The sequence below is a fragment of the Ursus americanus genome, chromosome 32 (assembly GCF_024610735.1).
Source record: "Ursus americanus isolate L20-20 chromosome 32, mUrsAme1.1.p, whole genome shotgun sequence".
Classification (NCBI taxonomy): Eukaryota; Metazoa; Chordata; class Mammalia; order Carnivora; family Ursidae; genus Ursus; species Ursus americanus.
In genome coordinates, this window is record NC_142158.1 from 11,238,189 (window position 1) to 11,310,277 (window position 72,089).

Here is a 72,089-nt window from a genome sequence, read left to right on the forward strand (position 1 = left end):
AACCAGTCTTACCAGTTCCTGAGCTGCCAGCCACCTTCTTCAAGTGTCTGGACCATAGGCCCTTCTCCTAGAAGCTGGCCTGCAGGGAATTAGCAAGGATCTGTGCCGGAGGGCAACTCTGCAGGCCTGGCCAGAGGTACACACCACGGACCCGGAGAAGACACTGAATGGTCAGGGCTCCACTGAGACCCACAGTCACATCACACAGGCCCTTTACTGGGAGAGCCAAGCCCTTCCCAGAACAGTTCACAAGCTTCAGGCCTTAAATCTCAGCTGGAGCTTTTCAGCTCTAGTTTTTCCTCCCAGTTATTTATCTTCCCTCTGTGGCTTCAGGCAGGTCACCCTGCGGTGCTGCCGTGCCCCCCTCTTTGCGAAACAGAGGAGATTACTACTGACTTCCCGATGAATCATCATCCTAGATGTTCCCAGCCAACCACAGATGCCGACGAAGCCAGGATGGTGCCTCCCTCCGCTGCATGCCCTGGGATCAGCTGAGCTGTAAGGATGTGGTGATACCAGGACCAGGATTTCCTGGTGTGCAAACCCCGGGATGGTGCTGCTGTCCTGCTGGGGGGGCGGGGGGAGTTGCGGGGGAGGAGGGTGTAAAACACAGCTGTCCATGAGTCCAGCATTCCCGGCCCTGCCTAGAATCTTAACAAAAGAGGTGAGAAGGAAGACAGTCCACCACATCCCAGAACAGTTTCTGCCGGGTAAAATCAAGAAGGTTCAGTTCCTTCATTTTAAATATATGTTTTATTGATCACAAAATAATCAAAAATATATAGAAAAATACAGAAATCATACAGCTGAGCCCCAGGGAGCCACCCGTGCATTCGCTTTCACATTTTGCCATATTTGCCTCAGAATTTTTTCTTTAAAAAAAAAAAAAAAGGAACCATTCAACCTAGCACAAGGCAGCTCCCTGCAGGGATTTTAAGGGCCACGAGTCCTGGAGCAAATACAACATGAATTGAAGCCCAGCTCATTCCCACAGGACAGCTCAGTTAATGAGTATTGTTTATTTTTCCTGGTCCCTGTACCCTGAGCAGCTAGTCATCTAGTCCAGGCTCAGCTCTTGTGACTGACGTTGTGACATGAATTCCCTGCTTGGTCTCACGTCCTGCCTACCAAGGCAGACGCACCACTTTGCAAATGCAGCCACTTCCAAATCCTTGAGCAGGCAGCCCCCTGGTTTCCGCCCCTTTTGAGCCCCACCCCGTCCTCCATGTCCCCCTGTCCCAGGCTGTCCACGGGCACCAATTTGGCTCCAATTCTACATCCTAAGCGTTTCTATGAATATAGGCTTTGTGGACTGTTTATTCATGTGACATTAATCCCAAGGGGAATCAAAGCGGCATAGATGCCATTATCCTGATTTGCCTTGGATTGTCTGTTGTCAACGTTCACTGCAGCCCGGGTGTTAGGAACCTGCCTGAACGAGGCCCGAGACTGATGGGCAGAGCAAAGAGTCATCCATGGCTGTCAGAGGAAGAGGAAGGCCTGGCAGCATGCTACGTCTGATTCCAAACCTCAGCCCAGCGTCTGGACACCACAAAAATCCTGGTCCCCAGAGCCGGGCCTGGGAGGGTGCACTTTGATCGGCATGGAGCTGGAGACACAGTGCTCCTTCAGCTACTTTGCTAATTCACCAGGTCGCTGATTTTCCTGAATTCTGGCGTCAGAACATCCCAGGGCTCTTTTTGGAGCCCACACAGCCGAACAAAGCTGTGTCGTGGAAAACCCAGGGGGACCAAGGAGCCCGAGGCCTAACGAACAAGGGTGCATTTTGCAATTCCAAGGAAGCACGTAGAGGGGTGGCCAGATTTCAGGAGGGGCAGACCCCGTGCCATCAGCCATGCCCCCGCCCCTCCTAGCAATCAGTTCCTTCTCAAGCTTTAGAAATCCAAGCCTTGCATCTGTGCTCACCGAGCGGCCTTTAGTAGACACCACTCAGAGGCCATAGGGCTGTGCATGGCAGGTGACAGCTGTTCCCTTGACTTTCTGGAGGAGGAAATTAACTCTGAGGTTGTAAAACCATGATAGGAACTGAAACTGGCCCATTTCTGCCTCGGCCTCCCAGCCTTCTTATTTAGAAGCACGCGCATAGGCACTCACCGTGGCCTCACTCACCCAGCAGAGGATGGCTGGGTAAAGCCTTGCTCATCTTCTGCCAGCAACATTCGTTTGGCATACACAGTGCTCGTCTGCAGTTTGGCTGGTGGGCAGCGTTACGTGTGAGAAAACCCACTTTTAAGCAAATCCAGTGCTTATCATCCTAAGAAGTGGCAGGCATGTGTAACAGGAGTCTCCCTCACTGGGCCATGTGGCAATGCTCCATTTTGTCTTTCCTGGGCAGTCAGCAAGTTGGAGTCTCTCACAGGTAAGGGAGTGGTTTCTGGAAGCACAGGAATTTGCAGTAGTGGATTAGGCTGCAGGCAGACCCCCCCATGTCCCCAGCAGAGAAGCCAGAAGGTCGGGGAGGAGCCTTAGCGTTCTCAATGAGCACTCTTCCAGAAACCCACCGGCTTCCCCACAGCAGCAGGGTGGCTATGGGGAGAACTGCAGCCCTCTGCTCGGGGACCAGACCATGTTCTCTGCCTACCCAGCCCGTGGAACAAAAGGAAAGGGGCTGGGGGAAAGCAGCGGAACAGCTCTTATCAGACTTCCAGAGAAATAGACACCTGTCAGAGAGACCCAGACAAGAACACTCAAAAGGGAAGGAGGGAAGGAGGGAAGGAAGGAGGGATGGAAGGAAGGGGGGGAGGGAAGGATGGGTGGAAGGATGGAAGGACGGAGAAGATGGAGGGAGGGAAGGAGGGAGAGAAGGAAAAAAAGAAACTGACTCATTAAGCTATCTAAGAAGGATCATCATAGAACCTCCTTTTTTTTTTTAACAGTGATAAGGATGCCAGATTGCATGAGACTTTTCCCATCAAGCCCTAATTATCCCCAAATCAAATCCTTTGCCTTCTGATTTCCAATTCTTAAGGACTCCTTTCTTTCTTTCTTTCTTTCTTTCTTTCTTTCTTTCTTTCTTTCTTTCTTTCTTTCTTTCTTTCTTTCTCTCTCTCTCTTTCTTTCTTTCTTCTTTCTCTCTTTTTCTTTCTTTCTTCTTCCTTTCTCTTTCTTTTTTTCTTTCTTTCTTTCTTTTTTCTCAAGTATCAGTAACCTTAGTCACTAAACCGTATCTGAGGTTTAGTGCAGAGCTCCTGGCTATCACCAGCTCAGGGTTACAATCTGTTTCCCTCAGTCTCCTTCTTTTTGGAGGAGAAAGACACCTGGTGTGTGACTGTCATCAAGGTCCCAGCCCATGGTTTAAGGAACTCTAGGGGTCTAGGAGCAGCTGTAAGGGGTCCTTGAAGCCATATTCCCACCAAATATTCTCTAAAGCAAAACATTCAGCATGTTAGCCACTGGCCACACGTGGCTACTGAGCACTTGACATGTGGCCATTGCGATATGCTGAAAGTGTAAAGTATAAAATGGTTTTCAAAGACTTCATATAAAAAAAGAATAAAAACTATCCCAATAATTTTTTAATATTGATTACATGTGAACTGATAATATTCTGGTTCTGTTGGGTAAAATGTGATATATTATTAAAATTATTCTCACCCGTTCTTTTTTTATTGTGATAAGATACACATAACATAAAATTTACCCTCTGAACCCTTTTGAAGTGTGGGTCAGTGACATTAAGTTCAGTCACACTGTTGTGCAAACACCACCACCATCCATCTCAGAATTTTTCAACATTCCAAGCTGAAACTCTGTACCCATTCAACACGAACTCCCCATCCCTCCCACCCCCACAGCCCGTGGCAACCACCTTTCTACTTTCTGTCTCTATGAACTTGCCTACTCTAGGGACTTCACAGAAGTGGGATCATACAGTATTTGTCCTTTTGTGACTGGCTCGTTTCACTGAGCAAAATGTTCTCAAGGTTCATCCACGTCGTAGCATGTGTCAGAAGTTCCTTCCTCTCTAAGGCTGAATCATATTCCATTGTATGTCTAGACCATGTTTTGTTTCCATTCATCTGTCATTGGACACTTGGGTTGCTTCCAATTTTTGACCATTGTGAACAATGTCGCTATGAACATGGGTGTACAGATATCTCTTCAAGATCCAGCCTTCGATTCCCACAAGCTTTCTACTGGACAGCTTTAGTCTAGCATGAATAAAGGTACAACTACTATCGCCCAGGAACGTTTTGACAATGAAAGGAACCCTGACATTTAAAATGTGGAAAACCTAGTTCCAGTTAAAGATCTCCAACTTTTTTCCCAACGATAACACGTCATGCTTTTTCTCTCTGCTCTAAGAACTTAAATGAGAGCTTTTATGTCAAAGGCAGTATCAGAAGTTACTCCCTCTAGGGTGACGGAGGCCCCTACGTACGACCTGGAAGACCCAAACATTCAGGGGACCTTTTAAAATGTCCATAGAATGGGCTCTTTCCTGTGACTGGAGGGTTATGGCTCCAGAGCTTGCTGATGTTCTGAACCTAGGGGAGGAGCCGTCCACGTCCGAAAGGTCTGCTGGTAATATTTTGCACCATCTGAGTGAATAATGCCTGAGCTGGGGAAGCAAATGTGGTCTCCGTGGGAACCTCAACACTACTGATACCTTCCAATGACAAAGGCGATAATCTTTTCCAAGGGAGGGAAGGGATGCCATCGGAATCTAGTCCCTGGGTCTTCGAGGAATGAATGTATTCTTTGACTCTCTAGCCATCCCGCCCACAGAGGCCACCACTGGCAGGTCCCTGGGAATCATGGGTTATATCTAGTAGAAGACAGTCATCTCTTCCCACCATTGAGCAGGAATAAGGAAGGGTGGGCTCCAAAATACTGCTACTTTTCATAGATTCCCCTATTTTCCCCGAGGAGACAGCATGGCCAGCCCAGAGGTCCTTCCCTTTATCTCCCCCCAAATCTCACAAAAGCATGGTCCACCCAGCAGGGAGGGGTGTTCCCACAAATGCTATGGCCAATGACTCAATTTAAACAGAGAAAAAGAAGAAGAAATTGTGTGGGAAAAACAAGAATGACGGGGAGGCCTGTTATTTCTTCTTTCTCACTAAGGCGAATAAGCTTAAAGCATGTCAGCCTTGGACAATAGTTGTTAATATGGTTTTATTTTTTTTTAAAGATTTTATTTATTTATTTGACAGAGATAGAGACAGCTAGCGAGAGAGGGAACACAAGCAGGGGGAGTGGGAGAGGAAGAAGCAGGCTCATAGCGGAGGAGCCTGATGTGGGGCTCGATCCCAGAACGCCAGGATCACGCCCTGAGCCGAAGGCAGACGCTTAACCGCTGTGCCACCCAGGCGCCCCTAATATGGTTTTAAAGATAAATGATAGCAATATATTAATGGCAGTTGACAAAATGAGGACCAGGCAAGAACGAGGAATCAAATTAAAACAGTAGGACCTGGTCACCTATTATGAAAAGATAATGTAAAGAATAATATTAGGAAGAATTATTTGGATTATTTGGTTGAATTATTTGGATTAGGTAGAATAATGTTAGGTAGAATAATTATACTGGAGGAAAATGCCATATAAATCTAGGTTTTATAGTTTATATATAATATGAGGCTTACATAAATTTTCTTTAGTACCTAGACTCATAAATACAGGGAGATTTGGTATCTTGGTAATAATAGCAATACATACCTTGATAACTCCTTTTATACTCATTTTTAAGCCCCAGTGTCTCTGCAATATGGTCATCCAATCTCTCTTATGTTCATGTCCTCATCTGAAGAAATCATTAAAGGTACAATTTCCCCTATGTGATTCTGGGGGTTGTTGTAAGGATCTAATGAAATAATAGACGTGGGAATTCTGTAAAATATCAAAAGTACCATGTAAAGGATTACTCTAAAAGTCAACACAGTTCCTTATACTAGATTGCTTATCAGGGGTCTGAGAAAACACTAACTTGCATAGAAAGAAGAAAACCTATACCGAGCATGTTAAAGACATGAAATACAGGATTTCTCACCCAATCTACCAACGTGCATCACCTTTTTAGAAAGGCTCTAGGGACTTCGTGGTGTCATGTACATCGGAAAGTTCGTACTTAGTGCAGAAAACCTTTCCCTTGCAGCCAGTTGGATGAGGGTGGGAGAGAGTTAACCAAAGAGAACCGAAAATAATGCTGTGACCTCTGCTATTATATGCACAGTTTCCTGCAAGTAGCAGCCAAGTTCCTGGAGAAGAAGAAAGTGTGTGTGTGTGTGTGTGTGTGTGTGTGTGTGTGTGTGTGTGTGTGTTTGGCTTCACAATCCTAAAACTCTTAGGTACTGTGTGCCTTCGTCCTTCCCTCCTTCCAAAAAAGGACAAAGCATCAACATCAGCAGCGCTGGGCTCAGAAATATTCAGGCTTCTGTCTCTGGTTCTGCTCGAGTTGTTAAAGGGAAGAGTAGCTGAGGGCTGGAGAACCCGTTCCCTCCAAGCCAGGGCAGCTTGGCCTGAAGCAGGTGTGGCAGCGACACAGGTGGCTTGTTTGTCAGGGTCAGGTTGGCACATTTCTCGCCTAGGGCTCTGGGTAAATGTTTAGATTTCATTTTTCAGTCGCATGGCATTGGACTCCGCAGCGTGCAAGGCAGGCCCCTGCACGTTCCCCTCCTACATCCTTTGTCTCCTCTCCTGGCCTGGTGGGAAGTCAAGAGGTGAGAGGAGACTAAAGAAGGGAAGGGAGCGGTGGGATGGGGCAGGGAGGTTTTGCAGCGCCTCCAACTCTCCCCAAGAACCACTTTTCAGGCCCATCAAATTCCTTCCCCTTCTCTCTCCCTTGGGCTTGCCGTGCCCTAGCACTGGGAAGCAGGCTTGTTTACACAGCTCATTATGCGCTCTTTGCAGTTGCTATAGCAACCACCAGGGGTCAGTTTATAGAAGGAGAGGAAGTTCACTTTTGGGGAGTTAGCTTTCCAGCTCCTGTGCAAAGCACAGCTGAAAACAAAAGAGCCAGACACCCATGGAGGAAACACATTGAAAAGTTTCCTATGAGCAGAAGCATCATTCAGAGTGTCAAACCACTGGGCAATGCTTTCCTGCTGGAAGAGCTGTTCTAGAACAGCTGATAGGAGAGTGAAGGTCTCATTGCATCTCCAGATTTTCCTCTCCCGCCTTCCTCCTACCCCTTGCCTTGCCTTAATAGCCCATAGGCAGTCGTTAGTCATTAGGATAGCAATGACAGCTACCAGGGCTCATTTCAAGTGATAAGTTTCATTAATATAATGTATTGCATGGGAATGAGAAAGATCTTTAGAAGCTATTACTCCCCTCTTTCTCATGGGGATGGAGGCAGCACGCCACCGGAACACAAGACCTATCTCAAGGACCAAGCCAGACAAAATGGAGGCCCTCCACCTCTAGGGAGCAGGCTGGGAAAACTCCCAGAATGCCTTTCGAGCTCACGCCTGACTAAACTGATTGAGCAAATGAAAAATATAGGATGCCCAATTAAATTTGATTTCCAAATAACCAACAAATGGTTTTTTGTATAAGTCTATTCCACACAATATTTGGGACATATCTAGAGTAAATCTAACTTAACCCAATCCTATCCTGACCCTCCTCCTCACTACTGCTGTCTCCAACAAAAGTGTAACAGATGAGTTCTCTCAAAAGCAAATCAAGTGCCAGGTTACCATTTAGGATGATCTGACCCTTGGATTATCTGGTTAACTGTTAAAGGAAGGAAGAGAGGGAGAAAGGGAGGGGGGAGGAAGGAAGGGTGGGAGGGGGAAGGGAGGGGGGAGAGAGGGAGGAAGGAAGGAAGGAAGGAAGGAAGGAAGGAAGGAAGGAAGGAAGGAAGGAAGGAAGGACATAAGGAAGGGAGGAGGGGGGAGGGAGGGAGGAAGGAGATTATTTACATATATGCCAGTAGTAAACAGAGGCAAGTCAACCTACCAACCGGTAAATGAGTTTACCCCACACAACCAGCGTAAATGACCTGATGGCTAAGTAGACAAGATTTCAGTACTGGGTATCTACTTTTACTTTTTTACTAAGAGTCAAAGGCAGCTTCCTGAAGAATAATGATTTTTATTTCCTTGACAGGAAAAATATTTTTAAGGTGCTTTTTTTTTTTTCCAGGAATAAATCACATTTGTTGCTGAGTATCATGCTGGGGAGTTTGCGTGGAGAACAGCCCAGCAGAGCTGCTATACTGTCACCCTCTTTTTGGCTTTCTGTGGTTTCGGTGCCTGTACACACATGTCCATGGGGAGAAAATGACATCTGCATGTATCACACACTCTCCCCAGCACGGCTTCTGCTGAGGTCGGTGGCTTCATCACCGAGGGAAGGCTGGCTCCATGAAAGCTGTGTTGAGTTTTACAGAACTTCTGGAAAACCTAGACCACCAGCTGTCATGCTGTAACCTGCGTACCTTTACATCTGTTTTGACCCTAAATTCACAAACCTAAAATTTAAGGCAAATAAATCATGAAACATAAGCTTGCGTGAAGACAAAGCAAATCGGAGCAATCACATGTTCCATAAGGCCCGAGCCAACTCAGACTACAAGGGTTCCCACAGCTCTGACCCGAAACACGTAATTAAAGGGAAACTGTCAAGATAAACATCATGTACAATAAAAATGTTCTCACCTGCTGCTAACTCTGAAACTCTCAATACGGTTTTCACCAAGGGAAAAAATAAAAGTGTTATTTTAGAAGCCAATGCGTCAAGTCTGGAGCTTGAGTTCTAATCGTGTCTCTTCTACTTCTGAATATGACCCTGTGAAAGTCTGCAGGCTGTCTATGACTCAGTTTCCCCACAGGCAAAATGCAGATACTGGATCATGATTAAGTGCTCCTTGCCTCACTGAAGGGGTATTGTGAGAATATCTATAAATCACTCCGCACTATTCAGACAAAAGGCAGGAAGTTATGAAATGTGATTATTTGCACTATTCATTTTTAAACAAGGAGCTTGATTTAGGAGTGGGAATCAATTGAGTTTAGTTTTGTTTAAAGCACTGTGAAAGGACTTAATTTTTGAAATCCTATTTTCATTTATTTAAAAAAAATAGTTCTTTACTTTTTTTTTCTTAATCATTGTTAATAAATCCTACATTTGCAGCTCAAGCTGTCAGACAGTGTCTCTTTAACACCATTCAACAGCTGTTAAATGGGATAATCACCTGTTTATCCTCAGGTCATTAATTCAAATGCTAATTGCACTCTAGACCCTGGCTTATTCTCCCACTCAGGCCAGAGCAGGCTCCCAGCACCCTGAAAGGATGCTACCGTAATCAGGGACCTCCGTCCATTTACCTCCAGAGGCACAGATGAAACAGCAATACAGACACACACGCTCGCACAGGAACAAGTATGTTGAAAACAGGGAAACATTAAAATTAACCAAAGTAGGAGCACTTCGGTGATTCGGTTAAGCATCTGCCTTCGGCTCAGGTCACGATCTCAGGGTCCTGGGATGGAGCCCCAGTTTCAGGCTCCCTGCTCAGAGGGGATCTGTTTCTTCCTCTCCATCTGCCCCTCCCCCTTCTCTGCTCTCTCTCGCGCTCTCTCTCTCTCTCTCATATAAATAAATAAAATCTTTAACAAAGTTAAAAAAAAAAAACCAAAGTAAACAACTGTGGAATACAGTATTACACAATTATTAAAAGGTTGCTTATGAATATGGTCAAATAACATGTTAAAAAAATGCCTACTTATTCATGTCCAGTAAAAAGAGTAGTAGAGAAAGCTACTATATAATCACAAATATGGCGGGAAATTTTGCATGGAAAAAAACAAAGAATGTGTGATAGTCTTAGGACTAAAATCAATCGCTATTTAGAAGACTATGAACAAGGACAATTCTAGGGCTAAAGATACATAAGTTCCTATTTTCACTGAGTTCCATTCTGGAGGAGAAAGACAAAATACCAGTTAAAAAATCAATACACAAGATATATTTGTAGAGTGATGTTCTAAGAAAATTTACAAAGAGTTATGGGGTAGAGGGACTGGAGAGTCTGCTTCCATTTGGGTTGTGGGGGAGGAGACAGCAGAGACCCTGAGAAGCCCCAGGGAAAGTGCCAGGACAGGAGGGGGGTGAAGGGACAGGCGGCAGGTCAGAGGGTTGTAGGCAAAGGACAGTGTGTAGAAGGTGATTTTGCAGAGACAGGCAGGAGCCAGGTCCTGCTGAGTGGAAGGTGCATGGGTGAAAATTGAGAGAGATCAGTAAGCAGCTACTGTGGGGGCCAATGGGTGAGAAGTGGGGACATGGACTAAGGTGGCAACCGAGAGCTAGTTTGGGTCAGGAAATATTTTGAAGGTAGAGCTAGCATGTATTGCTGATAAACCAGGCTGGAAATGAGGGTACAGAGATGCTGACTAAAAAGAGAAGAATCTCATACGAACCTTAGATTTCTGGCCTTCACAACTGAATCAACTGTAGGACTGCTTATTGAGCTGAGAAAAACCACCAAGGAACAGGCTTGTGGTGGAAAACTGAGAGGTGCGTTTTCGTCATTATGTGGTTGAAATGCCTATTAGCTCTCCTCATGGCGATATCAGGTCAGTGGTCAGCTCTCCGGGAGGAGTCAGGGCAGGGATAGCCATGAGGGAGTTACTTGAATGTTGATGGTATTTAAAGCAATGGGTCAAGATGGAGTGACATAGAGAGACCATGTAAAGAGGGAAGACATGCCAAGACTAAGAGCTAGAGACTGGGCACAAGACAAAGGGCCAGAAAAGAGATGAGCAGTGAGTGGAAGGAAAGTTAGGGGAGTATGGTGCCAAAGCCAAGGGAAAAGGTAATTGTTTCAGGGAACAGGGAATTATCAAACAGTCGACAAAACCAAAAGATAACCGACAGAATGGGAGAAGATATTTGCAAATGACACATCAGATAAAGGGCTAGTATCCACAATCTATAAAGAACTTATCAAACTCAACACCCAAAGAACAAATAACTCAATCAAGAAATGGGCAGAAGACATGAACAGACATTTCTGCAAAGAAGACATCCCAATGGCCAACAGACACATGAAAAAATGCTCCGCATCACTCGGCATCAGGGAAATACCAATCAAAACCACAATGAGATACCACCTCACACGAGTCAGAATGGCTAAAATTAACAAGTCGGGAAATGACAGATGTTGGTGAGGATACAGAGAAAGGGGAACCCTCCTACACTGTTGGTGGGAATGCAAGCTGGTGCAGCCACTCTGGAAAACAGTATGGAGGTTCCTCAAAAAGTTCAAAATAGAGCTACCCTATGATCTAGCAATTGCACTACTGGGTATTTACCCCAAAGATACAAATGTAGTGATCTGAAGGGGCACCTACACCCCAATGTTTCTAGCAGCAATGTCCACAATGGCCAAACTATGGAAAGAGCCCAGATGTCCCTCAAGAGATGAATGGATAAAGAAGATGTGGTATATATACATATACAATGGAATACAACTCAGCCATCAAAATAAAAAATGAAATCTTGCCATCTGTAAACAATGTGGATGGAACTAGAGGGTATTATGCTAAGCAAAATAAGTCAATCTGAGAAAGACAATTATCATATGATCTCACTCATATATGGAATTTAAGAGACAAAACAGAGGATCATAGCGGAAGGGAGGGACAAAATCAGAGAGGGAGACAAACCATAAGAGATTCTTAATCATAGGAACAAACTGAGGGTTGCTGGGGGACCAGTGAGGGGATAGGGTAACTGGGTGTTGTAATGAGCACAGTATAAGACTGATGAATCACTGAATTCTACGTCTGAAACTTATAATACACTATATGTTAATTAATTGAATTTAAATTAAAAAAAAAAAGAAACAGGAAATTATCAACTATATTCAATGTTGCTGATAGTTTGGAATTAGTGGAGAGAAGTCAGCTCTGTTTTGGCAACAAGGTGACCCTTACAAGATCAAGTGCAGTGGAGAGGTGAGAATGAGGTGAGGTAGTGCATACCCTGGGACCACAGGCCACACGTGTGAGTTTTCCTGGGAAGGGGACAGAGCAATGGGGCGGAGCCCGAGTCATGCTGCTGAGTCAAAGAAGCCCTTTGGGGAGATGGTTTTAGAGCTTAGATACCTTCAGGTTGCAAAGTCCATTCCCGTCACTATATGGAAATTTCAAGATAGTTATTTTATAACTATTTTTGGGTTAACTAACATTATGGGTCTGTATGTTATTAATTAAAGTGAAACTGAAGTGATAAACATTTTTGAATATTCTAATTTACCCTTAAATTTAAAAAAAATACTGAAATTATTTTTAAGTTCTGTGTATCTCCACATGTGAGAGAGAGTATGAAAATGGATTTAAACAAATGGGTGGAACTTGGAACTAGAAAAACATTCAGAGGGCGCCTGGGTGCTCAGTCATCAAGCGGCTGCCTTCAGCTCGGGTCATGATCCCAGGGTCCTGGGATCAAGTCCCGCACTGGGCTCCCTGCTCAGCGGGGAGTCTGCTTTTCCATCTGCCTCTCTTCCCACTCATCCTCTCTCTCTCTCACTCAAATAAACAAATTAAATAGTTTTTAAAAAATAAAAGAAAAAGAAAAAAGTTCAGAAAGAGATAATCATGGAGAATGTAATTTCCTTTAAAAATAAAGGAGTTGATAGGGGTGTCTGGGTAGCTGAGTCAGTTAAGCGGCCCACTTTCGGTTTTAGCTCAGGTCATCATCTCAGGGTCCTAAGGTGGAGCCCCAAGTCAGGCTCTGCACTCAGCAGGGAGTCTGCTTAAGATTCTCTCCCTCCCTCTCCTTCTGACCCTTCCCCTGCTCACTCTCTCTCTTTTTCTCTCTTGCGCTCTTTCTCTCAAATAAATAAATAAATAAAGTAAAATCTTTTAAAAATTTTTATTAAAAAAAATTTTTAATTTTTATTTATTTGAGAGAGAAAGACAGAATGCCTGCACACAAGCAAGGGGGAGGGGCAGAGAGAGAAGGAGAAGCAGACTCCCTGCTGAGCAGGGAGCTGGCTAGGGACTTGATCCCAGGACCCTGGAATCATGACCTGAGCCAAAAGCAGACACTTAGCTGACTGAGCCACCCAGGAGCCCTAAAAATATTTTTTTTTAAAGAATAAAGGAGTTGAGGGGCACCTGGGTGGCTCAGTCGTTAAGCTTCGGCTCAGGGAGTGATCCCAGCGTTTTGGGATCGAGCCCCACATCAGGCTCCTCCGCTATGAGCCTGCTTCTTCCTCTCCCACTCCCCCTGCTTGTGTTCCCTCTCTTGCTGGCTTTCTCTCTGTCAAATAAATAAAAAATATCTTTAAAAAAAAGTATTAAAAAGAAATAAAGGAGTTGATAATGATGACATATTTAATTATAAAACCAAAATGAGTTTACCATAATGTCCATCTATGGCCAGTTTGAAGAATTTCAAAAGAATGTTTAAAACATGTGATTTGATTTTTAAAACCATTGTAAACTCTATTTTTTTCTGGAGATAGAATATTGTTTGTGGTGGGTTTTTTTGTTTTCTTTTGTTTTCAGGTACATTTCCATGCTTTATTTTTTTCCTAGCCACTAACAGGTCATAAATAACATTAGATGTTTCAAAGATGTCTTAATCATTAGAATGGCACAGTATTTTTTTTTAAATTCCCTTTAAAATTACACTTCTTTCTGGGAGTTGGAGATCTACTTACACAGAGCGTGTATTTCAATCAAATATTCCCTCCACACCTACCTGTGTTCATGGCTTTGCCAAGGGCTGTGGAGTCCTGATTGGTGTAGGAATTAAGACTGGGAGAAATTTATGCTTCTGTCTGAGGCAATTTAAAGTAGTGCTAAAACAGAAACTTCGCAAAAGACCACGTAGGATATCATTCTTAGACACTCCACTTACTACTCGGGCTGTTTGGCTCAATTATTTACCTTTTCCAGCCTTGGTTTAATCCCTACCTCAGGGAAATTATAATCCCTAATAATTCAGGCTGCATGGGGATTAAATGAGATAATACATGAAAAGCTCCTGACAATGTCCGGGAGATTGGAAAATTCTCACCAAATGTTAGGATTCTTGCCTTATCCTTAAGCTACATGTAGTCCAGACTCTAACACCCTCTGTACATTGAGTGGAGAGACAAAACAGAGTGCTTGGCACATAGACAACATTCAGTAAACATGTGAAAGGTGATGAGTTAATTAACTGCCTAATTAATTAACATAACCAATGACTTTCCATAAAAGAACAGCGAAATCACAATGCTTCACTTCTATGGAAGTTTTACAGTCTCTCCAATGAATGAGTCATGTCTAGAGGGCTGCATATTGCACAAGGAGGGATGGAAGCTAAACAGGGCAAGGGTTACGAGCTGAGGGGAAATACGTCTCTCTTCATTTTCAATCTATTTGTTATTTCATCTAACTTGCTTTCAATCAGTGCTCTAGGCCTGTCTTGTTGGCTGTCCACTGTGGTTTCTAAAAAGGGCAACCTTAGAAACCATACTATTTCCATCACCATCCTCCCCACCTTTCCCACCTTACCCCCATCACCACTCAGGGTACTGGACACCATGGATTGGGCAATGAGTCAAAAGCTTGTCAATCAGAATCTCCCTCAAATTTTTCAACTGAGAGCCGCAGACACAACTGACAGATAATGATGACCTCTATGACTGAAAGAAGTAATGTTGGAAAGTCAAGGTTGGTGGCATTATTAAACCACATTCATAATGAGGAAACAAAGGAAGCAGGGGGAAGGAGAAATGAGAGCAGATGTGTTAATGAAAAGCCAAGGTGAGGGGTTATGTAACTCCTAGCTTGGCCAGCGTCAGACTTAGTCCAGGTCCTGGACTTGATTCCTGAGCTCCAGAGGCCCTAAGCATTCATAACTGCTAAGTGTCCTCTCCTTTGGCCAGGGACATTAACCTGTGACACTGCTGGGTGAGCCAACAGGATGGTCTGAGCTGTGAAATGGTATATTCTCTGCCACATCATCTGGCCCATATGAATCCTTGCCATGAACCATCTGAGATATATCATCGTGCGATAAGATGGGAAAGCACGACCAAAGTTGACCCTTCAGATACTTATTCCCAATTAATTGATTGCATCTTATCATGAGTTAAGAGTCTCAGCCCCTAGAAAAGACAGTCACTTCAATAAATGGTGTTGGGAAAACTGGATAACAACATGCAAAAGAATGAATGAAACTGGACCACTTTCTCGTACTATATACAAAAATAAACTCAAAATGTAGGACAGGCTTAAATGTAAGACCAGAGACCATGAAACTCCTAGAAGAAAACATATGCAGTAAACTCTTAGCAATTTTTTTTTTTTTGGATCTGTCTCCTGGGGCAAGGACAACAAAAGCAAAATAAACGAATGGGACTTTATCACACTAAAACCTCTTGCACAGCAAAGGAAACCATCAAAATACAAAAGGAGAACCTACTGGATGGGAGAAGACATTTGCAAATGATATAATTGAGGGATTAATAACCAAAATATATAAAGAAGCCACACAATTCAATATCAAAAAAACCCAAACATAGCAACTAAAATATGGGCAGAGGATCTGAACAGACATTTCTCCAAAGAAGACATCCAGATGGCCAACAGACACATGAAAAGATGTTCAACCTCACTCGTCATGAGGGGAATGCAAATCAGAACCACAGAGAGAGACCACTTCACATCTGTCAGAATGACTGTTACGAAAAAGACAAGAAATTACAAGTGTTGGTGAGGATGTGGAGAAAAGGAAACCCTCGTGTACCGCTGGTGGGAAGGCAAACGGGTGTAGCCACTCTGGAAAACAGCATAGAGTTTCCTCAAAAAATTAAAAATAGAACTACCATACAATCCAGCAATTCCACTTCTGGATATTTATCCAAAGAAAATGAAAACACTAATTTGAAAGGCTATATGCACCTCTGTGTTCACTGCAGCAATATTTACAATAGCTATGCTATGGAAGCAACCTACATGTCCCTCGATAGACAGGGAAATATTATTCAGCCCTGAAAGCTCGCCATTTGCAACAACATGGATGGACCTAGAGGGTATTTTGCTACATGAAATAAATCAGACGGACAAAGACAAATACACAAACACCATATGATTTCACTTACATGTAGAATCTAAAAAACAAAACAAAACAGAAACAGACTCATTGATACAGAGAACAATCTAGTAGCTGCCAGAGGGGATGGGTAAAATAGAGCAAGAGGATTCAAAAGTACATACTTCCAATTATAAAATAAATAAGACACAAGATGCAACACACAGCATAGGAAATATGGTTAATGATACTGTACCAACTTTGGTGACAGATGGTAGCTACATTTATGGTGGGCATTAATATGTAACATATATAAATGTTGAATCACTATGTTGTCCACTGGAAACAAACATGATATTGTATGCCAATTACACTTCAATTAAAAATAAATAAATGAAAATAAAAAGTCTGAGCCCTGAGGTAGTTAAGAAAACACAGCTGGAATTTTGGGCTTTTCGGACTTTTAAACAGTTCCTTAGTTGGGTGTGTTTTTGCAATATTAGCATATCCTTCTTTGATTTCTTAGTGTTGGTCCAGGACAGCTCAAACCTGGGTTCCCACAGCCATGCCATCCTCTTCTCATGACTTGTTCGCTTAGTACCTATTCCTTTCTCACAACTATAAAAGTCTTGAAGATGTAGGAGTTATTTATTCAGAGAAGTAAGGTAGCATGTGCCAGAAACAAAATTGCTTTCTATAATGTTGGGTCAAATAAAAGGTCAGGTTTATTTATTTATTTATTGTCTATCTATCTATCTATCTATCTATCTATCTATCTATCTATCTATCTATCTATCATCTATCTACTTAAGTCTATCTAGTCTAAAGAAAGAAAGTAAGCCCATGCACAAACTCTAACAGGTTCTAGGTTTGCCTGGGAAAGCAAAAGCAAAACCACACTAGGGACTCTCACGCATGTGTTCATAGCAGCATTATTCACAATAGTCCACAGGCAGAAGCATCCCAAGTGTCCACAGACAGATGAATGGATGAACCAAATATGGCGTCCACATAGAATGGGATATCATTCAACCTCACAAAGGAAGGAAATTCTGACACAAAAGGACAAATATTGTAGGATTCCACTTACATGAGGTACCCAGAATAGTCAGGTTCATAGATACTGAATGGAGAATGGTAGTTGCCCGGGGCTGGGGGACGGAGGGAATGGAGAATTAGTGTTTAATGGGGATTGGGTTTCAGTTTGGGATAATTACAAATTTCTGTGGGGGGCACCTGGGTGGCTCAGTCAGTTAAGAGTCAGCTCTTGATCTCAGCTCAGGTCTTGATCTCAGGGTTGTGAGTTCGAGCACACCCGGCATGGAGCCTACTTTAAAAAAAAAATGTCTGTGGATGGATGGTGGTGACAGTTGCACAGCAACATGAATGTACTTGATATCACTGACCTGTGCACTCAGAAAGGGTTAAGAAGGTACATTTTACGTTGTGTATATTTTAACCCAATTTTTAAAAAAGCTGCACTGGGGTGAAAGCATTAGGGAAGTTGTCCTGCAAAACCCTGTCCATCAACCCATATATGTCTTGATGCTAAGAGATTTTCTTTAAGGTTTACTTTTAAAATTAGAGCTCACATAGGAAGAGATCCTTGTGGGAAGGCACAGGACCTCTCGCTTTCCTCTCTGGGCATAGAATACCAGCCAAGTAAAACCATGGTTGAGTTAGAATCTGAACAGGATCAGCTCATTTTGTTCCTTAAACTCAATATTTCTCTTCCTCAAACTCCTTTCCATTTCACTGCAGAAACAGGGTGATCAGATCTCCACCCCAGGCCTGTGCTGATGTCTTTGGCAGAACTCAGGCTGGAGCTTCCTCCTCCCCCGTGAAGGGCATTGCCCAACTGACAGGTGTAATGAAAGGAGTTTTGTTTGAGATATATAGAGTAAAATCCGACTCACACGCACTTAAATTGTCATTAATAAAGAGCTTTCATCAGAATGAATTTGAATGTTGAAATGAAAGGTTGAAAGGTTTCACAGTATTTCTCAATGTTTTAAATTCCTCTTAAAAGTCTTATTCATTGTCATTACTTTAAAAATCTTTTTATTTTACTCTCTGTGATTACTAGATATGTGTCCTCTCTCTAAGCATATAACACTTCTAAATATGCACGCTTCTTTTGTAGCCCAAATGTTCCCAGGCTTTCAACCTTTGGTGTTTCTCTTTCTTGAACAGTCAAATAAATACACTCAAGTCAGCATCTCATGCAAACTGCACAGAGACAGCACCCCCCCAACATTTAGGATCCTGGGAGGATCTGTGCTTTATGTGTGAGGAAGAAGTCTGACGGTGGGTATCAGACCTCTTTTTCCTATAAATCATTGCCAACTTCCTGTTCCCTGGTCCAGGACTCTTTACCAGGCTGCTGGGGTCCTTGCCCTTGTACCATTGTCCTCTGCCTTCTCTCCCTGGGGGACTCAAGCCCTTATCCCTAAGGCTGCCAGGGGGGAAACAGAGGGTTCGTATACTATGGTGATGTTTCCCTTAGCTGGCAAATGCTCTCATGACTTAAGAGTTTTGCTCAAATGGCATCTTCCCATTGAGGTTTGGTCATGCTGTTTAAGATTATAACCCATTGTTCTCCCACCCCTGATCTTCTTACTCTACTATCTTAGATTGTGTTTCCTGGAGCAAGTCTCTGACACTGGGTTCTTGAAGAGTGCTCATGGAACACACAGCTATAAGGAAGTGGGAAGGCAGGGCCAGGCAGAGAGGAACGCTGCTGTCCAACATGGCTGCCAGCAAGGCTTCAGCCAGCGCTCTCAGGAGCTCCCAAGCTGGGGTGGCCCTCAGAGTATTCCAAAGTGAGGAAGGGGATGCGCCTTTGTAGCCCCAGGTCAGCCAGACATTTCTCCTGAGCTGCACCCTGGGAGAGACATAACCTTGAGCGAGGAAATCCCCAGAGGCTAAGAGCAATTCTGGGTGAGGGATATAACTCTGACCATTGGTAGCTGGTACTCCCAGCAGCTGAGGGATGGGTGCACCTTGGCGCTGAAGAGAGGTCTGGACTGAGCACCCACTATGCCTGCTCTGCTTTTTCTGTTTCCCATGGTGCCCATCACCTCCTACCATGTTATATGATGTGCTACAACATACTTAGTACCGTATCTATTGTTTACTGATTGTCCCCCCCCCCCCCCCCGCCACCATCCCTGCTAGACTGGAGCTACATGAGAGCAGGACTCTTCTTCTGCTTTGCTGGGAAAGTAGCACAAACACCAGGAACAGTGCCTGGTACTCCATAAATATTTGTTAACAAGTGAAAGGATTCATATGTCTCAGGGTAAATGCTTAGATCAGACTCAGGGTATTTATTCCTACCAGTCATCACTATAGGGAAAGGAGTGGAAGGTTTTTTTCTCTTTCTTTTCGGGGTAAATCTGAGGGGCTTTTTCTCCTCCTTCCTATTACATACAGTGTTTTCTGTCCACTCCCAGCTTAACCTTCAACTAGTCACCTGGTTTCCCAGGGGCTCACCCTCCTTACTTGGAAATGAAGTGAATTCCAACTCCTCTTCCTGTTTATTTATTCTAAGAATTTGTTGAGCACCTGCTGTTTGCCTCGCACTTACCGCATTATAATTTTTTAGATTCCAATTCTAGAATTCTGTGAAGTGTAGCACCACATAACACATTCTTCTAATCCTTTGTGAATAGAGAACCATAGATCCTATTCTGAGGAAGAACTTCAGGAAGCAAGTTCTGTCAATTTCCAGGAGCACATTCTGGAACTTAAAGAAACACACTGCTAAAAAGTCTTCCTCTTTTTTAAATTTCCCACAATTTCTCTGTGTATCTCTTTATAAAGAATCATTTTTCGTTAAACTCTGAGGTCCTCTTAAGAAAAACAAAAGTGTATCTTTTTGGAGCCCATTAAAGTGTCTGAAATATAGCAGGTTCTCAGTAAATGTTTGTGGAAAATAATTAAAAAGTCCATGTACTTCTAGTTTTGAAATCTTATCCCTCAGCATTCTCTTTCCCCCCCAGAATGAACTTAATTAAAACAATTAGACTAGAGGGGCACCTGAGTGGCTCAATCTGTTAGGTGTCCATCTCTTGATTTTGGCTCAAGTCATGATCTCAGGGTAGTGAGATATTGTCCCACATCGGGCTCTGTGCTGGGCAAGGAGCCTGCTGAAGATTCTCTCTTTCCCTCTCTGTCTGCCCCTCCCTGCCTTGCTCTCAATCTCTCTAAAAAAATATAATTAATTAATTAATTAATCAATTAAAACAATGAGACTATACCCAATCACAGCACTGAGCAGCAATATGCCAAGACAGTTAGATGATTAGAATCTTACTTTGCCTCCTGCAGATGAAAAAAAAAAAAAAAACCACAGAAATATCTATATCTGCTTGTAGATACTCCATCAAATCTATAAATACTTTGAGTGTTATTACTTTTAATAATGTGGTGGACATTCAGTTTCACGTAAATTATCCTGCTTAATTAACCCTTGTTACAATTCTATAATCCATTTTACTACCAAGGAGACTGACATACAGAGAAGTGGCTTGAGCGAGGTCACAGAACTTGGTAGAATCTGGATTTGACGCTGGTTCTTTCTCAGTGCAATGATTAGACTCTGCTATACTACCATATAACATCCATCTTAAGAAGGAATAGAACACGAATGGAGATGCTAATGTCCCAAACTCTCAACCAACTAACACTCTGCAAACTTTCAGACTATCATGTATTGTATTAGCCTCCTCTTGAACTCTGATAACAGGTCAAGACTGATGGCGTTCTATGCCTACGGTTCGGCTGTGTTGCCATGACCCCTTTCAGCATCTTCATGACAATCCCTTCCATCTCTTTCATGTACTTATTCCCCCTTTTCCAGCAATCTGGGTCTTCCTCGTTCTTGCTTTACTTCCTTGTTTTGGAGACACTAATCCTCCAGTAGCTTCTTCAGTAGCATAAGAGGTCTATGTTTTAAGCCTTACATGTCTAGAAAATGTCTTTATTATTCTTCCACACATTCAACTAAGAGTTTGAACATAAATTCTAGAACAGGATTCGTTTCTTTCAGATACTTAAAGGCATTGTTTCGTTGTCCTTTAGTTTCTAACAATACTATTGAAAAGTCTTTCTAACTATTGTTTATTTGACTTTTCTCTCTCTCTCTCTGATTCTCATAGGTCAATGTTTTATTTTCATTTGGTAATTGTGGGGAATATATTATAAATGTGTGGGTTCACTCTGTCATCTTAACCCGGAAGTTCCCATCATGCATTTCTCCCCCCCCCCCCCCCCCCCCCCGCACAGAGCAAGTTGGAAGCTGCGCATGTTGAGCATTACAAAGGCCCCCGGACGAGAGCAGAGAGCAGGAGGTGCTCACATGAGGTGAAGAGCATGCTATCACAACAAAGAATGGGAAAGAAAATGAGCCAGACACCAAAGTCTCATGACATAATGCTTTGGACTGACTGACTTTCCCCTTGCTCTTTCGTGCTCCCTCTTCACAGAAGACAGAGGCAGCCTCTTGACCTGTTTCACAAGATTCCTTAGTATTTGCCTGACTGCCTGCAGTTCATCTTGGCCGGTGTGGGTAGATGGTCAGGTATGCTGGCAGGACTCTGTCTTTTATACATTGAAGTTGCCAGTTTTGTGTTTGTTACTTCATTCTTGGACTGAACGATAATTCTGCCCTCCTAAAAGACATACGATGGACTACGGGATCAGACTCAATTCCTTGATCCCTGGATCCAGACAAACTTGGTCCCAAGCTTAAATCACGGTCCTGCTATGATGGTATTGGGCATCCAGGATTGCACACACGGATAAAATGGTCCATGAACCCTGAATGCAAGATGGAGCAGTCAATACCTAACACTTACCAGAGGTTCATTTCCTCAACAAGTATTTACTTTAGATACAAAGACCCTTTGATACAAAGTACATAAGGTGACAAATGGATCCCCTCAATCACTGTCACCATCATCCCCAAACACACATATGCCCACAATTGTTCATGACCCACTCAGCACCTCTTCTCTTGAAGACAGAAAATCCCCTCAGGTAGGTTTCATCAAAATGCACATTCCCCTGAAAGTACTTCCAGAATGAGTAAGAAGAGGTTCCTGAGAAGCAGGAGAACATGGGCGAAAAACTGTGGCTCTCACAAGTCAGATGAAGAAATGGTTTGGGGTGGGCCAAAAATGAAAAGAATCCTGGGAGGGTGTGATGTTAAAAGTTACAAGGGATCAAGTTAACTTAGCAAAGACGGGAAGAATGGAGGAAGTTGACCAGCCAATGCCTCGTGGAGAGTTCAGGAAGATGCTCTGAGTGAGGAGAAGGGAATGGAAAGTGCCAGCAAGCACCAGATAAAGAAAACAACAACTAACTCAGGAAGCAGAAATTAGCCAGTGAGGAAAATTCCTTCCCACTCTTTCCCAACCACCCCAGTCCTAAAAGTAATTAACCCAATTCTTTCTTCAGAGCTGGCTTCAATTTACACAGATTAGAAAAACATCTCCTCCCCCGGCCTCGCCAAGGAGCCCATCATTTCATTTTTATTTTTCCCCAGCTTTTTAAAAAAAATCTGAACAATCCTAAAAGTTAGAAGAATGGTTCAGAAAATACTCATACTAGCCACCTACGCTCAACAGCGGTTGCTGTTCTATCACACCCTCGGGCTCCTGAAGAACCCTTTGAATGTGGGGCTCGGGCATGGTGACAGTTCATCCCTAAATGCTTCTGGGTTTGTCTCCTAAAAATAAAGGTGTTCTTCCGAAGAGCCACAATGGGAGCATCACATCTAAGAAAACTCACAGTCATTGCCTCTTATCGTCTAATACCCAGTCTATATTCAAATTTCTCCAGTTGTTCCCAAAATGCCTCTTAGAAGAGCCGTTCCTTTCCTCTTCTTCATCATCAAATTTTTCTTTGTTCTGGGTATTGTTTTGAGCCAGGATCTGATCAGGGTAAACATACCACATTTGTTGGTTAGGTCCCTTTAGACTCTTTTAATCTTTAATCTAGAACAGGTCCCTCACTTTTTATTCACAATATTGGGGTTTTGTTGCTTTGCTTTTGTTTTTCTTTCCATTTTGTTTTTGTTTTTGTTTTCCAAAAGTCCCAGACAGTTTGGTAACATTTCCCATATTCCGGTCTGCCTGATTGTTTCACCATACTACTGTTTAACTTTTACGTGGTCTAGCCCCTAAATTTCCTGTCAGTTGAAGGATAGGTGTAGAAGCTTGATTAGATTCGGGTCAAACACTTCCGGCAAGGACATTTCGTGATGTTGTGTAGTTCATGGTGCATCCTTCCAGGAGGGTGCCTCACCCTGAGGCCTCCATCAGATTTGGTCCCTTGAGTAAGGTGGTGACCATCAGATCTCTCTGTTGTAAAAGGCACCTTTCCTCCATGCAATTAGTAGGTGACTCTGCAGTGATCTGTTGGTACATGTGAATATCTTGTCTCCCAACAACCCTCCACCCAATGGTTAAGCATCTATTGATAATCCTTGATGATAACAATTATCACCTTAACGGCCCATCAATTATTTTTTTTGAAGATTTTATTTATTTGAGAGAGTGCAAGCAAATGAGAGAGAGCAAAAGAGGCAGAGAGAGAACGAGAGGGGCGGAGAGAGAGGGAGAAGCAGGCTTTCCGCTGAGCAGGGAGCCCGACATGGGGTTCAATCCCAGGACCCTGGGATCATGACCTGGGCTGAAGGCAGAGCCACCCACACGCCCCAATAGCTCATCAATTATTAAGTGCCTAAAGGATGAGTGGGAAGAAGAGAAAGGAGTGTCAAGGGAAGAAACAGAGAACAAGGCAAATGTAGTAAACGTATCCAAAATCTTTGCCAAGGCCCTCTTCAACTTACATTGAACTATTTTCAGGGTCCTGAGTCCTTTAAGGAAATGCTGGCCTGAGGCAATGAGCAAAGAAAGGCATGACGAAGATTCTGTCACTTTAGGAAGACGTGACTGCGTTTTAGTGTCTAGGCATCTACATTTTGTTCTGAACTTCATTCCTAGCTGTAGCCCCAAAAGAGCCAAGAAGTCAGGGGGAGGTATGCCGCCATGCCTCAAGCCAGGTATTTGGACTCTGGGTTTCCTATGCGACCAGGAGGCGGTAGTACCAGATCAGGCGATCTGGAGGTCTCCCTACAGGGCTGGTTTACCAAACGCACTCAACAATAGCCATTTATCCAGAACTTTCAGTTCCAAATCTTTACTTCTTTCCAAATAGTACTCGCCACACTGTCCAAAAACAGGTTTCTTTGAAAGAAACAAGTGGTCACTTTGTTGACCTGTTGAATACATGCATTGTCTTAGGTAAATTGCTCTCTTTCAGAGTTTAGGAAATTAAGTCTGTCCCGCTGAAGAGTTTACTGAATGCCCACAACAAGGAATATTTCACATCTACTCATATCTTTAAATCACTTCGAGTGATCTCGAAGCACACGTCTTTTCTAAGACATCCAATAATGAAAACGTTGCTCCCTTTGTGGGGCACTCTGATTCTGGTTATGACAAGCAAGAACCTAACCCCCCAAATGGAACTTAAAGTTTACTTCAATAAACAGAAGGACCAAGCATAGACCCTCTGGCAAAGAGTGTAAAATCTAATAAGAGGGATAAGTCTGACAGAAATTCTGTAGCCCACATGAGATGCAGTCAGAAAAGGGTGAAGGGCTGTGAGGAAGACAGCGTGCAGATCACGTCTCCGACTGGAGGAATCAGAGAAGGTGTCTCCCAGGGGGCTCCCCCAGGAATGGAAAATTATTCCCCGCAGTAGGAACAGACTCCTGGGATGACGGCCAGTGCTGACTCACTAGGTAATTACGAAGGTCTAAACGTGTGCCACTCTAGACAAGTTATGGTTTCATGACTCCCTGGAGAGGACTATAATTATTTCAAGGAGAAATTTTTTTTTTAGACCTTACAGTTGGAAAAAAATGTATTTTAAAAGGACAAAAATGCAGATTCACTTTAGTTTGATTTTAATGTATGCATGATTTTTGAGAAGAGCGAGAGAAAGGAATTAATTATATTTTCAAGCGAACAGCAACAGGGTGCTCAGCTCCTAATGGGTCGGGAATTTGGAATCACTGCCCCAGACAGCAGATGCTGGGGAAATGATGAATAGACAAATTCTTCAGATGCTTTTTTTATAAAGGACTGTAGTGTCTCTTGTCAGTAATTTCACCCCACCCCTGCCTTCTAGCCTCCCGGGTCCCTAACCATCTTTTGTGTCATGTCTGTGTGCTACCCATTACCAGCAAAAGAACTTCACATAAACCTTCCATTTCCCTCCTGCAGAAGTGACTGCAGGTTTGCCAGAGACTAACTTTACTGGGGCTCAGAAAAACCCAATGAAGCAAAACATTCCAACTACTCAAAAAGGAGCGGATGAGAAACTTGTAATATAAGAAATTTACTGCCGATTATACAATCTCCTTCTCCGTATCAGCAGTGGGGCATTTTAGGCACTGGAAGCAAATTCGGACTTTAAAAATAAAACACAGGGAGAAAAATGTTAGCCCCATGAATCTGAAGTGTGGTACAATTGTGTGATTTTTTCTTTCCGGCACTAAACTAATAATATTGTTTCTGATACTGAGGGAAGACAGCATCATTCTCTTGTTTAAAAGTTTAGATCTAGAAAAACTTCCTTTACGTTAGGGGTGGGAAATTCTGCTTGAAGGCTCTATTCCTGTCCCTGTAGTTTTCTTTTACTCTTCTCCTTCATCATTAAAAAAAAAACAAAAAAAACCCCACAACAACAAAAAAAAACCACCCAAACCCGTGTCATGTCTTGTTCCATAGGACGTGTGACTAATAAACAGGACAGCGTTGTCCTATTCTAGCTGCCGACACAAAGCGGCTGATAGAAAAAGTGCCCCTTCATTCTGGCGAACCACAACTGGACTAATGGATTTCCTGCCAGCGCTCCCTGAAACACTCTTGTCATGAAGAAGGTCATTTCCCTTCTTCTTTGCCCCTGAACCCAACAGGGGCTATCTGAAGAGCAGTCACATTAGTATCTGGGACCACCAAACACAGGAGCATTGAATGAATGAAGTTATTGCCCATTAAAGATATAGTAAAAACAATTAGGAAGAGAATGGCCCAAGACAGAGGCCAGACCGAAGGCAATCACCAAGGCGGTGAGGTTGGCCTTCATCTGATGGCTTTCTGTGAGTTCCACCCCTAGCCCCGTCCTTGTCATTAGGAGAAGCATGGGCAGGTGTGAGGTTGTGTAGGTTGGTCTCGCAAGATATTCTGACAAAAGAGAGGGCAAGTGAGACCAGATACCATGTAACCACTACAAGAGTTATAAATATTAGCGTAAATGTTGTAAATGCTCAAAGTCTAATTATTAGAGGAGAGACATTGCAAGTCTTTCAAAGGAAGATTTAAAGAAATACAAAAACTCACATACGACCTAGTGCCTTTTTAAAATTGAGTTGTTGAATATTTACTGCTTGATCTAAATCCTTTTTTTTTTATTTTACTTCTGTTTCTGTCTCTAACTTTTCTGCTTTCTTTGAAGGTTAAGAAAAAAAGACTATCTGCATTTTCCTTTATTTATACCTTTTTCATAAAGAAACCTCTGAGCTGTTTACAGCTGATCAGCAAGAACTTCCAGGAGGAGGCAACATCACAAAGTTGGACAGAGCCAAGACCCCAGCTCAGACCACCAGGATTCAAAGCTGGCGCTGACTTTGACAAGTGGTTTAACCTCACTCTACCTCAGTTTCTTCATCTGTAAAATGGAGACAACTGAAACACCTATCTCACGTGGTTGCCGAGTAGATTAAATGAAACAATCCAGGTCAAGCGTTTGGCACTGTGCCTGAGAGCAGACCCACAGTGTGTCATTACTGTTGCTGTTACCATCATCACCACGTGCCTCCCCAGCAATCCTAGCTAATCTCGGAGCACGGAGATCTTTCTCTGCTTCTCCTGGAGAGCTCTGTTGGAAAGGAATTTCCTCTTCCAGGGAGCTTTGGCTGCAAAACAAATACCGAATAATAAATAATTAAATAATTAAAAAAAGAATGTAGACATTTACACCATGGGCAACCACAAAGCAAGACCGGCTTCTTCTAACGGATGCGTGTTTCCCCTGGCAGCTAGCTTTTTAAGAGTCTTTCCCACCATTTTAACCAAACAGAAGAATGGAAAAGTAAAGGTATCACATGGTTTCCTTAGCATCCAAATTTAACTCAGTTGAAGGAAGGGAAAGAAGGAAAGGACCAAGGGATTGGATGGCTAGTTAGAAAGCAGGGAACATTCATATATTAAAAATAAGTCCACTGGGCCAATTCTTACTGCAATTTGCTTGTTCCACGTACTAGATTTTTTCTTTGTTCCGTTGTTTTTTTTTTTTCTTAGGTAAAGTGTTTCAGGTTATAATGGCAGGCTTGATATGCTTTTTTCACCACAGATGAAGCAAGTCGCCTTCAAGATCTGATTCTTTTTTAAAGATTATTTATTTATTTATTTTGAGAGAGAGAGAGAGAGCAGGGGGAGGGGCGGGGGGGAGAGGAAATCCTCAAGCAGACTCCCTGCTGAGCATGGATGGAGCCTGACTCGGGGCTCGATCCCATGACCGTGACATCATGACCTGAGCCAAAAGCAAGAGTTGGATGCTCAATTGACTGAGCGCCCAGGCGCCCCTGATTCTTTATCCATATAAGTTTACCAAATAACTAGTCAGCATTAAACAAAAGAATGAGGTTAATACAAATCCCCCCCAAAATAAACTCTCCTATTAAGTAGCAAAATCAAATACTTTCAGCTCTTGGTAGATAACCAAGCTAATTGCGAACCCTCATTTCTTCACCAATCATAAAGCCCTGTCTCAGGGTTCCCAAAAGTTCCCTTAGATTTGCTAACTTTCTAGATAGGGCTCACCTGAACTTCAGGTGACCCACCTCTCATGTTTACACCCTCGCAAAGCTCTAGGGTATCCAGTGGTTGAGTTCCCTACCTATGCAACAAAACTGTGGCTGGTCTGGGTGTGGACCAGTTCAAATCACAACCACCAAATCACAGCAGAAATGAGCAGAAATGCCAGCCACAGAACCTCCAATGGTCTATTCTTCTGTGGAATTAGTTTTACTTATTTTGCGATTCTAAGCATTAAATCCTGCCACTAATCCCTTACTGTGCAATTCCTACCACCCACCAAGAGGTAATAGAAAGTTGAATCAGATACTCCTTCCTCAGGTTCCCAAGAGCTAATAATTTAAAATACAGATTATTCACAAAGGCTTAGTTTCACTCCAAACAGAAACATGGGGGGTCAGTTTGGCTGTTGCTTTTAATCTGTTTGATATTGACTCAGTGTCCTTCTCTGGCCATCTACTCATCACCATCATGGGAAGGAAGTTCTTCTTACATATCCTGGCTTTCCTAAGCAAGACAAAGTTAAGACAACACTTTAACCAAAAGAGAATGCTAAACAAGTTACAGTAAAAGAGAGATTGAGAAATCAATATATTAGCACTCCGTGGCTGAGAATTTACCAAATCCATCCCCCACGAAGATAGAGATGACAGTGTCAGTCTGACCGGCAGTGCTGTTCTTAGAAAAACAAAGCAAACGGCTCAAATCCATTTCCTAGAACCAATGGCTGGAAGATTTTACCAGTTTCCACAGTAAGAAATATGTTTACACCTTGTGCACAGGCACACGAACTGAAACAAAGGTTTCCCGAGTCCGCACCTCCCCCGACCGCAGGCGGTGCTCAGTGGGGTTTGCCAACTCTGCTTGATTTCATTTTTGAAATGCTGGTTGCGACTTAGTAACTGATTTCACTCTACTCCTGGGTTGCAGTTCACAGTTGGAAAACTCATGCCCTGGAAAATCACCTCCTGTGCTACACAGGTCAAGCAAAGTGCTCAGGAGGCAAAGACCAATGTTTCAGTTCCTATTTCAGTCCCCGGTTGAACACTGCTTCTCAATCACCAGAGTGAGAGAAAAAAAATTATTCTGGCATTTGGTAAAATGGCAAGGAAGACTTTACTGAAGCCTGTTGAGTAGAGCAGAGAAATGGTACCCAACCCTGAGTGCAAGAGGACGAGGAGGGATTTATAGGCAAGGAACAGAGTGAGGGGCATCAGTGGACGGAAAATCGCCATGAGGAGCACCAAAAGGAGGGAATTCTTCTAACCTGACCTAACAGGATTCTTGCTAAGAACTGGCTAAGGAAGCTGAGGCCAGGATAGGGGCCAAGGTCTGAGTTCAGAAGAGGGCTCAGAGGAGCCTGACTTTCAGTGGTCAACAGAAAGATGGGCATCATTTGTTTTTTATTACTACGGGAAAAGAAACCCTCAAAGCAGACACGGAGGTGACCTCCCAGCAGGCGGAACTACCTAATAGCTCAAAGCATGACCCACGGGACTTCTAACCAAACCTCTGACATCCAGAGGCTTTGCTAAAATGACAGGAAAAGAATTAAGAGATCAGAAGAGGGGACTTCAGAACATGAAAGATTTTAGCAGTTTTTTAGAAGACGGAAAGCAAAGAGGAAAATGAAAATGATTTAGCAATTAGCTGCAAGCGAGGGCACAGGAGCGCGGGAGATGGCCAGTCCTCCTCAGATCCCGCAGCACTGTCAGCCTTTGAGGCACAGGGCACCCAGAAAGACAGGTGTGAGTCTCAGGCCTGGACAAGGGAGCAGATGGAAACCCTGAACGTGGGCTGCTGGGGCCTTCTTTGTTATTAATTGGCCGTACATGTGTGGGTTCATTTCTGGGCTCTCTATTCTGTTCCACTGATCTATGTGTCTGTTTTTATGCCAATACCATCTTGTTTTGATTACTACAGCTTTGTAAAATAGTTTGAAATCAGGGAGTGTGATGCTTCCAGCTTTGCTCTTCTTTCTCAAGATTGCTTTTGCTATTTGGGGTCTTTTGTGGCTCCATACAAATTTTAGAATGTTTTTTCTATTTCTGTGAAGAAATGCCATTGGAATTATGCCTGGGATTGCCTCAAATCTGCACAATGCTTTGGGTAGTAGGGACATTTTTACCATTAATGCTTCCAATCCATGACCATGGAATATCTTTCCATTTTTTGTATCATCTTCAATTTCTTTCATCAGTGTCTTATACTTTTCAGGGTACAGGCCTTTCCCTTCTTTGGTTAAATTTATTTCTAGGTATTTTATTCTTTTTAATGCATTTGTAAATGGGATTTCTTTCTTAATTTTTTATGATAGTTCATTATTAGTGTATAAAATGCAAAAGATTTTTGTATACTGATTTTGTACCCTGCAACTTCACCAAATTTGTTTACTAGTTCTAATACTTTTTGGTGGTGGCTTTAGGGTTTCTATATATAAATTCATGTTGTCTGCAAATAAGGATGGTTTTGCTTTTTACCTCCCTATTTGGATGCTTTTTATTTCTCTTTCCTGCCTAATTGCTCTGAGTAGGACTTCCAATACTGTGTTGACTAAAAGTGGTGAGAATGGGCACCCCTGTCTTGTTGCTGATCTTAGAAGAAAAGCTTTTCACCATTGAGTTTGATGTTAGCTATAGGCTTGTCATTAAGGGACTTTACTATCCTGAGGTATGTTCTGTTTACACCCACTTTGTTGAGAGTTATCATCAATGGATGTTAAATTTTGTCATATGCTTTTTTGCATCTATTAAGACAATCATATGATTTTTTCCTTTCTTTTGTTAATGTGGTATATCATGCTGATTGGTTTGTAGGTATTAAACCATCCTTGCATCCCTGGAATAAATCCCACTTGATCATGATATATGATGTTTTCAGTGTATTGTTGAATTCGTTTTGCTAATATTTTGTTGAAGATTTTTGTATATTTGTTCACCAGGGATAATGGCTTGTAATTTTCTTTTCTTATGGTGTCCTTGTCTGGTTTTGGTATCAGGGTAATGCTAACCTCATAAAACGAGTTCAGAAACATTCCCTCCTCTTCAGTTTTTTGGAAGAGCTTGAGAAAGGTACATTTTAAATCTTTTTTGAATGTTTGATATAATTCACCAGTAAAGCCATCTGGTCCTGGACTTTTGTTTGCTGGGAGATTTTTGATTACTGATTTAATCTCTCTACTAGTAATCAGTCTATTTAGATTTTCTATTTCTTCATGATTCAGTCCTGGAAGATGGTATGTTCCTAGGAATTTATTCCTTTCTTCTAGGTTGTCCAATTTGTTGGTGTACAATTGTTCATCATAGCCTCTTTTGATTCTTTGTATTTCTTTGATATCAGTTGTAACTTCTCTTCTTTCATTCTGGTTTTACTTATCTGAGCCTCTCTTCTTAGTGAGTCCAGCTAAAGGTTTGTCGATTTTGTTTATCTTTTCAAAGAGCCCGCTCCTGGGGTGCCTGGGTAGCTCAGTCAGTTAAACATCTGACTCTTGATTTCAGCTCAGGTCATGATTTTGGGGTTGCAAGATCAAGCCCTGTGTTGGGCTCCACACTGGGCATACAGTCAGCTTGGGATTCTCTCTCTCCCTTTTCCTCTGTCCCCCTTCCCCCCCCAAAACACAAAAGAGCCTGCTCTTAGTTTATTGGTCTTTTCTATTGCCTTTTTATTCTCTATTTCATTTACTTCCACTCTGATATTTATTATTTCCTGCCAACTTTAGGCTTCAACTGCTCTTCTTTTTCTGGTTCCTTTTGGCATAAAGATATTGTTTATTTGAGATTTTTCTTATTTCTTGAGGTAGGCCTGTCTCACTATAGACTTCCCTCTTAGAACTGCTTTTGCTACATCCCATAGATTTTGGTATATTGTATTTCCATTTGTCTCAGGGTATTTTTTTCCTCCTTCGATTTCTTCATTAATCTATTGGTTGTTCCGTAGTATGCTGTTTAATCTCTATATATTTGTGATTTTTTTTCAGTTGTCTTCTTATAATTGATTTCTAGTTTCATATCATTGTGATTAGAAAAGATACTTGATATGATTGTAATCTTCTTAAATTTATTGAGACTTATTATGCGGCCTTAGTATAAGATCTATCCTTTTGTGGTTTAATATATAATCTGTTCCACGTGCGTTATGAAAAGAACATGTGTTCTGCTGGTTTAGATAGATGTTCTCTCTATACGTATATCCATGAAGTCCATCTGGTCTAATGTGTCATTTAACACCAATATTTCCTAGTAAATTTTCTCTATCCATCAATGTGAGTGGATTATTAAAGTCCCCTACTATTATTGTATTGTTATCAGTTTCCCCCTTTAGGTGTTCCTATGTTGGGTGCAAAAATATTTACAAATGCTATATCTTCTTGTTGGATTGCCCCCTTCTTTTTTTTTATTAGTCTTTGTTTCAAAGTCTATTTTGTCTGATACAAAAGCTTCTCCAGCTTTTTTTGGTTTCCATTTGCATGAAACATCTTTCTCTACCACTTCACTTTCAGACTGCATGTGTCCTTAACATCTGAAGTGAGTGCCTTGCAGGCAGCATATACATTCCCTGAAAGTATCTCCATAACCTCTAGGTGTATGGCAAATCTGAAGCCTACTCCTCAGGCTGAAGCTCCAGGACAAGTACCTAGAACTTTCCGCATGAAGACTAGAAGTGTGTCTCATTCTGCTGTGTGGTGCTCTAGGTGTGGTAGCCTGCCCAGAACTCTCTTTTTGATTGTTTCAGACCCATGGGGCCCAGAAATGCAATCCCCATAGCCACCATGGCCAGGCACTCAGAGGGCAACCCCTGTGTGGGCTGCACATGCTCATTAGCTTTGACAGTGCTGAGGGAGTAGTGCAGAGTCAGGATGCTTTCCTGGCCGCTTGGGCAGTGCTGTGGGAGTGACACAGGAGGGGCCATTCACCCAGAGGCTTTGGTGGGTCCAAAGAAACAGTGCAGGGGGTGTGCATATCCATCAGCACTAGCAGATTAAAAGGAGAGTACAAAAATGGCACCCATCAGTGCCAACACTAGCAAGGTAGAAGGGAGAATGCAAAAATGGTACCTGTCAGCACCTCTGTCCTCAGAGAGAGTCCCAACAGCTTCCTGTCCCTCTAAATGCTCTAAGAGCAAATCTCCTTCACACATGCTCTAGGCATTTTTCAAACTGTTGTTTTTGTGCTGTGTCCCAGGACAAGTGAGTTTGTGCATAAGCCCTTTATGAATGGAATCCCTGTTCTCTGTGAGTCTCCTGGACATAAGCTTCATTGGTTTTCAAAGCCAGATGTTTTGGGACCTTGTCTCTCCACTGCAGATCTCAAAGGTTGAGGTGCCTGACATGGAGCATAAACCCTTAACTCATGAAGGAGAAGCTCCTTACATGTGAGACCCATTCCAGTCATGAGCTGTGGTACCAGGAGTAGGGGTTTTGCGGGACCACATCTCTACCTCTCCCACCTGTGGTCATTTTATCTTTTGTTGTGGAAGAGCCTTTCAGCTGGTTTTCAGGTCTCTTTTGGAGGGAATTTCTCCCTATGTACCTACAGATTTGTTGTGCCCATGGGAGGAAATGGATCCAGGATCTTCCTGTGACACCATCTTCAACCTAAGGGAAAATAATTTGAACCTAAAATCTTATACTTGTCTAACTACAGATCAAGTAACAAGTAGAACAAATACATTTTTAGACATGTAAGTACACAAGAAAATTTACCTTCCACGTATTCTTTCTTATGAAGCTACTAAAGGATATGTTCCAGCAAAACAAGGGAGTAAGTCAAGAAATAGGAGAGTACACGCTCCAGGAAACAGGAAACCCAACATAGTGGGGCCAAAGGGAAGTACCGGATGATGTTAAAGAAAGTCCCAGCATGTTGGCCAGCTAACAGACCGCTCCAGGGAAGGGTCTCTATGAAAAGATTGTGAAAAATAAAATCACAGATTCAGAATTTTAAATAGAGATCTTACGTTTATAAGAACTACACTGTAGAAGATTATATTAATCTGCCAGAAGCTGGGGCTTGTTGTACGCCAATTCTTGAACAAATAAAATCTCCTGACTTTCATTTATGGACAAGTACATCTGAAAATTGCTCTGTGCTTAGGTAGGCCTTGAGATGATCGGGCAGCAGAGATGAAACCCAGTGGTTCTCAGCAGGTGAGGAGAGGACAGATCATATAATTAGAAGTTAGCAAACTTAAAATGCACTATTTGAAAGAGGTGATGATAAGACACATCTGAAAGAAGTCTCAGTTAACTTGTTTAATAAAATATTTGCTATCTGTAAGTGGTAACAATATTTGCCAGGGAGAGTAGAACCTTTAAGATCAATGAAACAGTTCTGAATTGCTTTCATCACTTTGTTAGTGGGTTAGTAATGAACTTAATTTCAGAATGTCTGGATCAAGTTCTGTGTATTATAGAAGCTGATTTACTCAACACACCCTTCCCCCCAAGAAAAACATAAAACACTGATAATGTTTGAGCCTTTGTAAAACAACACTTAAGGGCATTTAGCAGGCCCAATGAAGCATGTGGAAAAAATTAAAGGCAGATACACAGAAAGCTAAGGCATTTTTTAAAATTAGACGCTTAAGTGCAGTAAAAACAAAAATTTGTTCAGTAAAGAAATGTAATCCTAATTTATAACTCATTACTTGACTATATAGTCAACAATATTTATGTAGTTTAAAAATGTAAATATTTGTACTAATGAAGTAAACAATATATTGTGTGGGGGTGGGGTAGGGGTAAATGGTCTCGACCTGTAACACAGAAACTATTTTCAAAGTGTGGACAGGGCTTAGGAAAACAAAGATAGGGAAGTACCCTGAGCTAACAATAGCAGGGGGTCATTGACATTTCTAGGCCTGAACGTTCAAGGGCAAGGGGAGGGGCAATTATCAGAACCTCAGAGAGCAGCTGGATAGATAGGGCTATCTGCCAGAAGAGGAGGAGGGGGTCTTATGCAGGAGAATAAATATCTCATCCCCTTCCTAGCCCTCCAATCCAATCTCCTGTTGATGCCTCCACTAACCAGACACAGCCCAAAGCCAGAGGATTAGGGAGCCTGTGCCCTTCATCCACAAAGGTCAGCCTCCCTGGGGATCAACTGGGTAAAAGAATACATCTGGAAGAGATAGACAGTGTCCAGCAGAGAGCTAAAACTTCATGACCAGAAAACAATAATGTCTAAAATTAACACATCAAAAAATAGTACCATTAGCCTGTTATTTAAAACTGAACTCAACATTCGAAAGTGGTTGCCTCTGGAAAGTAGGAAGAGTTTAGAGAAAGTCTGCAAGAAAACATTGTTTTTCATGATAAAGCTTGGAACTATTAGAGTTTTTAAATATTTGTTGATATTACTTGATTAGAAATAAAAATTAACAAAATGTCGTAAAATGTTGGAAAAGCAAAAAGAGAGAGAGAGGGATGGGGGGAGAGAGAGAAAAGGAAAGAAAGTAGGCATATGGGGGAAGAAAAATGTACCAGTTGTGGGACCCTAGGTAATCCTATCACCTCAGTTTTCTCAGGGGCAAAGCAAAAATAATAGTCCCTATCTCAGCAAGTGGAGAGATTTGAATGACATGATGTATATAAAACATCTGACACAGGATGAGCCCTTAGTTAACGAGAAAGGGACACAGAGCTATGAAGAGAGGGAGCAAGAATCTTAAAGTCGCTAAGAGGCAATGTCTTGATAATTAAGTTTTTAAGTACAGCTTCTTGCAGTTCTTACAGCTTCTCTTGAAACCTCAGCATCTGACAGAGTCTGGCTCATGTCAAATGCTCAGTAAAAATGTGTTGATTGAAAGAATAGAAGTGTTCCATCACAACACTGCCAGCGTACTTTCTGCCTCTCTCCTTGATTTGATGTAATAGGTCAAATTCAAGGGCCTTGTGATGTGATTCTCAAAGTTTCACCTTGTCCTTGACCTTGCAGTCACTCTCATTTCTCTGCTCTTTCCAGTCTACCTTCCCTGCAGCCCCCACCTACCTCCCTGAGGCCCGCAGCCTACCCCCTTGCAGCCCCTACCTACCCTCTATGGTCCCCAGTCTTACCTCCTTGCAGCCCCCAGCTTATCCCCCATACAGCCCCCACCTATCTCCCTGCAGGTTCCCAGCCTAACCCCCTCAGCCTCTACCTACCTCCCTATACTCCCCAGTCTACCTCCCACAGCCCCCACCCATCTGTGGGCCCCCAACCTAGCCCCAGCAGCCCCCACCTACCTACAGCCCCTACCTACCCTCCTATAGTCCCAAGTCTACCTCCCTGCCGCCCCTACCTACCCCCCAGCCCCCACCTCCACTCCTGCAGCCCCTACCTACCCCCTGCACCTAGGCTCCTATGCCATCTTAATCCTATTTTTATGTGAAGCTTCTCAAACCCACACTCTAGCCCTGAAGCTTCTTACTCAGCCTGAATACCAAGTTCTCTGCACTTTCCACTTCAGAGTCTCTTCTGTGAAGACTGTGAAGCAAGTGGAACTAGCCCTTGAGTGCAGGAAGGTCCATTAGAATGGCATTGCTGGTGCGGCCCTACCAAAGGCTTCCCAGCAGAAAACTGAGGCCCAGCCGTACCTTCTAACACAGTGACAGCAGGATTGAGGCACCACTGGTGACATGGAGAGAGGCTCTTGTAGCCATGTCAGTGTCAGGCAGTCCTGGCTTCACCTGCTCATACTTGGGGAAATGTCCCAGGGAAAGGTTCTGATTTCACCTTCCTGCTGTTCTCTGGCTCCTTCTCAAGATGCAATGCTCTGCTTGGAGAAAACAAAATCCTGCGAAATTAGTATCTGTTAATATTTGTTTTGGGGCGCCTGTGTGGCTCAGTCGGTTAAGTGTCTGGCTCTTGATTTCAGCTCAGGTCATGGTCTCTGGGTCATGAGATCGAGCCCCAGCTCAGGCTCAGCGAGGAGTCTGCTTAAGAATCTCTCTCTCTCTCTCTCTCTCTCTCTCTGCCCCACCCCTCTACTTGCTCTCTCCTTCTCTCTGAAACAAACAAATCTTTAAAAAAAAATTTGTTCAGCACGTGGGACACATGTTTTGATCACCTTTCAGTGAGCGGCCCATTTTCATTGCTAACAGAGCCCTTACCATGGTAGCAACTGCTCCTTGTCAATGGCCATCTCCTCTTGGCAGTCCTGGGTCCAGGAAGGCACAGGTGTGCAGGGCCTACCTCCAAGAAAGATCTCTTTCCCTGAAGAGAGAAGGGATCTTCTCTTTCCCTTCGCCAAGGCCCACCTTCCTTCCTGCCTGGGCCTCCAAGGTGTGTGAGGCAATCGGTCCTCCAGCTGGCACAGCCATCTCTGATTAGAAGGCGAGTTGCTGCTGACCCACTGAAGATGGCAGAGGAGCAAGACAAAAAGGGTCAGACCCTCAGACGTCACTGAGTCACAGAACTGTCCCTGGGCCCACCCCAATGGTCGAAGCTATCACTCGATTTTCTGTAGCTTGCAGCCCAAACAGTCCTAAATGATGAAATATGTATGCCATTAACAATGATATGAGAGTCAGTTTTGTCTTTCATATCGTCTGAGTGGGCATGGGTGTCCTTTTGTTCAAAACTCAACTTTCCACTGGTACTTGGGATATTCTTGCAATGACAACTATGATGTCTGTGAGTGCGATCAAAAAACTTTTACCACCAGGGAAGAACTGACACAGTCGTACCTCACATTCACAGCCCAGATACTGCAAATTTTGATGGACCACAGGGACGACGCAACTTACCTTACCCCTAGGACCAATGGACCTGATGTTACACTAAGTTGTATGACTGTAAGTCACTCACATCTCTTGTGACACTGGGATAAGGCTTCTAGAGAGGCTTTCTCAGCTATCTGGAAAAAGAGGGACAGGTGTCCTATCTGCCACAATGCCAACAGACACTGCAGAGGTGGGACCCACTGATGGGTCTCTTTTGGGGAAAAGCAGAAACCCTCCCAGATGCCACCTTGGCCTGTGTTTGTAGAGAGATACTGCCTGGTTTCCATCTTTGTAAGGTAGCATGAGTGGTGCCTGAGAGGCTCTGGAAGATTTGCAGCATGCTTTGGAACTGATTTTCTCCATGATAGGTGGGTAATAGACCACACCTATGTCTTCCAGAGGAGGAGACCATGTGAAACAACACAGCCTAAGGATAATGGAGACAAGTTCTCAAATGTCAGTGGGCAAACAAGTGGCCTGGAGAGTGTGTTTAAAATGCTGGTTCTGACCCCCACACACAACTTTTCTCCCCCACAATGAAAAAAATAATGTTGATCACGGTAAAAATTTAAGTTTGCTGAAAAGAAAGAGAAAGACAATTAAAATCAACTGAAATCCTCCTACTCTGAGAAAATTCACCCTTATAATGTTGATGTCTGTCCCTTGGTCTGCCTTTCTATGCATTTATATGCACACACAAGTGTTAGTTTACAAAAAATTGGCAAAAATGGTTATTATCCTAGATGCCTTTTTATTTTTTTTAGTATTTTTATTTTTTTTGTGCACGCACAATGTGCACATGAGAGAGAAAGAGAGAGAGAGAGAGAGAGAAAACGAGCTGGGGGAGAGCAGAGAGAGAAGTAAGCTCCCCTTTGAACAAGGAACCCAATGCGGGATCCAATCCCAGGACCCTGGGATTATAACCTGAGCCCAAGGCGGACTCTTAACTGACTGAGTCACCCAGGTGTCCCTAAATGCCTTTTTAAAAAATTGTTTCCGTATTCATATTGCCTTTCCTTCCCCAGAAAAATCAATGTTAACACTCTGGTATACGTCCTTCCAGATTTTCCACTTATTGATAGAATCATACATGAAAACACTGGAACATATATGGGATTCCTTTTGTCACTATTTTTTTTTAAAGACTTTATTTATTTATTCAACAGAGATAGAGACAGCCAGCGAGAGAGGGAACAGAAGCAGGGGGAGTGGGAGAGGAAAAAGCAGGCTCATATAGAGGAGCCTGATGCGGGGCTCAATCCCAGAACGCCGGGATCCCGCCCTGAGCCAAAGGCAGATGCTTAACCGCTGTGCCACCCAGGCGCCCCTGTCACTATTTTTATATAAAAATGTGACTATGGGGCACCTGGGCGGCCTAGTCGGTTTAGCAGTGGACTCGTGGTTTCAGCTCAGATAGTGATCTCAGGGTCATGAGATCAAGCCCCATGTCAGGCTCCATGCTCAGTGATAAGTCTGCTTCTCTCCCTCTCTGTTTCCCCCTGCCCTTCCCCCCACTCACATGCTGTCTCTCTCTCAAATAAATAAATCTCTAAAAAATAAATAAATAAATAAATAAATAAATAAATAAATAAATAAATAAATGTGACCATGTTATATACACATCTCTTCTGGCTTATTTAACTTAATCTTTCACATCAATTAGCATAGCATTAACTCACCCCTTTCAATAACTGTATAATATTTCACAGCACAAGGCACCACCATTTATTTATTCATTGCTCCATGATAAAGCATTCTACCGTGCACAAAAATAAACTCAAAATAAATTAAAGACCTAAATGTAAGACCTGAAACCATAAAAATCCTAGAAGAGAACATAGGCAGTAATTTCTCTGACATCAGCCATAGCAACACCTTTCTAGATATGTCTCCCAAGGAAAAAGAAACAAAAGCAAAAATAAACTATTAGGACTACATCAAATAAAATCTTCTACACAGCTAAAGAAACAATCAACAAAACTCAAAGACAGCCTATGGAGCCGGAGAAGATATTTGCAAATGACATATCTGATAAAGGATTAGTATCCAAAATATATAAAGAACTTATACAAACTGACACACCAAAAACAAATAATCCAAGTTAAAAATGGGCAGAAGACAGGAACAAACATTTCTCCGAAAAACACATCCAGGTGGCCAACAGACACATGAAAAGATGCTCAACATCACTGATCATCAGGGAAATGGGAATCAAAACCACAATGAGATATCACCTCACACCTGTCAGAATGGCTAAATCAACAACACAAGAAACAAGTGTTGGTGAGGATGTGGAACAAAAGGAACCCTCTTACACTGTTGGTGGGAATGCAAATTGGTGTAGCCACTGCAGAAAACAGTATGGAAGTTCCTCAAAAAGTTAAAAGTAGAACTACCCTATGATCCAGTAATCGCACTACTGGGTATTTACTCAAAGAATACAAAAACACGAAATTGAAGGGATACCTGCACCCCTGTGTTTATAGCAACATTTCCTACAATAGCCAAATTGTGGAAGCAGCCTCAGTGTCCACTAACAGATGAATGGATAAAGAAGGTGTGGTATATACATATAAAAAGAACAAAATCTTGCCATTTGCAACGCCGTGGATGGAACTAGAGAGTACTAGGCTAAACGAAATAAGTCAGTCAGAGAAAGACAAATACCATATGATTTTACTCATATATAGAATTTTATGAAACAAAACAAAGGGGAAAAAAGAGAGAGAGAGAGAAGCCAAGAAATAGACTCTTAATGATAGAGAACACACTGATGGTGATCAGAGGGGCGGTGCAGGGGGATGGGTGAAATAGGTGATGGGAATTAAGGAGTGCACTTGTTCTGATGAGCACTGGGTGATGTATGGAAATGTTGAGTCACTGTGGTGTCTGTGTGGCTCAGTAGATTAAATGTCCAACTCTTAGCTTCTGCTCAGGTCATGAGCTGGAGTTCTGGGATCCAGCCCTGCATCTGGCTTCGTGTTCAGCACGGAGTCTGCTTGAAGTTTTTGCCCCTTCCCTGCCCTCCTTCTCCCTCCTCGTCCGTTCCTCCCCTCACTTACATCCCGCTCCCCCTCTTAAATGAATGAATGAATGAATAAATAAATAAATAAATAAATAAATAAATAAATAAATAAATAGAATTTTTGAATCACCATATTGTACACCTGAAACTGGTGTAACACTGTATATTAACTATACTGGAATTAAAATTAAAAACTTAATTAAAAAATAAAATAAAAACTAAAAAAATTAAATTGAATTGAAAAATTTTAAAAATGCTGATTCCAGACCTCCACTCAAGAGTTTTGATCCAGGAAGTCTGGGACTGGGCCCAAGAATCTCCTTTCAAAATAAACCCACATGGTATTCGGTAGAAGGTCATTAGACCCTTTGGAAAATAGTTACAAATCATTGAAATCCACAGATTACCCAAAAAATCCATTTTTGGCAATGATCTTCACCTCATCCCCTTTCTCCTTCCTTCATGTTCTAATTTCATCCATCAACTTTCTCCTTCCTGCCTGCCCTCTCTCACACCACTGCACCACTTCCATCTCCAAAGGCGACCTAGCAACGAGAGTTATGTTAGCATACCAGAATGCATGCCTCCTAAATCTCGATGAAGTATACATGCTCTTCCTCAGATAAGCTCACGGTATCTACTGAGCATTTTGCAGGGGCAAAGAAACCAGTGGTGTCCCAATCCTTTCTGTTCTACCAGCCCCTCTTCTGTTCCTTTTGCCTCCATTCACCTTCACCATTTCACTCCCAACCTCAGAAGCATCCTACACCCCCTTAGGCTTCTTATCAGGTGTCCAACCCAAACCCAAGCCCCATGCTGTCTTTCTCCCTCTCCCTTCTCATCCACGTCCACATGCTCTCCTCTGTGGCCAATCGGCTCCCACAGTTCCAGATATCCCCTTGCTGTGGCTGACTCCTGAGTCTCTCTCCTGGCCCAAAGCCTGGCCCCACTGGCACCTCCAATCCCACATGCCAAAACTCAACTCACCCCTCACCTGTGTTCCTGTTCTCTGTTTCTGACACACCTACTTTCCCTGATTCAAGACCTTGCAGTGACCTTTGACATTCCCTCTTGGCCCCATATTCAATCTCTCACCGATTTTTCCTCACTTCTCCTTTCCTGTTTCTCTCTCTATGTCCTTTTTATTTACAACACAAGCTTTGTTTTTGTCTTGACTTCAAACCAAGGTTCTTTGGTTTCCAGAAAGAAATGACTGGTAAACCCAGGGGGATTATTAAAAGGCACAAGGGCATCTCAAGGACACAGAAATGGAAATGCAGCCGGGCCTCATGGGAAACAAGGTTTCTCCCCCTGGGAGAATAAGTTTGCTGCTGCTTCCAGCTCCTTTCCCCGTGCTTGGCCCATCTGGTTCTTCTGCCTGGATTCCTTTCTGTAGATTTGTCTCACTGTCCTTCTTTTCTCTACCTAGATTGTTTAGGTCCCCAAATGATTGTCCCAATCCTGCATGTGCTATCTAGACTGTAGTCTCTGTCATTTAGTTCAAATTCTGGAGAGATCAGTTTGACGGACCACTGGCCAGCCAGGAGATCGAATCAGACTTGCCACGAAGCCAGCTTTGATTCCAGCATCTGGATTAGTCCCGGTGGAATTATGGGTGTTCACATAGATCTCTGGGTGTGTTCTTTCAGCAGCATCTACTGAGGAGGACCATTCCTAAACAAAGGGCTGTTTGAAATGTACCCCACAAAATTCTACCACAGTGGTCCCTGGAAGCTGGGTTACAAACTAGTGGCATGTCGGGAACCAAGTTTTCATCTTTCTGTTATGAAATGAGAAAAATAGTAATTGTGTGTGTGTGTGTGTGTGTGTGTGTGTGTGTGTGTGTGTGCATGTTGGGAGGAAGGACCAGATAAGGTTTCAGGTTATATAAAGTTTCAGATGTCCTTTTTGGGATATCGTAAGACACTGTGTCCTTTACACAGAGGTAATGTCCTTTCTGCTTATGGAGGCTGACATGTCTTCGCACTTGTGAAATGGTAGTGGCTTAGATGGTTGTTTGTGCCTTTATTTAGCAAAGTAAAATGTTGAGATGCCTATGTCAGTCCCTTAAATTTGGAGGGAAATTTGCCTGGTCCATGAAATCTGAATGTTTTGGAAACATACTACACCTTGACTATTTGAAGAGCTTCTCACATGGGCTCTCTGTTTTCGGGATCTCTTTCCCACCTACCTTGAACAGCACTGTCAAGTTATTCTCTCTAAAATGTTTTTGAATCTATTTCCTTGTTGAAGTCTCAAGGACTTTGCAATGATTATGCAATAATATAGAAAGTCCTTGACCTCTAGAAACTAGCTCCAACCTCACGTTCCCTCTCCGACTGCCCCCATCCACACCTGCCATGTGTCCCAGACAAGGCTCCTTCTTATCTTTCCTCCCCTGTCTCTTTCTACCACCCTGCTCCCTTTCCAGCCTACCTCCATGAAGTCCTCCGATGCTCTCAGTTAAACTGAATCTTTCCTGACTCTGCATCCCTTTATTAAAATATTTCTACATTCTTAGGGCACTTATTACTGTCTGTATCATCATGTGATATTTGTGGAAACATACATCTGGCCATGTTTCTTTTTTTTAATGCTGCTCCTCTCCTTTGGGGCTGGCCATGCCTCATAAATGGACCTATTGGGTTTTGAGCATCTCTCTTTTCTTTGCTCAACCTTGGTAGACTGGCTAATGACCACCTAAGTGGCTCAAAATCAGACCAAAGATTGGGACATATGGAAACATCCAGATGGACCATCTACTGCTGAACTTCCTCTTAAGTAAAAACAAACATTTTTATGAGAGAAGTCACTTTGTATTCCTTGCTGCTAGAGACATCTTAGCTAACAAAACTCAAGAAGCTGTCTTACCCTGTTCTTTCATACCCAGAAATCAGGGTATCACGGAAGGCGTTTCAGGATGTCCGCGGGGAGAGATTAGGGAGAAGAACATCAGTGGGCCTCACGGTTGTGTGTCGAGCCCTGCAGGGCTGCATCAGACACCCTTAAACTCTGTATGTGCCTTACCTTCCTTGCGCCTCACAGCCTTCCCAGGAGACAGGTGGTCTTACTGAGCCTTGTACAAGCAAGAAACCTAAAGTGCTGAGAAGTTCAATCAATTGCCCACGTTACACAGCCAGCAAGTGGAACAGCTGAATTTTCTCCCAGGCCAACAGGCTCCAGGGTCCACCTGCTTTATCACTAGTAACAGAAGGTCCCTCCAGATGCTATCATTTGGGGACCAATCTGGCCTGAAAGGGTCCACAATCTTCTCTTTTAGGAGGGGGGCAGGTGGCGAAGACTAGCCTGAAACACAAAGGTGTCTGGTCCATACCTCAAACCCTCTTCCCAGTGTCCAGGCCACACCCGTCTGTGAAGCCCGGCTTTCTTCCTGCTCGGGCCCCAGCCCCACCAGGCTCACAGCCTCCCCACCTCTCCTCCTTTGGGACCCCAGGCTTCCTGCTTTCCTTCTCGCTGCCGTACACGGGTCTGGAGCCTCCTCCTCCCTCAAGCCTGCTCTTGTAGACGCTTGCCTCACATTGATGGATTCCACCCCTGGACATCCTCTACAGATGACACAGGGAGAAGAAAGATAAAATAACTGACGAGAGTTAGAAAAAAAAAGTGCAAAGCCCCATATCCCTCCTCAATAAACAGCCACTAACGTCCTCGTAACTGTGCCTGATTTTAAAGGATGTGTTCATTTCCAAACATTTAAGGCTCACAAAGATTCTAGTTAAGAGGTATTGAACACATCTTCATTTATTAGGAAAATAAAATCTCACGGACATAATAGCAATAGATTTTGAGGGTTCCACCCTGACTATGGCCAAGGTAACAGAATGTGTACTTTCCTACCTGACAAAATAGAGCTGTAGGACCGACGTTCCAGGATGACCCCTCTCTGCCTCCATGATGATAAACATTGACTAGAGTTCTGTTGTGCTGGGTGCTGTGCTGAGTCTCCAGGGAAACAAGCTGATGGGATGTTTGGTCAGATGCTGGGAGATTTCTCATGCGGAATCCTCCTCCCCACACAAGCTCACACAGACCTTCAGGAACAATTGTCACTATTGACTGGAGGCACCAAGAAGTGGGGTGACCCTTAGTGGCAGCAACACACCAGGACTCGGGGCTCCCGCCACTTGGCTGTTTCGGACATCCTTCTCGTCTGTGTCTGTGGGTAAACCGTCGTCCTGCACACCAAGCACAAAGAACGCCTCCTCCATTCTCCAAGACACAGCCACTTCTTGTGGTATCTGATAGCCGCCTGGTTCATGGTACAATTGTTCGTTTGCGACTTTACAGGAAGAGAATTTGCTTTAATCTTCCTTGGAATCATTGCCTCTCTCTACCCTCTCCCTCAAAACTCAACACTGCAGTTGGCTGAAGAAGATGCTGGAAGTTGGGTGGACCCATGGGGGATGGAGGGATGATAAGGTGTTCACCATGGGGAAAAATGTGCGTCCACTCAAGTCCGGGGCTTTGCCCACAGACGTCCTGTGTTCTCATCCTCACCTCTCTCCCTGCGCATTTTGGCTGTACAGGGACAGAGAGATGGAAGGAGTCTCACCGATGATACGACAACATCCTTCCTTGGGCATTTTCTGCTGTGTAAAGCTTTTCAAAAACTGGCTTCTTGGCCTTTATGTGACCAGGAAATTTTGCAAGAACCAACTGTAGTTCTAAGAAAAGATTTTGCTAAGCGAAGTGAAAGCCCTCCCATGGCTGCCGACAGACTGTGGGCAACTTCCCCTGTGCCACCTCAGGAGAGGAGGAGGACCCCCAGCTGCACGCCTGGACGCTGACCTGCCGAACGTCTTGCCGCACGCAGGGGAGATGTGGGTGTGAAGAAGGTCCTGGCCAGGAGCTCCAAGGCTTGGGGACAGAGAACTGCCAGGGAGCTATCTCCTCAGCTGCTGTTTCCCTGCTCAGAAGCCCATCCTGGTTTCTTCACCCCAGACATTCAGCTCCGCCTTAAAGGAAAATTCTGTGCCAAATACCACCTCCTCCAGAAAGTCTTCCATGGGTCCTTCCAGCCAAAATCAACCACACTTTCCATCACATTCCCTAGGACCCTTTGTCTATAGCCCTATTATACTCCGTATATTGTTACATTTGCCGGCATGTTAGGTCCTCCTGTTGGAGAGCAAACCTTCAGGTCCATTGACTGTATCGTAATCATTTCATTCCTTCCATGTACCTTCTTCTTCTCCAATCTCTCTCTGTGCCCCTCTCTTTACCTCTTCATCTCTCTGTCTCTCTGTCTCCCTGTCGCTGTCTCTCCCACTCTCCCTCTCCCTCTCTCTTTCTCTCTCTCACACACACACAACACAGAGCAATGCTTGTCCCCAGGACTTTTTGAAAGAGCCTTTTGAGCAGTGCAGAGAATCTCCTCTCCACTTCCACAGGGAAGTGTGACTAATTCCCTCCAGTGCTTAAATGGGAGAAGCGAGTTTCCAATTCTATCTGAAATACAAATACTGAGCTTAAGCCACACCAGTTCTGATCCCTTTTATGGCACAGGAAAATATTCCTCCTCTTTGGGACAGCTGCATTTTCCAAGTCACCTTTGAAAATAGCACACACGTTTTAAAAAATCAGTATTTGTATTTTTTTTTTTTGGTAACTCAATTTATGACCATATTATTTGCTCACAATAATGATTTGGGGACTCAGCACCATAATATTAAAAACCAGAGATGCCTTAGATAGCTATCATCCATGCTTGACAGTTTACAAGTGTGGAAACCAAGGCCAAGAGGGATAATATGACCTGCCCAAGGTCACTCAGCCTGCTGGTAGCAGGGCCAGACCTTGGGCCGGGTCCATGACCCCACAGAGTGCTCTGCTCTCTGATTGGGAGTTCACTGGACAATGGTATTTGTTTGGGTTTCCATTTTATTAAGAGCAGAATTGAACATGTCAAATTTGAGGGCACAGTCAGGCTTCAAGACTCAACCGATGAAATAGAGAAAAGAGACTGGAAGGGAGGCACCACTTCCTTGCTACGCCGGAGAGCCGGGCCCTGGGGCTTGGCCGGCAGCCGGGGCCTGCTGCAGCCTGCTCGGGCGGCCTGTCCCCCACCCCGGGCCTGCAGCGCCCGCTGCCAGCAGTCCCGGCCTGCGGTTTGGACAGCTGGGCTGTGCTCAGTTACATGTGGGAGTTCCCTGATCTCTGGGGCGACAAAAGGGAAAGAGGCGATGTGATGCCCCTCGCCTCGTTCTGCAGGACAGACCTGCTCCTGCCTGTCCCAGCGCCTGTGGCCAGGGGCAGTGAAAAAAAGGAGGAGGAGGAGGGGGGGGGAGGAGGAGGAGGAGGAGGAGGAGGAGGAGGAGGGGAAGGAAGGGGAGGGGGAGGAGGAGGAGGAGGAGGAGAAGGAGAAGGAGAAGGAGAAGAAGAAGAAGAAGAAGAAGAAGAAGAAGAAGAAGAAGAAGAAGAAGAAGATAAACGGGACAACGGGACAAAGGCGCTAGTATGTGGTTGCAGTCCCGGGCAGCGCAGAGACGATGTGCTGGGGAGGGGACGCCTACAGCTCAAGCTCCGGGAAGAAAAGAGAAAAGGGCCACAGAAGGAACTAGAAAGAAGTGCCACCACGAATCAGGGAACCACAGGGCTAAGGAGGCTGGATCTGGGTGTGCATGAAGGACTAAGCAGGTCGTTACAACACCCTGGCTTCCTTCCTCTCCTTTCGGCCTGAAAAGGCGCCTGCCTCAGTTTATCCATCTGGAAGCTGTGCAGCCTAGGGTTGGAAAGGCTGAGAGAACGGAGGGACTGGACCCGCCGGAGTAGGCAGCCGCGCAGGCGCAGACAGAGGTGCCAGCCCCAAAGCCCATGCCTCGGTTTCAAAGCCCTTCTGGCCACGTCACCTTGCAGCCCCGCCCACTCGTAGCTGGCCAGCTCGGCTAGTCTCCACGGCGAACTGACTCAGGGCGGCCTAATCCTCCACCTCCCACCTGCCGTGCTTCTCCCAAGACACACCTGGGAGGGCGATGACCTCACTACCTCGCTTCCCGCAAATCACTGCCTTCTGCAACCACGTCTGTGCTCAGACCAGCCCCCGGCACGGCGCCCCTCGGCCGTGCGTGTGCGTGTGCGTGTGCGTGTGCGCGTGCGTTCAGGGGAAATGCAGTAACTCACCACCTCTCGCTTTCTTCCCCACCAGGAGTCATCGTTTCATCCGCGTGGGTGCTGGGCCCCTTAGGCTGCCACCGGTCCCTCAGAACATGCCACCCTGACGATTCCTGGAATCCATGCAAAAACCACGCCGGGAGGCTGCTGGGGTTCCTCGGGGTCACCTGGAGCTGGTGACGGAGCGGTCGTCATTGCCTGGGTGCTCCAGATGCCCTTTTAATACTTAGCTATGACCTTGTTCTTTGTTGGGGGAAAAACAAGAAGTCCAAAGATATCTTTCTTTGATTATCAAGTTTAAAGGGAAAAGGTGGGAGGGAATGCCTAGAGATGGTGGCGGAGGGGGGAGGGAAGGAAAGTGGAAATGAGGCTGTGGGGGGAGTTTTAACTAAGGTGTCCTTCAGAGAGGGTGGTGGGGAAGGGCCTGCTTGGAAACAGCCTTTCTGAGGCTATGGAGTGGCCCCTGGCAAACCACGCCAGCCTGGGGCTGGTGGGCTGCCTCCCATGGTATCATTTGTAGAGGGATCCCGGTGGGAACTGAAGGGGGGATGTGGTGCCAACAGTGTAGACACTTGCGTGCCAGGCCTGATGCTTTCACGCTCTCGTGTCCAGCACGGTACCCAGCTGGCTGGCCACCGGGGTCTGTGGCAAACATCGACCCACAAAAAGGAAACTGCAGACTGCCATGCCCGCCCCCCCACACACATTGAGTCAGGCAGAGGCCCCACGGTCCTTCCAACATGCATGCACAAACCCTTCATCGGACTGGAGCTCACAAAGGAAGCATGTACTGGGCATTGCAGGTGTGAAATAATGGATGGAGGTGCCCTCAAGTGCAGGTCCTCATACAGGAGGCGAAGTGAGCTGCTCTGCCCCCTTGGAACTGGGGCCGAGGGGCGTGGGAAGAACCAAACATTTACTCAGGACATGCCAGGGCCTTTCACTACTACCCAATCAGGTCTGCGTCATACACCCATTTTACAGATGGGGAAACTGAGGCTCTGAGCAGCTGTCACATGCCAACTTTGCCCAGTACCTGGAGAAGCTGGGATTTGAACCTCTTCCCTTTGCATTACCCGTGCTGCCCTCCAGAGAGCTCGGCAGGCCGCCCTGCCATAATTTAGCATCAAAAGCTGTGTAGGAAGAAGGTGGGAAGGAAGGCCAGAGCCAACTCCCATTTGCAGCCCCTTCCATATTCCCACCCAGCCTCGGGCGAGGGAAACGCGGAGAGTGCAGAATCCTCTCCTGGTGCCCAACACAGCCAGGACACACCCAGGACACAGCCCGAGGAGAGCGGATGCTTCTGTTGTGACGGCATCCAGGCTGAGGCAGAACCGAGTGTCTCACGGTGCTGAGGCACGAGGTGGAGCCAGGCTCCTCCTTCGGGGCAGGAGGCAGATGCAGCAAGCTGACGCACGAGGCCGGGCTGCCTGAGCAAACTGGGTGGTTTCAGTTCACACAGGTTTGGGGAGGCACAGGCTAGTTTCAGTTCAGGACCAGTGAGGGGGGGAGGGAGCCTCTCTTCAGTTTGGCTCCGTCATGATGCATGCGGGGGAGGCCAAACCGGCCCATCCTGGTCAAATGTCTCTTTAAGGTCTGCCCTCCTAGGAGACCCAAGATCCCCCCGGGGAGTGGGGGAGATTCTTGGTTTGGCCTTTACTGTCCTGCAGACTGGATCCCATTTTTATCTCCCCAGAAGCATCTCAGACACAAGAAGGGCCATTTCAGAGTGCAGGGGAGCCACAGAAGGTACCGAGTTTGATGCCAGAGTGAATCTGGAGCATGCAATCCTAGAAGGAAATCTTCATCTAAGAATTGATTTCTTATCTAAGAGTGTGGGAGGGGAAGGAGGCAGAATAAGGGTGGGGTATCTAGCTGGCCAGGTTTTCAGGGCAGGGGGCAGGGAATGATGAGGTACAGGTCAAGGTCAGCATAAGGTCTGTGCGGCCCTGGGTGGATGGAAGTGCTGATGCCGGCAAGAACCCCCTCTTCTTGCCCATCTTCATCTGCGGCCATTCGAGAGCCTGTGGTATCCATAGAAACTAAAAGAATCTAGTCTGAGGGTTGGGGGGGTCCTCTTGCCCCTCTTTCTCTTTTTGTACTCACCCCCTCATCTCTCTCATTTCTCTGCTTCCCCCTTTTTCTTCCTCCACATCTCTGTCTTCCCCTGGAACGCACCACACCCCCATTCGCCTGCCCCTACCTTTCTTTCTTCCCTCTCCCACATCCCTGCTCATGCCTATTTGAAATGAAGACACACACCAGGGACACTCTCCTGTGCTAACTCAGGGCCCCTCAACCTTGGCTGCTGTGGCACAAACTGCCAATTGGCCCCAGTATTGTTCTTTTAGCCAAATTTTAACTGAGCATAAGACCACCAAGAATAAAGACCACACTTTGTATCTAAGTGTGATGCCAGGACTAAGATCTGGCCAAAAGGAGGTCAGCAAGTACGTCATGTGCCAACTTTCCTTTCCATCTTCCTTGTTAATAGGTATATGGACATGATGGCTGGAGCTCATGCAGCCATTTTGGCCTGTAGAATATACCACACCCAGTTACATACCTCCCAGGATTTGTTCAAACAAGTTTTCTCTGGCCATGGCACTAACAATCCCCTGAGAGGACCCCCTAACACCAACCACATTCTCGTCAGCCAGCAAAGGGTTTGGATTTTCTAAAGGGAGGCTGACTGAGTTCTATGCCATCTTGTGGCGGAGGTTAGGGTGCCGTGACATTTCACCTGGTTGGCTGGGCTGCGCCCATTGTGGCAGATGTTCCTGATTCCTCACGTTGCTTGCAGTTACAACCCAACAGCCCATTGCTTCATGCCTCCCATCACATCTTTTTCACCTCCTGCCTCAGGGCCTCCCCGTTGCCGCCGAGGAGCAAGACAAAAGCGGGGGGGCCTGCTTACCCAACCAGGTACACCATCCCCCAGGCCAGGCCCATGGGGCTGTAGCTGAGATGGGCAGGTAGAGAGCCAAACTGACTCACAGTCCCTCACCGGGTGGCTCCGCGTGCCCGGGTTCTGCCACTGTGTTGAGCTCTGGCTCTCTCTTGCAGGCGATGCCAGACAGTGCCACCTGGGAGTACAGGGACCCTGACGCCCCGCGAAGCCAGCTTTGACCAATGGGACAGATGACTGGACCGACAAATCCCTCCCATGAGGCCAGCAGGCCTTTCTGGAAACATCCTACAAAACATCAGCTGCATTTGCCAAAAGCTGTAAGCAGCTCCGTGACACAACCTCGTGTATGCCTCCCTCTCCTCTCTGCCTTGCTTGCCTTCTTCCCTCCCTCTTCCCTCCTGGGGTTGAGCTCTGCAACACAGGACGGGTGCATTTGCTTTTGCATTGCGCGCTGGTTTCTGGGACACCTGGGCTAAAACAGGGAGACACTTGGGGGACCACACAGAAGCCATGGGGAGGGGGTCAAAGCCCCAAGGATGGTGAAACCCTCATCCCCGTCCTGGCTGCATGCTCTCAGTGTTTTATCTGGGAAACAAATATCTATCGTATTTAAGCTACAACTGTTTTTGGATTTCTTTTGTCCCTGCAACCTTGCCCTGATAAATGCAGCCGCTCAGGGGGACCACCTCTGTGCTGTAGTTCTCTGAGGCAGTGCCCAGCCCATCATTAAAATATTTGTATCCCTTTCTCTTCATATTTCAGTGTCACTGGCATTGACTTATTTTCAGCCATATAGCATTCCTCTGAGGCTGGCCAAACAGGATCATCATTCCTTTCCATTCACCACCCTTCCCACCCCACTCCCTCCTAAAAGGACAAGGAAATGATATCTCTCGGAAGTATATGATTCGCCTAAGGGTAAGACCTAATAAGAGAAAACCCCTGGCCTCTGGCTTCCAGGCCATTAAACCAGACTGCGCCATCATTTCGTCCCCACCCTTCAGAGGTCACACAGTTGGGGAATCTGCAAATTTCCGGTTCTCTTTCCAGGCACACCACGGACTGCCTTTCCTGCCCCACTGAAGTTAGAAGTGGCCTCGTGTCTGACTGAGGCCAAAGCAATTCCCACAGAGGTGGGATGTGTGTGGACAGAAGCTCTAGAAAGCAGTGGTGATCCACCGGGCATTTCCTACATCTGGCCTGGGGACCTGTAGATCCAGGGATGGCCCTTGCTCTGACTGCCCAGGCATGGAGAAGGGTCCCAGCCTGCTCATAATGGCCATGGAATGAGAAAGAGGAGTAAACCTTTTGAGTTTTAAGCCACTGAGATTTGGGGGTGCTTGTTTACTGCACCATAACCCAGCCCGACCTGAACAATACATGCATGAAATGGGCAGGTCGCATCCAGAGATCGGACTCCTGTTGATTTTGAAGGGGGCACATCAAAGCCAGTATTATTAAAATATCAAAGATCTTCTCAAATTCCGACAGCCCTGAGATCCTCAGGAAGGGTGTGTCTGTTAGTTGAAGCATTCACAGCAAGAGTTCTGGGGTAAAACCCTGGAGATGAAAGCCAAGGACGTGCTTCCATTTCAGCACTCATGGCCTGCACCAAACAGAGCAGTTTCCAGGCTTCCGCCATCAAATGCACCGCTCCCCTGATGTCACTGACAGTCAGATGAGATCTTCTGACCGACCCAAATTGGTTTTTAAAAACTGGGTTTGTACCATGCAAGGAATTTATAGTTTTATCCTTGAGAAGAGACAAGTTGCCCAAGGGCCGTAAATACGTCTCCATCTTCCCCTCCAATTCTGTGAAGAAACCCCTCTCCACTGAACCCCATCAGCTCCTGGGCCATTTTGCCCCCCGGATGGAGAGAGCTGGTAAAGAGGGAAATAAATCCATTCCCCCTGCCTGGAACCAGCACAGCTCCCGGGAAAAAGATCCACTGATTCCCCTTCCAGTGACTATGGACATATCTCAGGGTAAGGAGAGAGAATTTGCCTCCATGGGGAGTGGGGGGAGGCAGGACAGCCCCTACACAAGCCTACACTTTCTTTCTCTTTTTGTTAAGATTTTATTTATTTATTGGACAGAGAGAGAGACAGAGAGAGGAGCAGAGGGAGAGGGAGAAGCAGACTGACTCACCGCTGAGCAGGGAGCGGACGCAGGGCTCGATCCCAGGACCCTGAGATCATGACCTGAGCCAAAGGCAGACAGACGCTTAACCAACTGCGCGACCCAGGTGCCCAAGCATACCCTTTCCTGGTGAAGCCGTGCCAAGTTCACGGTTGCATTTCCTGTCCAAACCCTTGGCCCAGGAGAATTAAAACACTTTGAGAAGGACATGGAATCATCACTCAAAACAGTAGGATGATTGCTGCTTTTGGGTTTGTGGTCTTCGTGAAAGCTCTGTGCACTGCAGCTCTGTTTGGGGCTAACACTGGCCCAGCCTGGAGCCCCCAAGCGGATGTCCTCGTGCCCCGCCTCTGTGGGCCACCTCTCATTGTCTGCACACCTCCTATCTCTGCAGCCCCTCCGGGCCTCTGCAAGCCCACCTCCTCTCGCAGCTCCAGCCACTTAGCTCCCTCCTGGCCACAAAATCTCTAACACTTAATTACATAACTAATAGTCCCACGTGCGTCGTTCCATTGTCCAGCCTCATCGTAAATCACGCGGGGCAGGAATCAAGGCTCGTTCTCTCTTATTTCCACGTCTCCTCCCCGCAAAGATTTTGCTGGGGACATGATAGCCATTCAACAAGGGCTTTTTCTGCTTCAATTCCCACAGAGGTGGAACCCAAGACTATTTTCTATTCTTACTCTTTTGGAATAGATGTTAAGGGTCAAAGCACCGACAACCAACTCTTTGCAGAATATTTCGTTCTGGGTGTTTTTTGCTGCCAAACCCCAGTTCGCAAAAAAAATCCTAAACCCATTTCTTTTGGGGAAATAACCCACATGCATCTGAGCCTTTGACAGGGCAAGTGCTTTGCACCGCTCATCTGAGTGTGCAGGAAAATGGAAAGATCTTTCCAAGACTAAAAGCATCAAAGCTGACCAAAATTTAGAAAATCTCCAAGAGAAAATCCCACACAAAGTTCCACTGCCTCTGTCCTGAGCCACTATCGTCTGTCATCTCTCACCTGGATTATGGTGAGAGATCCTCAGTTTGTGTCCTGCCTGCCAGGGTTTCTCCTGTTTCCTACCAGGAATAGCTGGCTGCTGGGACATCTGCACTACAATACAAATCTCACTGGGCAAGGCCCTTGCTTAAAACTTCCGATGCTACCCAAATTCCTTTGCCTATTCTGTGAGACCCTCGTCACTTGCTCCAGCCCCATCTCCCGCTTTCTCCTCCCCAGCGGCCAGGACTCATGACAGTACTCTGGCAGGTGCCCTAGGCTCTCTGACCTGGAGACCTTGCACTTCGCACTTTCCTCAGCCTGGAATGCAATTCTCAGGCCCTCTTTTCCTCCACTCTGTCTCCATTTAGAAATCAGCTGCCTCCCTTGAGGCTCCAAGACAGACACCTCCTCACGGGTTAGCACGCTGGACCAGGGCAGCCTGCTTCCTCGCCGACGTTCCTCCTTAGACAGCTCCTAGCCCACACCCACTGGGCGTTCATATCCCGTGGCCTGCGCCCTGCCCCACGTTCATCCTTGCCTCCTTCTTTGGGGGAAAAGGAATACTGGGGGAAGAAGAGCAGAGGGCTCACAAGTAGAGTTAATTTTCAGTAGGTTAAAAACAGGTGCATGAGACACCACAATACAAGAAAAGAGGAAGAAAGGGAAAACAATATCACCAAATATATTCCGTGGACTTAGGTCAATGCACGATGGAGCTCTCCAACGGGGCTTGGCCTTAAAGAGAGATTGCTGTGATCTAAATAGTGCAGGAATTCTGGTCACGAGAGGAGAACAGGCCATGTGAAGGGCTGTCCCCTCAGTTTGGGGCAGGAAGGTGGGCAGTCCTAGAAAACTGCTAAGAGCTTTTCCACTCTTGGGTTGTCCGGTAGTCTCAGACTCTCATACCCTGTTCGGAAAACTACTGCATCCAGATTTTATTTTGTTTTATTTTAACTATGTCCGTCATTTGTTGACTAACGTTCTATGTCAGACCAGATCAGTGCTTCTCTGTGTGTGAGGTACGTGGATCGCGGAGGGCCACGTGCATTTAGTGGTGACGTATGAAGAGTATGCCTTTCAAGGAAAAGGTAGATGAGCACTTAGGGCGCCCCCTACTGAAGGACCCCTCACACCACCTAGAAATTGCCTGTTTACTGGCCCGCCAGCCGCCCTCAACGGTGGGCTCGAGGACAACATGTGTCCATAGAGCTCCCTGTGCTTCCAGATTCATACTGGGTGTAGCAGATGCCCCTAGTAGCTTCTATCTATAGTAGTAACTTTTTTTTTTTTTTTGGTTGAATGAGATAGTTAAATATGGAAGGGTGAGTAGCCAATAGAAGAACAAAGTTAAGGAGAAATAAAGGATCAAAACCCAAATTATAAACCAAAAGGAGGCTTTTGAGAGAGAGAAAGCTCGTGTGCACCAGTGGTGGGGGAGGGGCAGAGGGAAAGGAAGAATCTTTTTTTTTTTTTGAGATTTTATATATTTATTTGTCAGAGAGAGAGCGAGAGCCCAAGCAGGAGGAACAGCCGGCAGAGGGAGAAGCAGGCTCCCCTCCGAGCAGGGAGCCAAACGTAGGACTCAATCCCAGGACCCTGGGATCATGACCTGAGCCGAAGGCAGATGCTCAACCCACTAAACCACTAGGCACCCCCAAAAGGAGGCTGTGAAGTGTGATGGAGGCCCTGCTCATGTTGCGAAGGTTGGAAATGTTGCTGTGAGACTGGCTGGATGGAAAGAGCTACTCGGGTGACAGTGGAAATAAAAAGTGCTAATTTCATCAACTGTCACAAGGACAAGAGAAATCAGAGATAAATGCTGCAGACCTTCTCTGCATCCCCATTAAATCCTTACTATCAGAAACAAGCACAAAAACAGGACAGTCCTTGTCCAAACGGCCTTGCTCCACAGCTACAAACCGTCTGGTGTCAGGACAAGAGTGTTTCATCTAGTCCTCAAAACGTGCAGGATCAGAAACTACTCCAGATGTGTCTAAAAGAAGGAATTTAATGTAGGGAATAGATTACAAGATTTCGGAAGGGCTGGGGCCATGAGGAGAAAAGGCAAGGTCATCCAGAGATAAATAACATGAGGGACCTGCTTCCGCGTCTAAGGCTGAAGTCGAAGAGCAAAAACACCTGCAGCCCACAAGGGCGGCCTCCGAGGCTGCCGGAGCTCATGTCCCTCGCTGCTGCACCAGGAGCCGCAGCTGTCACCCCTGCAGCAGACCAAGACCCCACCCTCCACTGACGCAGGGAGAGCCGGGACCCCACGCTCTCCTCCTGAGGCTGCCCACAGTTGTCCAAACCACACTGCCTGCCCAGGGACCAAAGAGCCCCCACTTTGCGGCCACCGCCGCCTCCAGAGGAAACGAGACAAAAAGTCTTGGCTCCCTCCAATCAGGAGACAGCAGACTGTCATTGGAAGACACTAGCTGGAACGGGCTGACAAGGGAATCTGCACAATGTAGGTGGCGCCCTTCCAGCTCCTTGCACCACAGAAGACAGCACGAAAGGGTGCGAGCAGAGAGAGTTGGGACAGATCCTGGGCACACCCCTAGTGCGGGGATGTGTAGGTTCCATGTAACTGATGTGAATGCCTGTGCACACATGTATACACAGCTACAAGTAAAGGTGAGCGCTTGCGAGCACGCGCGCACACACACACACACACACACACACAGTCACACCTGTGTCTGAGAGGCAAGGGATTATTATTAAATTAACATGCTCCCGGTTCAGTCTAGACATGTCTCAAAACAACTGCTTCAGTTACGTCGTGGGGCTAAATAATAGCATCTTAACCACCCAGGGAGATGTGTTGCCTCAGTCTAGAGATCACTACTCATTAACACAACTCCCATGGGCAGCCTGGTCCTTTCGGGGCCTTCCGACAGCTCACGGCAGAGCAAGCAAGAGGGTTCCCTACGCTCACACGGAGTGAATACGCCATTCGTCACTCCCAGTTCCCGAGGATTTTCAATGTTACATCCAAGGGAATAAAATTCCCAAAACGCTTTTGACTGTGTGGATATTCAAGAGAAATTTCTCCTCCAGAGACTTTAAGATACATTTTTAAATTAGTAATAACTTTTAAGTAATATGAATAAGAATTATTGTTATGAAATTAAGAAATAGTAAGAACTTTTGGGGGTGCCCAAACTTACTAAGAAATAATAATAACTTTTGGGGTGGCTCAGCTGGGTAAGCACCTGACTCTTGGTTTCGGCTCGGGTCGTGATCTCAGGATCACGAGATCGAGCCTTGCGTTGCTGTCCGCGTGCACAGCTCAGAGTCTTGCTTGAGATTCTCTTTTCCTCTCCCCCAACTCCTCCCCCTGAGCTCGCTCTCTCAAATAAATAAATATTTTTTTAAAAAAAGAAAGAATAAGAACTTTTAAAAAATCTCTCTCTGGAAATCTTTCTAATGACAAGGATGAGGGCACTAAACGACCTCCTGAGGGTGTGGGTTTTTTGTTGATTTGTTTGTTTGTTTTGTTTTTTGGGGTTTTTTTGGTTTGGGTTTTGGGCTTTTTTGTTGTTTTTTTGCTTTCTTGGTTTGGTTTGGACTGGGGTATCAGGAGGTATCTGGTTTCTTTTTTCTGTATTTTGAAATAATTCCACATTTACAGAAGAGTTGCAAGAATAGTACAAAGAACTACCCTATGCCCTTCACCCAGATTACCCCATCTGCTCCCTCTCTCTCTGTCTTACTCCCTCTTTCTCTCCACCCCCCATCTCCATTAGTTCCCCCTTCTGAACTATTTGGAAGCAAGCTGTAAACCCGACGCCCCATACTCCCCCCTGTTCCTGTGTATATTTCCCCGAAGCAAAGACAGTCTCCTACATAATCACAGTACAATCATCCACAGCAGGACTGGACTTGGATACAACACCCCCATCCAAACCAGAAACCCCATCCCAGTCCCACCACCAGCTCCAACCGTGTCACCTTTTCCTTTCTGGTTCAAAGCCCAATCCGGGATCACACCTTATATTGAGTAGCCATCCATATGGAAGCCAACAGCCTTTCTTCGCCTCTCCTGTCCTCAACAACTTTAAGAGAGTGATCTTTCATTCTCGTGGACCCCCAGCAGGGCCAGCCCAATCCTTCCATGGTCAGCCTCAGGAGGGATGCCGGCTGTGTTGGAGCACCACCTCGGGGGCACCCTGGGCCTACACGTCCCACCTGGGGTATTGTCAGTCTTGGTCTCCTGGCCTGGTGAGTGACCAGATTTCTCCCACATAAAATCAGTCCCCACTTTCAGTCTGTAGCTAATAGAGCTTTGAGGAGAGATCCTTCCAGATGGTGCTTTGCTTTCCAGTCACAAGATGCTGGTACCTTTCCCCTTGCTCAGTCCACACTTCTTACAGATTCCCTTTGACCTCTCCCAGCCGTGTTTGACCTGCTGGGCACTTCAACTGATGCCATGTCTATTCTGCTGCAAGACATGAAGCCCGGGATTCCCAGGTACTTGGATGCCCATCCTGTCTTAAGATCACTGAGCCTCAGTTCCCAGATCCAGAAATGGGGCCCTAAATGGGCACTAAGAAGTTTCCTTCCAGCTTTCACGTTGCACAATTTAAGTTCTAATTCTGCCTGGAGGCCCCTGTGTCTGCACTGTAATCAGCTTTTTGGCAATAGCCCTGCACTTTATTACTGGAGTGGGGGTGGGTTGTTTGGGGAAAAGGTATCTCCTAGAATCTTCCAGTACAATGGGCAGAGGAGGGAGCAGGAGCTTTAGCCTGGGTGGTGAATGGCCACATGAGCTCTGACCTCCTGTCTTGCTGAGCCCAATCTTTGGGGAGCAATTCTGACTCTTATACTGTGGGCAGTCCACAATCACACGGAAATGGTCATAGCTTTTAATCCAAGAGAAGAGGCCTTCATTTAGCTCCTCTCCCTGTCTGCTTGGTAAAATAAAACAGAGAGAAAAAGAAAGAAGATTAGCAGTGGCCCATCGATGCCCAGGGACAGGAAAGGGACAGCTAAAGGGAACGGTTGAATGATTTTCTTCTTAAATCATAAAAATGTTCTAAAATGGATTGCAACAATGGTCGAACAACTCTGAATATACTAAAAGCCATTGATTTGTAGACTTTCAGTAGGCGAATTTTGTGGTTGGAAATTATCTCAGTAAAGCTATTTCACATGCACACACTCTGACACACACACACACACACACACACACACACACACACACACAGAGGCTGACAAGGAAGTGCCATCAGAGAACTCTAATCTCTCTGTGTTGATGGAAGACACTGGAAGAGATCATCCAGATGTGGCCCCAGGTGAGGTCAGGTGAGGTCAGAGAGGTGTTGGAGACAGGGAGAGCACTCAGGTGGGGGAGGGGGTGCAAGGAGAGCTGGTGTAAAGACTGGGGCAAGGGAGGAGGCCCGTGAGCAAAGAATGCTGGAGGTCCCGCGGGGCAGATGTGGCTATGTTGGTAGATCTCAGGGTCTTAACTGGTAGATGAGGAAAGGGATAACCTCGCACCAGATTCAGTTGTGCGGGGATTTCTGGCAAGGAGAGGACCTGGGATCAAGCTGCCCACAAGCCCTCTGCCCTGTCAGCTCTGGAAGTAACCCCTCTGGCCTCACTGCAGGTGATCCCAAGGCTTCAGGGCAATAAACACTGGATCCTTCTCCAAAAAGTGATACCTAGATGCTTGGTAGGTAGATAGATAGCTAGGCAGACAGGCCGGCTTTTAGAGGACTCCAAGGACGATATGGTGAGGTTATCACAAGGAGTACACAACAATTGTGTGTTGGATCTTAATTTGACAAATTCCCAGTTGTGTGAGGTTGGCAGATACCTGATGTCTACACCTCACTTCTTCATCCTTGAAATGAGCGTAGAAGCGGGGCCTGCTTCGTGGGGCTGTCGTGGAGACTAAAGAAGAAAAGGCAGCTAAAACACTCAGTCGGATGCCTGACTCAGAGCAAGTACCCAGCAAATGCTCGCCGTTGTCAGGCTTCCTCTTCCTCTGATTATGATTAGGAACTCCCCACGCATGTAAGGAAACTAAGAGCCTGGACGTGAGGGCTGGGATCGGGGTCAGGACCTGGTCAGAGGTTCTGTTGGGCCGGCCGTGCCGTGACTTCTCCCTGGAAGGCAAAACGGTCACACTGAGGCTAAGTCAGAAGACACTCTTCCAACTCGACTGGACGCGGATGTGGGAGCGCTGGGACCCTGACGCAACATAGTCTGAGATTCGAGGTCTCACTCTCCAGTACTCTGCACGAGAGACACTTGGATGATGGCTGAGCGTGGCTCTGGGGGCAGTGGTCTTTAATTAGAACACGTGGGTGCTGGGCACGCAAGCCTCCCTTTGCATTGCACTCAGAAGTCCCCAGTGACTGACTGGGAATCAATATAAACTATGTCTTTGCTGCAGAAAGGCAGGGAGGATAAGAAAAAGCTGCTTTGGCCTGGAAACACCAAGCAAAAGCCCACGCTGCAGAAATTACCTGGGGCCAGGCAGGAAGGAAGGAAGGAGCGTCCAGGTCCCTTGGAGGCTGGGCCAAGGAGGAGAATGTGTTGATTTCAATGGGCCCTTTGCAGGGAGAGGGACAGGTGAGGTCAGAGCCTGAATCTGAAGCCTTTTCTGGGTGTGAGGCCCCTCCCAGCCTCTGAACTCATTTCCTCTCAGGCTTTATTCCAGCAGGGGTTTCCGTGGAAATAGGAGTTGCCCCAGCACCCAAGGTGGGACTGGGGGCAAAGCGGGACCGTCCCCGGCCTGCAGGCTGCCAGGACCACCGAGGAGGTGGGCTTGCAGCCTCCAGGGAAAGCTCTGTGCCGCCTTATCTCTTGGTGAGCAGAGGGATCCTGCGGAGGAGGAAAGGGCGGAGTGTGGGCGGGGGACAGGAAAATAGCTCAGCTCTGGTTGCACCAGGCACGCCCTCATCGCCGGAGTCATATCTTCTTCCGAGCCAGAAACCCAGCCTGAGAGGTGCACACAAAGCTGGCATTTAGAGGAGGCACGCACACCGCTCAGAAAGCAGAATCACCCACCCTGGCTTCAAAGACACCAGCCTCTCCTTTCAAAACAGCACAGCCCTGAAGAGCTGTCTGGTATGTCTGTCTCTAAACACCCGTCTCGCTGCTCCAAAGGATGAGGTCTTTATCAGCAGCAACAGGACCCCAGCAGAATGGTTCATGAGCTGGTGGTTTATAAAGTCAACATCTTTGTCTTTCTGCAGTCATTTGTATGCTCAGAAGTCGATGGAGAAACCCCCCAAACAGAAGACAAAAGGTTGCCTTTTTACGCTAATATGTGCTTGGGGACTTTTAAAGCTAACTGACAAAGACCAGGCAAGGAACAGGCACATCCCATAATGACGCCTGGGACACCTGCTTCATCAAGTAAATGCAGAAAACAGCAGTGGAAGTTACCTGAGAAGTGTGTTCACTATTTCCGCACCCTAAAAGCCGAGATTTGAGGGGGTGAGGAGTCCCTCGCCTGGGGGTAAATCTGCCCCAGAAGTCACTTACTGAAGGGAGTCCAAGCAGCTGGGAGTCTGACTGCCTGGCTGGAAACCAGGTCCATGGCTTGTCGCCTCTGTGAACGGGTCAGAGCCTCAGTTTCCTATTCCATAAAATGGGCGTTGCAAACTGTAGCTGCATACAGGTATCACAATAAGTATTAAAGACAGTGCTTAGATGTAAAAGAACTGGGTGTTACAGAGGACGACGTGGTGCACCTTCCAGAGTTTACAGGTGGGGAAAGTGAAATGTAGAGAATTGGAGCTAACATCGTTTAGAGTCTAGTCCAGAACTTAGAATAGCGGGTTTGGAATTATTACTATTATTAATTATTATTATGAATCAATCACAAGTCTCCTAAATGGCAATCCTTTTTATTTTTTTCTTTTTTCTTTTTTTAATTAGAGCAGGGTTTGTGTCAAAAGATGTGGGCCTCAGCCAGCTCAGACTGCTCAGGGAGGACGCATCCTCAGCCCCAGCAGGTGGGGAACTGATGGAGGAGACTGGGGGTGGGAGGCAGGGGCTGTGTGGCCACACTGCAGACCTAGCCCTGCTTGCCCCTGCCCTGGGCTTCCTGCGGCATTCTCCCAGGGAAAAGCAAAGCATGCCACACTGAGCTCATTGCATTCCATGACAGCCTGTGGGGTAATGGAAGCCTAGAAAGGCAGAGAGATCTCCCCAAGACTCCATGATGGATGAATGAGTAGCTAGATTGGGACTCGACCTCTCATCTCCTGGCTCCAGGCCCAGTGTTCTTTCTCCCGGACCACGAATCCCTGACTTACAAGCCATTGCTCCTCAAAGAGAAAGAAACATGGGGCAGAGTGAGGAGGAAGGTCCAAGAACAAAGTGAACTTGGCTCTCCTACAATTAGGGAAGAAAAATATCTTTCGGGCTGAGGGTCACCTGGGTTTGCATAGACTATTTTGAAAGGATCAAGCGATTTAAATATCAGTAGCATGCAGATCTAGCTAGCTAGCACACAGATGTGGGCTTACCCCACTACTAAGGGATGCAGGTTTGCTGGGACATAAAGAATAACGATGGGCAATGTGCATTCTTTTAGAATGTAGTGACCCATGCTTGTTCATCAAGAGTCCTGATCAATGAGATGATTCACTCACCCACATAAGAGAGGGAATAAAAAACATCTAAGGAAATTTGGAATACTGCAAAATATTTATGTATTTGGAAAGAATTGTGAAGAAAAAGGTTCTAATCATCCCCTGAATTCCATGACAAGAAAAGAACAAAGGTGACACTCTGTTACCTTTTAGCTCAGTAGATGGTGTTTGCCTTTTTTCCTCCTTCCCTCCCTCCTTCCTCCCCTCTTTCCCTCTTTCCTTCTTACCCTCTTCCTTCCTCCCTTCCTCCCCTTTCTCTCTCCTTCCTTCTTTCTGAGGGTCATTAATCAATCATTTAGGTACTCAGCAAGGACTGCAAATCTTCACTGACCACTGGGGGATTCAGTAGCTGAGAAAGCAGAAGAGGCTGGTCCTCCTGGATCACCGTTCTTCCGTTCTTCCCACATTTTTCTTGAGTGCTCACTACACAGTAATCACTGGGGGTGGGGGGGGGTCGTTTCATAGTACCTACATTTTTCCACTCCGGGACTATCCCCAATTTCACAGGCATTTCTTCATAAATACTCACGAATTCGGAGTTTCCTCTGAGGAAACTAAGGCGCTAGAAAATCAAGCAGAAATAAAGCAAAACAATTCTCATCAGAGAGCAAGTCAGGGGCAGAAACAATTATAACAACAACAGCTACAATCACAAACATGGTAAAAAGAACCCAAGTTCAATTCAGAAGTGAACTCAAATTACTCTTCAAGAAAGCTTACACTAAAGAAATCAATCTTTTCCCATCCTACAAGACTATCCCTTATCTCCAGCAAAACGTTGTCTGGTGGGTTAGTCCTAACCTTTAGTTGAAACTCCATTAGTAAAACTAGCATTCTAACTCTGGGGAAATGCTTTAAAATACTATCCTGGTACGTGTTTATTGGTTTTCCTAGGAGAGACCGGAACTGCAAGACCAGTCATGAAAATGGGACTCTTCCTGTCCTCCATGTAGGCTTGGACCATGAGAAATCTTGGTTCTTAAAATACTAACAGGTCGGAGGGCAATCATGTATTTTGCACTACGTATTACAGTACCGTGGAAGGCAAGCTGCCTAGGGAATAAAAAAGAGTTCAAAGAGATTCAGTTGAAAGGTGCTCTCCAGGGACTATTACTTTTCAAGATCGTACAACCCCAGAAGAGCATTCCTTTGCGACACTAGCCCAGGTCCCCACCTGCACTTTTACATTGTTTCAGAGTAGTTGGGAGAGACACAATAGCCTACAGCCCCTGCAAACACAGAGACAGAGCATGGTGGAAACTGTTCCTATGGCTTTATGGAGTCATTCAGCCCTGTACCTACAGAATTTCTCCTACAGCTTCCATGGAATACGAAAAGAACGTGAGCTGGGAAAGACACAGAGACCCAGGGGCAAGCATTCCCTGGTCAATGCTAACGCCCTCTTTGGGATGTTCACCGGGCACACTGCTTTACGGAAACCCATTAAACTCTGTTTGCTTCTTCACTTTCTAGATGTATTTGGTCATGGAAATCTTTTTTCTCTAAAATCCATTAACATCTCTTGGATTCTATGAAACACTGTCTAGGAAAATCCTGACTGAGTCCAAGCTTCACACTCTCACTCAATCTCTCACTTTGTGCCAGGATCTCAATAAAATTTGCCCAGCTCACAAAACGCACACAATATTAACTGAGGGAATGAATGCATTGACAAATCGATGAGTGAGTGGCTCCGTGGGCTTACCGTAAGGTCTCACACACTCCAGGGGAAGCCTTGGAACCTAGTATTCCACACCTACTCTCTTCTTCCAGGTAGAGAAGCTGTGTGAGGGCTCGGAAAAGGGCCCCACCACCTTAGTGCCCAGCCAGCCTCAAGGCGATGCTGCCAGTCCTTGAACTCTGGGCGGGGTGGAGGAAGCACCGGAGCCCAGGGTTTAACATGGGATCATGTTGCTTTAGACTTTGTCAGTGACAGGAGACTAAAGTCCTGACAAGCTTGGCCATCTGGTTGGGTCCCATCATCTATCAAAATAAAAGGATCTGATGTTTGTGAAGCATGAAAAAAAAAAAAAAAGAAAGGTTGTACTCCAGGACCACAATCCCTTACTCAAGACCCTTGAGGCAGCCGTGTTACAGAATTCAGAATTTTTCAGATTTTTAGAAAGATAATGCGGTACACATGCATATATTTTATAACACCACTCACAGAGGACACAGAGCATTGCCCCATATGCAAATGTTAATATTTCTGTGATGAAAGTTGAAGATTCATAATAGGTAACATAAATTAAATCTATTAATAGTTTCGAGTCAGTTCAGGCCAGATTTTGCTGGCAAATGGTATCAGGTATACAAAATGCTTTTGGTTTTCATAGCCTTCTGGATTTCAGGATCGTAGGTAACGTGCTTCTTACCAGGAAACTTGCCACCAAGTGAAAGGGTAGATAGTGAGTCCGTGCAATGAATCTAAGGCCTTCCCTTCATAGAAAAGCCACACCTCCGGTGCATCACAAAATATTCCCCAATGTTTCATTTCTGATCAACAGGCTTTGGACTTTGCTTTAATGTTGTTTGCTTTGATTTAGCATCTCCTCTGTAGGGAACCTATCCGTGTTTGCCCTTAGAAGATTCACAAGGACTTTAAGCTATTTTAACTCTAATAAGGAGGGGCCCCGAGAAAGAGGGGGTTTCCAAGGCAAAGGGTTGAAGACCGTAGTTTAATGAGTCACCAGTAAATGTCTAAAGGCACCACAGTGCCTACCATTTGGCGTGGAAGTAATCGCACAGTTTTTAATGTGCCTAGTGGCTATAATAAATGGTCTGTTTCTCTCCTCATATGACTTGTGAACTCAGATATCAGTCTTTGTGACTTCTTGCGTTATGGCCCCAGATTCTAACGTAGAAACGGTGGGTAAATGCACATGATCTCCTGCTGCAATTTTTAAAGGGCCTCCGATTTTCCTAAGTGTTCTAACAAAATCCTCAGAACACAATCGATTATTATTTGCCTTAATAAATAAAGCACATATGCCAGCCAACACGAAGTACTTATCCACATTGCTAATCAGTGACAAGTGTCCCAACTTCAAAACGGTTGTAAATATCCAATCTCATCTTCCAATCTCCATTGGAACATAATACCAAAGGATTCTGCCTAGAGGATGGCTGTGGTATATTCAGGGGTGTTCAGGCAGTTGAAACACCAACATTGTTATCTTCTCTGCCTCAGGCCACAGGTCCATTTACAAATAGTGGAGACTTTGCAAAATCCAAGGGCAACAAAGGCTCTCAACTAATATTTCCTTTATGCCTTGACTTCAGACAAGATGACACCCAACTGCTCAGGGCAATCATGTTCACTTCTATTTTCAGAGATCTCCCAACAGAAGAACTCACCCAAGCCAATAATCCATCCTGGGTTTAAAGTCCCTCAATGTCAGTTTGTACCAATTCAGCCCAAAGTTCCCAGATAAAAGGCCAATTATGTTATGGCCTCTCACTGAGCCACTGAGCCTTAATAACCTCAAGAAGGGAATTTCCTAAATCTCCTAGCCGGTGGGGGATTTAAGACAATAAGTTCCTCTCCATTCATCTTGAATTCCTGGAAATGCTGAGGGTGTCAATAATGGTGTGTGTGTTTCTCTCTAGGTCTTCAGGGGTGAGAACCTTGAGGCAGCCAAGGGGCTACAGGATGCGATGCCAACAGCGAAGGCCATCCTCGTCCAGCTGTCAGATGGCATTTGTCCTAGCAGCAGGGAGGTGGCAGCAAGGGCAATCCAAGGACCATAAGCAGACCAATGACATGCAGCCCCCTGGGCAGCCAGAGCTTGCTCAGAACCCAAGGGGAAGGAAAATCAAAGCTGAACAACTCAATGGCCAGAGACCCTATGGTTGACACCTAGCTCTCTTAGTAGGGAGACACAGTCCTACTCTCCGGGGGATGGTGAAACAATGGGAAGTGCGTACACAAAGGACAAAGGAATGTATGTTGGGTGAGGCTGGAGCAAGAGCCCCAAAGAGAAGGCAGCTCCTCCAGGCACTATTCTGTAGGCAACCCACACAAAACCTTAGAACAATGCCCGGCATACAGTAAGTGCTCGATAAATAAATAAAAGTGCTCTCTTGGTTTCCAGGCCTGCACCTTCTCTATCTTGACTTCTCTATCAGTTCAGTCCCCCTAATTCAACCACTTTTCCCTAGGAATACTTATCTAGAAATCCTTAAGTCGAACCTTTGTTGAAAGAGAATTAGTTTTAAAATAATTGACAATTAAAAAAAAAAAGATCGAATCCCCATTCATATAGCATTCTTGAAATAACAAAATTATAGGGCCAGAGAACAGATTAGCGGTTACCAACAGCTAGGGGTGGAGGATGGTGTAGTGGGGCAGGAGTGATCCTGGGGGATGGACCAGTTCTGTATCTTAATTGTGGTCGTGGTTACAAGAACCTACCACAAGTTTAATGTGATAAGACTACATACAAGCATATATACACACACACACACACACACACACACACACACACACAGATGACTGTTTATAAAACTGGGGAAATCTGAATAAGCTCAGTGGATTACACCAATGTCAATTTCCTGGTTTTGATATTATATCTAGTTCTGTAAGATGTTACCAGTGGGCGAAACTAGAGGTACATGGGACCTCGTTGTACATTGTTTTGCAACTTCCTGTAAACTTATTATTATTTCATAATAAAAAATTTTTAAATAACTGAATCCACATGAATGAATTATATACGATTTACTAAACCATTAAGGCAAGCATAAGTAGATGTATAGACAAACTCCAGATAACATGTGCTGTTTTGTTCTGATATTAGCTTCCTAAATATCCTTCACTAAAAGATTGGAAAAACCCTTATCCAGAGCCATTGCTTTGCAAAACACTCTGCATATTGTAGTCACCATGAAGAGTACATTCTGAAGCTGTGCAGTGTACAACCTGGGTAGTAATACACAGCACCCGCTTTTAGCCAACTACAGCAAAGGGGTGTATCTCAGCGGCTGATTCTTTTCTTTCATCATCCTGGCTTCGTGATCTATTTCTGTATCTCAAACTGCTCCACGTTTCAAGTCGGTCTAGATCGGAATAATAGCATTTTTGTATCAGCATTGATATTCTGATGACACAGGCTTCTCAGTTTCTCAGTCTACTTACTCAAACTTCAGACATAAAAACAGAGTTTTTACTGATTTACTCAAAGCTCTCTATTGGGTACTTACTATGAGTTATAAAGATTAATTTCTGTATTGTTATTCCGACGGTGGTGGAGCATAATCACTAGATATCCGTGCGACGCTCTAGTTTTCGGCACCTCACGCTCCTTACTGGTTGCCCTGCAAAAGGCTTTCTACCTAGAAATGGCTTCCCTCCGTAGCGCTGGTATAGATCTAATTACCTAACTTGCTGGCAGAGAGAGAGCTTCCGGTGTGAGAGCTACGTGAAGGCTCCCCACTATGCAGAAGGTGATTCCATATTTCTTTATGAGGTGACCCATCAACTGTGGCTGGTATTGGACTTTTATTGTTCATCCATTTCAACCTATTGATGTGTGATTCATTCATAATTACGCTGCTCACAGCAGGGCTGGTTCCAGCACCAGCCCAGCACAGACCCAGGGAGGGCGAACAGGTGGAGACAGGGGAGTAATGTGCCAGAGAGAAGAGGTGGTCGCAGGGGCAAGGCAGGGCTCCCCTTTGTCCGGAGGGGTGGAACAGAGAGAGAGCCTCCCCCAGGGCATGGAACCCACACCCAGCACAGGGCCTTTCCTGATGTGTTCTTCCCACCCCCCATTTCCCATCAGACACAGGTACAAGGGCTGCACAAAGACTGCCTCCTGAGCAGCGAGTTGGGACAATGCCAACAGGTGATCTCAGGGTTTGGCACTTTTCCTGTGCTTCTGAAAGGAGACTAACCATGAAGGCTGGATAAAGGTTTAGAGATGAGCTAAAGAGAGACAAGGTGGGGCTGACCTTCCAGCTTCAGGATCCCAATGTTTTCCTGGAGCAACTTTGATCTGAATGCACACACATTCACTCACGCCTGCACGCACACGCTCACATCCATGCACACACACCTGGGATTACCAATCACCAACTCCCGTCCGCACACGCCAGCTCTACTCCCTGGTGGGCCTGGGCCAGCAAAAAGGCAGGGCTGCAGAAGGGCTCAAACAGGCACCTTTTCTCAGTCTTTAGGGAAGAACATAAAAGGGGAAGGGAGAGAGCTGCCTGAAAAAGATTTTGCCTAAACTCCACTGACCTTGCCAGTAAATAAAATGTTGCATCATTTTTAAAGAAGAAGAGGAGGAGGAGGAGGAGGGGGAGGAAAAAAACCCTCTCGTCCTTCACCATCAGACACTTACTAGCTGTGTGACCTTGGGCAAGCGTCTTTACTCCTGTGCGCCTCACCTTCTCGTGTGTAACCGGAGATGATGGTGATGATACACCAACCTCATAGGAACCGGGGAGGCCTGAGTGGATTAATATGTGGGAAAGCACAGAGCAATGCCTGGGCTCCCACGAAAATTCACTTTTCTCTGCTTCTGCCTGCCTCCCCCCGCCCAACCCTTGTGTTTTTCCAAGGCCCCTCTGGGGCACCTTCTTCCCCAACCATTTTTTTCCCTTAAGAAGCAGCCCCATCCCATGATTAAGGGCACGGCTTTGCATTCAACTCCTCACTCCCCACACCCTTGTGAGCAATTGCGGGTCTTCCTAAACCTGGGTTTCCTCTCCTGTGACCATGAGTCCTACAGCCTGCCTCCTAGACCCCAAGGTCTCTTCGAAGGAGGAAGCGCCCCACGTATCCTGAGGAGGAACTCAGCGCTCCCTCGCACCGCACCAGAGTCCCCAGTTTTGCTGTCACTCCTGCTTGCCCCTCCCATTCTTAGGTCCTCCACTCCTCATTAGGCTAAGAACAGGAGAGGCCGCCTCAGGGGCATTCACGGCATTCCCAGCACTGTGCTACACTGCTCCCTGTCATCCTCGCCCAACCCCACGACCTAGCTCCTGCTCTCCAGCCCCAGAGGCCCCTCTGCCTGTCCCCAGAAAACAAGTGAAGTTAATAGTGTGTTGCTGCAAAGAGCAAAAACAAAAGATGCACTGTGGGGAAGAAAGAGAATGAGCTGAGCTTTCAGTGCGTCGACCACCCTGTCCGGCTTCCCGAGACCGAGGGGTTTCCCAGGACACGGCACTTGCCTTGCTGAGACTGGGAGAGTGCTGGGCACAACAACAGTCCAGCCATCCATAATGCCCAGGATGCCCAGAAACTAACCTGTGCTCCTCTAACAGTGGTTCAGAAACTGAAGTGACAATGTTAGGAAGGTACTTCACTTCTCTGAGCCTCAGTTTCCCCATCCATAAAATAGGGGGGATAGCAATGGTCACCTCTTATAATACTGTTGCAGAGAAGAAAGTGCTCAAGCAAGTCGAGCTCCTTGAGCGGCGTGTGGGGCACGGTGAGCCCCCACATGATCGGCCTGGGATGCAGCCTTGTCCCCCTGCCAGCTGCTGACCCTGGCCGCTTGCTTACTCTCCCCCAATCTCAATGGCCTCGCCTGTCAAGTCAGTTCAGTGGTGACCTTAAATAAATTACATGAAGCTGGCCTTCCCCGTTCCAGGCCCTCAGGAGACTCAGGTCCCTTCCTCTGCAACATTCACCTTTTCCCAGTCTTTAAGGAAGAAGAAAAAGAGGAAGGGAGAGAGCTGGCTGAAAAAGAAGACTGCCTAGACTCCACTGATCAGGCCTTGCGGCTAAAGAAAGGCTGCATAATTTTTTAAAAAAGGAAGAAATCGAAACCTGACTCAGACTGGCTGGAAAACCCCAGTCCCTCCTGTCCTTTACCACCAGACAAGGAAGTCTCCGCGGAACAATGGTAGAAAGGATTTTGTGAGGGAGGGGCAGGCAAAGAAGAGAGGGCTACAGAAATGCCCCAGCCTCGGCTCAATGCTTGGGTCTGAAACGCCGGATCCCCAGCACACATGACACCCACTGGCCTGGAAAGCATAGAAATGTCTGGAGGGATAGGGCGAGATGGAGCAAAGCCACTGCCCTTGATTTGCAAAGGGCACACAGCCCAAGCATCTTTGTTAAAGTATCTGGCCTCGTTCCATACATAGTGACCTCTGAGTGCCAGCTGCAAACCCCGCAGCGCTCCCAGACCCGCGGCCGTGGCCCCGTTACTGCGGGCATGTTTCTCTTTTCCCCCTTCAGGCCTTTGTCGTCTGGCTGCATGAAGGAGAAATCGCATTGGCAATGGTCTCAAAGGCCTTTATGTGAAGGTCAGTGGCTCAGATGTTGCTATTTTTTAACATTTATTAAATGCCAATGGCATGCTGAGCTCAGGGGAAAGCAGAGGTAGATAGGGTGGGCGGGCACACACTCTGCCCGAGATAAACAAATGCACCGCGTTCCAGAGCTCTGAGCAAAGATGCCCCTCAAAGCCCAAAGCTGGGAGCAGCGTGGTCCATGTTGTCACCTTTCGGGGCGTTCTCCAAAATTTCCACTCCCGCGCTCAGAGATAGGATAAATCAGAGCCTGGGGATTTATTGGCTGTCACTGTAACGCTCAGCCACCAACACCAGCATTGCCGGCCACTTCCCAATTGGCATGTTTCGCTCTGATGGCCCTTTTGGCCCCCTCCACTGCAGGCGCTGGATAATAAAAGAACAGCTGGAGGCAAGGAACGGCCCTCCATGCCCTTCCCACTTACCCTAACCTGGAACTCCGCTTGTCCCTCCCCCAGGGCTAAGGGGGTAAGGATTTTGTTTGCCCGGGAAGGAAAAATCCATCACTTTCGGAAGGGATCAGCAGAGTTCAGGGTGCAGGGACCCGCTTGAGAGATGAAATTCAGGGCTCCCCTTGCCTTCAATCCCCCAGTTCCCTTCACCCCCTGTGCCAGTACACACTCACCCTCCTGGGTGCAGTATGGAAACACACAGGTGTGGGGCTGGCGTGGGCCGAGGGGGAGCCCCTGAGCTCTCTGGTGTGCTGAGTAACAGCTCTGGGAGCCACTGGGAGGTTCAAACGCCCGCTCTACCCTCGGGACAAGTTATTTCTCCCCTGGGCTTTAGTTTCTTCGTCTGTAAAATAACCATCTGGTGTGTGATGGGTTTAAGAAGTCCTTGAGCTCTAGGATTCACTGGGGTGAGCAATCTCGCCACGCATGCGCACTGAATGACTGGTCGCCCCCTTTCTGGCAGGAGGCAGGTGGAAGATGAGGGTGTGTTGGGAGGACTGTCTGGAAGATTCTGCCGTGAGAAATGCTCTTCCACGTCTCCCCGTCTCATTACTCACTTGCATGGCATTGCCAGATCCTCTGGGTCCAGCACCCGAGGTCTCCGCCCCCCAGCACCCATCCTTGCTCACCTTCCAGTGCGTCAGGGCAGCCGGGGCCAGGATGCCCCAAGCATGCCTGCAAGGCAGTGCCCCTCGCCCCTTCCCCAGGTGCCACGGCCAGGAGCCTGCTGGCTTGTCAGCTGTTCCTAAGCCCAGGAGCTCCTTGAGTTACAAAACGGAGAGGACATGGAAATTGAAACAGGAGAAGCCGTGAGCAGGGGCCAGAGGGCTCCTGGGGCAGCTATGGAAAGACAACCCAGCCAGAGCGACCACATTATTTATTGGTTCTCTGGGGGAGACATATATGGTTAGGAAAAGAACCTCTTCATATCACAAGACACGGTCGCGCTGTTTCGTGGCCCGCGGGAGC

General features: G+C 45.7%; 1 long non-coding RNA gene across 1 annotated transcript; it reads right to left on the reverse strand.

Annotated features, from left to right (window-relative positions):
* Positions 1-21,467: 21,467 nt before the first annotated feature.
* Positions 21,468-48,033, reverse strand: LOC123801576 (uncharacterized). The gene is made up of 3 exons (XR_006782262.2): positions 47,762-48,033; positions 36,985-37,226; positions 21,468-26,995 (listed from the first exon to the last, which is right to left on the reverse strand). It is a non-coding gene; the product is annotated as an uncharacterized LOC123801576 (long non-coding RNA).
* Positions 48,034-72,089: the final 24,056 nt, after the last annotated feature.